The 72,089-nt window shown below is 28.7% G+C and overlaps 22 protein-coding genes across 22 annotated transcripts; 7 read left to right on the top strand and 15 right to left on the bottom strand.

Moving 5' to 3' along the window:
- Positions 1-847: 847 nt before the first annotated feature.
- GO595_005027 (CK1 family protein kinase) lies at positions 848-1,630 on the top strand (the record flags this gene model as incomplete). The annotated part of the gene is made up of 1 exon (XM_067918225.1): positions 848-1,630. The coding sequence occupies one exon, from the start codon at positions 848-850 to the stop codon at positions 1,628-1,630; it is 783 nt and encodes a 260-aa protein (XP_067774799.1).
- A 384-nt stretch (positions 1,631-2,014) lies between these two features.
- GO595_005026 (ras-related C3 botulinum toxin substrate 2) lies at positions 2,015-2,614 on the bottom strand (the record flags this gene model as incomplete). The annotated part of the gene is made up of 1 exon (XM_067918224.1): positions 2,015-2,614. One exon carries the CDS (start codon positions 2,612-2,614, stop codon positions 2,015-2,017), a length of 600 nt encoding a protein of 199 aa, XP_067774798.1.
- A 343-nt stretch (positions 2,615-2,957) lies between these two features.
- GO595_005025 (Auxin Efflux Carrier family protein) lies at positions 2,958-3,692 on the bottom strand (the record flags this gene model as incomplete). The annotated part of the gene is made up of 1 exon (XM_067918223.1): positions 2,958-3,692. One exon carries the CDS (start codon positions 3,690-3,692, stop codon positions 2,958-2,960), a length of 735 nt encoding a protein of 244 aa, XP_067774797.1.
- A 791-nt stretch (positions 3,693-4,483) lies between these two features.
- GO595_005024 (Endonuclease/Exonuclease/phosphatase family protein) lies at positions 4,484-5,248 on the top strand (the record flags this gene model as incomplete). Its single annotated transcript, XM_067918221.1, has 1 exon — positions 4,484-5,248. One exon carries the CDS (start codon positions 4,484-4,486, stop codon positions 5,246-5,248), a length of 765 nt encoding a protein of 254 aa, XP_067774796.1.
- A 625-nt stretch (positions 5,249-5,873) lies between these two features.
- On the bottom strand, positions 5,874-7,508 carry GO595_005023 (C2 domain containing protein; the record flags this gene model as incomplete). Its single annotated transcript, XM_067918220.1, has 1 exon — positions 5,874-7,508. One exon carries the CDS (start codon positions 7,506-7,508, stop codon positions 5,874-5,876), a length of 1,635 nt encoding a protein of 544 aa, XP_067774795.1.
- Positions 7,509-9,338: 1,830 nt separating this feature from the next.
- On the top strand, positions 9,339-10,217 carry GO595_005022 (cathepsin S-like; the record flags this gene model as incomplete). Its single annotated transcript, XM_067918219.1, has 1 exon — positions 9,339-10,217. The coding sequence occupies one exon, from the start codon at positions 9,339-9,341 to the stop codon at positions 10,215-10,217; it is 879 nt and encodes a 292-aa protein (XP_067774794.1).
- A 440-nt stretch (positions 10,218-10,657) lies between these two features.
- Positions 10,658-11,071, bottom strand: GO595_005021 (signal peptidase I; the record flags this gene model as incomplete). The annotated part of the gene is made up of 1 exon (XM_067918218.1): positions 10,658-11,071. One exon carries the CDS (start codon positions 11,069-11,071, stop codon positions 10,658-10,660), a length of 414 nt encoding a protein of 137 aa, XP_067774793.1.
- A 670-nt stretch (positions 11,072-11,741) lies between these two features.
- Positions 11,742-12,536, bottom strand: GO595_005020 (zinc finger protein; the record flags this gene model as incomplete). The annotated part of the gene is made up of 1 exon (XM_067918217.1): positions 11,742-12,536. One exon carries the CDS (start codon positions 12,534-12,536, stop codon positions 11,742-11,744), a length of 795 nt encoding a protein of 264 aa, XP_067774792.1.
- A 258-nt stretch (positions 12,537-12,794) lies between these two features.
- Positions 12,795-13,868, bottom strand: GO595_005019 (GDP-mannose transporter GONST1; the record flags this gene model as incomplete). The annotated part of the gene is made up of 1 exon (XM_067918216.1): positions 12,795-13,868. One exon carries the CDS (start codon positions 13,866-13,868, stop codon positions 12,795-12,797), a length of 1,074 nt encoding a protein of 357 aa, XP_067774791.1.
- A 206-nt stretch (positions 13,869-14,074) lies between these two features.
- GO595_005018 (D-tyrosyl-tRNA(Tyr) deacylase) lies at positions 14,075-14,539 on the bottom strand (the record flags this gene model as incomplete). Its single annotated transcript, XM_067918215.1, has 1 exon — positions 14,075-14,539. The coding sequence occupies one exon, from the start codon at positions 14,537-14,539 to the stop codon at positions 14,075-14,077; it is 465 nt and encodes a 154-aa protein (XP_067774790.1).
- A 158-nt stretch (positions 14,540-14,697) lies between these two features.
- Positions 14,698-15,177, bottom strand: GO595_005017 (60S ribosomal protein L12; the record flags this gene model as incomplete). Its single annotated transcript, XM_067918214.1, has 1 exon — positions 14,698-15,177. One exon carries the CDS (start codon positions 15,175-15,177, stop codon positions 14,698-14,700), a length of 480 nt encoding a protein of 159 aa, XP_067774789.1.
- Positions 15,178-16,724: 1,547 nt separating this feature from the next.
- On the bottom strand, positions 16,725-17,702 carry GO595_005016 (cytoplasmic tRNA 2-thiolation protein 1; the record flags this gene model as incomplete). The annotated part of the gene is made up of 1 exon (XM_067918213.1): positions 16,725-17,702. The coding sequence occupies one exon, from the start codon at positions 17,700-17,702 to the stop codon at positions 16,725-16,727; it is 978 nt and encodes a 325-aa protein (XP_067774788.1).
- Positions 17,703-19,752: 2,050 nt separating this feature from the next.
- On the top strand, positions 19,753-20,959 carry GO595_005015 (uncharacterized protein; the record flags this gene model as incomplete). Its single annotated transcript, XM_067918212.1, has 2 exons — positions 19,753-20,879; positions 20,953-20,959. 2 exons carry the CDS (start codon positions 19,753-19,755, stop codon positions 20,957-20,959), a joined length of 1,134 nt encoding a protein of 377 aa, XP_067774787.1.
- Positions 20,960-32,350: 11,391 nt separating this feature from the next.
- GO595_005014 (ADP-ribosylation factor-like protein 8B) lies at positions 32,351-32,860 on the top strand (the record flags this gene model as incomplete). The annotated part of the gene is made up of 1 exon (XM_067918210.1): positions 32,351-32,860. One exon carries the CDS (start codon positions 32,351-32,353, stop codon positions 32,858-32,860), a length of 510 nt encoding a protein of 169 aa, XP_067774786.1.
- A 347-nt stretch (positions 32,861-33,207) lies between these two features.
- GO595_005013 (Alpha-1-3/1-6-mannosyltransferase ALG2) lies at positions 33,208-34,335 on the top strand (the record flags this gene model as incomplete). Its single annotated transcript, XM_067918209.1, has 1 exon — positions 33,208-34,335. One exon carries the CDS (start codon positions 33,208-33,210, stop codon positions 34,333-34,335), a length of 1,128 nt encoding a protein of 375 aa, XP_067774785.1.
- A 659-nt stretch (positions 34,336-34,994) lies between these two features.
- Positions 34,995-35,729, bottom strand: GO595_005012 (uncharacterized protein; the record flags this gene model as incomplete). Its single annotated transcript, XM_067918208.1, has 1 exon — positions 34,995-35,729. One exon carries the CDS (start codon positions 35,727-35,729, stop codon positions 34,995-34,997), a length of 735 nt encoding a protein of 244 aa, XP_067774784.1.
- A 5,933-nt stretch (positions 35,730-41,662) lies between these two features.
- GO595_005011 (surface protein) lies at positions 41,663-42,700 on the bottom strand (the record flags this gene model as incomplete). The annotated part of the gene is made up of 1 exon (XM_067918207.1): positions 41,663-42,700. One exon carries the CDS (start codon positions 42,698-42,700, stop codon positions 41,663-41,665), a length of 1,038 nt encoding a protein of 345 aa, XP_067774783.1.
- A 4,276-nt stretch (positions 42,701-46,976) lies between these two features.
- Positions 46,977-49,436, bottom strand: GO595_005010 (dnaK protein; the record flags this gene model as incomplete). The annotated part of the gene is made up of 1 exon (XM_067918206.1): positions 46,977-49,436. One exon carries the CDS (start codon positions 49,434-49,436, stop codon positions 46,977-46,979), a length of 2,460 nt encoding a protein of 819 aa, XP_067774782.1.
- Positions 49,437-61,630: 12,194 nt separating this feature from the next.
- Positions 61,631-62,590, bottom strand: GO595_005009 (uncharacterized protein; the record flags this gene model as incomplete). Its single annotated transcript, XM_067918205.1, has 1 exon — positions 61,631-62,590. The coding sequence occupies one exon, from the start codon at positions 62,588-62,590 to the stop codon at positions 61,631-61,633; it is 960 nt and encodes a 319-aa protein (XP_067774781.1).
- Positions 62,591-65,491: 2,901 nt separating this feature from the next.
- On the bottom strand, positions 65,492-66,211 carry GO595_005008 (uncharacterized protein; the record flags this gene model as incomplete). Its single annotated transcript, XM_067918204.1, has 1 exon — positions 65,492-66,211. The coding sequence occupies one exon, from the start codon at positions 66,209-66,211 to the stop codon at positions 65,492-65,494; it is 720 nt and encodes a 239-aa protein (XP_067774780.1).
- Positions 66,212-66,962: 751 nt separating this feature from the next.
- On the bottom strand, positions 66,963-67,595 carry GO595_005007 (repressor of RNA polymerase III transcription MAF1-like; the record flags this gene model as incomplete). Its single annotated transcript, XM_067918203.1, has 1 exon — positions 66,963-67,595. One exon carries the CDS (start codon positions 67,593-67,595, stop codon positions 66,963-66,965), a length of 633 nt encoding a protein of 210 aa, XP_067774779.1.
- A 457-nt stretch (positions 67,596-68,052) lies between these two features.
- Positions 68,053-68,643, top strand: GO595_005006 (uncharacterized protein; the record flags this gene model as incomplete). Its single annotated transcript, XM_067918202.1, has 1 exon — positions 68,053-68,643. The coding sequence occupies one exon, from the start codon at positions 68,053-68,055 to the stop codon at positions 68,641-68,643; it is 591 nt and encodes a 196-aa protein (XP_067774778.1).
- Positions 68,644-72,089: the final 3,446 nt, after the last annotated feature.

Below are 72,089 nucleotides of genomic sequence, written 5' to 3'. Positions count from 1 at the left end.
TTTTATTGGCAAAATGTTCAAACAATTGGTGAATCAGAATTTTTTAGGTGTTATTCATTAACAAATATTTACAATTCCAAAATCAGTTAAAGTTTTTGGCGAATATGCATTTACACAATGTAGAAAATTAATGACAGTTTCCATTGGTGAAAATGTCATAACATTTGGTGAACGTGCATTTTCTTATTTTCATCATGTGATAGAATAATTGTTTATCTGAGTGAAGGTATTTTAACTATTGGTTTTCAGTCACTAAGTATTTATAATTTCACATATTCAAACACATATTCATTTTCATATATTAATTCCACTCATGCATATGTTTCTACATCCATTGATCAATGTATATGAAGGAACTTTCACATGCTATTCTTAAACAATTTTAACAAACAATGATGACGATTTTCTTCATAACTTTATCAGAATGAATTGTAAAAATATTTTTTTTAGGTTTTCCAATAAAAATTATTGTATACAATTAAATTTTCAAAATATGCTGTTTTTCTTTTCTTGTGTTTTGTTTCTATCGGTTTTTGGAGCACCTCAAGTAAACGGTTAAATGTACGTTTGATTTCTTCAAAGAATGCAAGAAAGAAAAACATTTAAAAGAGGCGGAATATTTTTAAATTATGAAATTTTACAATTAATTGGAAGGGGAGGATTTGCAGATGTTTATTATGTTCGAAATACAAAAGATCAAAAAAGATATGCATTAAAAGTTGAAACAATTGGAGAAGGCAAACGAACAATTGCAAATGAACAAATGGTTATGCAAGAAATCCAAGGCTCAGGTTTATTTCCACGATATATTGATTCCGGTCAAACCAAAAATTATCGATTTTTAGTGATGGAATGTCTTGGCCCATCATTAACAACAGTTCGCAAACTCCGTAGTGGCAACAAATTTTCTTTATCTACAACATTAATAGTTGCTGTTGAAACTCTTAGATGTATTCGCGAATTTCATAATTGCGGATTTATTCATCGAGACATAAAACCAGCAAATTTTTTAATCAGGCCAAGTCGTTCTAAACCATTAGCTTTAATTGATTATGGACTTTCACGTCGATATATTGATCCAGAAACAAATGAACATGTTCAACCACGAGCGCGTGTTGGCTTTGCCGGAACTGCTAAGTATGCATCTCTTAATGCTCATGAGTGTAAAGAACTTTCGCGAAGAGATGATCTCATTAGTTGGTGGTTTTCTATTGTTGAAATATATAATGGGAAACTTCCATGGGGAACAGAGACAGATAAAAACGTAATATATAATTCGAAACTAAATTTAGATGTTAATACATTAAATTTGCCAAAAGAATTGACTGATATTTTAGATTTAATTCTTGAATATAAGTTCGAAGATAAGCCAAATTATGCATTGATAACATCATTTTTAATCGAATGTATGAATAATAACAGTTGTTTCTTTGATGAAGATTTCGATTGGGAGGAACTTAATCAAAGAGAAAAAGAAAATGTTTCAGTGATATCATTTGATCCACCAAAAAACGAAATGCCAACAATTCCAACAGATTTAGTGCCGGCTGTGAAGCCAAAGAAAGAAGATGAAGAATCAAAGAATCATGAGAAACCGGAAAAGAAAAAGAAAAAATGTTTTATATGTTAATAAAATTAAATAAAATAAATTTTTTTTTTTAAAAAAAGAACAGTTATTTTCGCGATATATATTGTAAAAGATAAAATAATTAAGCAGTAAACAAATAAAAAATTTACATTTTTCTTTTTAGTCAAAAATGTATTAACGGTCACTTTAAGTCAGTTTTGCTTTTTTGGAAAAAAATTCATCTCATTTTACATTTAACAGAAGAAAATTTAGGACTAGACTTACTTTAAAGCTTTGTTAATACTTTTGTTGCAAAAATTTGAAAATAAATTTTACGATCAAGAAATTTAATCAATAATGAATTGTTAAAATCACATTAAAAAAGAAAGTTATAGATCTCTGAAGGTTCGTTTAATTGATTATTAGAAAATTAATTGTATCAATTTCCTAAAGGATATTACAGCACTTGTTTCCGCCAGACTTACTTTCCTTCTTTGGCTTCTCTGCAGCTGGGTGTAAAGCAGTTCTTATTGCAAGCTGAAAGACCTCATTTAAGTTGTATTGTTTCAAAGCAGAGCATTCAATGTAATGAGCAGCGCCAACACTAGAAGCTGTAGCCTTACCATCTTCGGTTGAAATTGGTGCTTCACCGACTTCACATTTTGATGGATCCTTCTGGTATTCATCTCTTAAATCTGATTTAAGACCAACCAATATGAAAGGAGCTTCTTTACAGTGTTCCCTCATTTCTGGAATCCATTGTGTTGAAACGTTTTCGAGTGATGCGGGAGAAACCAATGAAAAGCAAATAAGGAAAATGTCTGTCTCTGGGTAACTTAAAGGTCTTAACTTCTTGTAATCTTCCTGGCCAGCAGTATCCCATAATTGTAAGTTGATAGCTTCGTTGTCACACATTACATTTGTAGTATAATTATCGAAAACAGTCGGAACATAGTCAGTTGGGAAAACGTTGGATGTATAACTGATTAATAAGCAAGTTTTTCCGATAGCACCATCTCCAATAACGACACACTTAAGGTGTTTCATACAGGATTAACAAATTTGGCTTGTCCAAATTTCAGAAATTTTCAACCTACTTTTTGATAACTAACCGAAATACCCACAGTTTGTTGTTTAAAATTTCTTCATTCTTCATATGTTATTACGATGATTTTTTTGTTATATATTTTAAATATAAATGAAAAATTTGTTATTATACATGAATTTCATCTTTAATCAAAAATAATTAATAATTACTTTGAGATTTTTTGTTTTGTCAAAAAAAATTTATAATCTATCGTTTGTGTGAATTTTGAATGAATAAAAAAAATTTAAATAATTTTTAATTTTAATTCTATGAGGAGGACGTTTAAATTGTGGGGTTTTCAATTTAATCTACCCACAGATGAAGGGCGTCTAATATGTACATCCACAACATGATGAAAAGAACAGATAAACATGTAGACCAAAACGACATTGTCGATGAAACGCCTGGACTAATACCAGCAGCATTGGATAAAACAAAACTTGTTGTACCTGTTGGTAAACTTTGTAAAATTACACATTGACGAGAGAGATCATTGTTAAGTTTTAATGCAAAACAGAATCCCATAGTAATCAAAGGCATAACAATATGTCTAATCAACATACAACAAATAAGCTTTGCGATTTTGCATGCTATAAATGAGTTTTGTGCGATAAATCCACCAACACAAAGTAATGAAATACCAAGAACTATGTTTCCTGAGAAATTTGTAAGTGATACAATAATTTCTGGAAATTCCCAGCCAATTACAGACCATATGAAACCACATACATTTGCAATGATAATCGGGCTGGTTACAATTCGAATGATGATGTTTTTAAATACTTGACACTTTGTAATTTTTGGATGTCCATCATCTTTTTGATTGATTGCAAGGTAAATGTTGGATAAAACTAAATAAATTGGAGTTGTCATAAGGTCATTACTAAGTGAAATGAGTGAAACAACAACGTTATTTTCTTCACCCCAAATTGCATTAAAAATTGGAATTCCAATAACAAGATAATTTACAAATGAACAAGGAAGCGTGACACTCAAGTACGCTTTTAATTTATCTTGAAACTTAAATAAGAAGATCATACATAATAAAATATGTGTTGCAATTGTTGTTAAAATTCCAACAACGAATGGCATGAAGTTTAAATCAGCAAATTTCCTCTTTCCAATGCTTCTAAATATTAACGGAAAATAACAAATTTTCAAAAGATATTGATTTAGACATTGGACAATGCTCGTAGGCAAAAACTTGAATTTAAACACGATGAAGCCAATTACAATTATGATTAACATGGATACACCAATTTGGAACACATAGAGGTAGTCGACGGCCATTCAATGGTGATCATTTTCAATCAGGTATAAAAAATTGAATTGTTTGACCACCCAAAGTTTACAACGCAAAATTGAACAGTGTAAACACTACGATAAGTGAAACAAAGAACGAAACTGGTTATATATACTTGAATTTTTTTCACCTAATAGTAAATAGTAAATAAAAAATATTTTTGAAGAATCTTGAATAACATTAATTTGATTTAAGTTTTGGTCTTCCGGTGATAAATTTTTTGAAGTCTATTTTTTTGATCATCTTTTGACTTTTTCAATCGAGTTTACAACGAAAAAAGCAGTTCAAAATGAAAAATTTTCTTTTTTGGACATTATTCCCATTTCTTGCTTTTGGTATTCTTTTCGGATGTCTTAAAATTCTCGGATTCTTTACATTCTCACAATATAAAGACATTTGTACTGATTTAAGAAAGTTCAAATTCGATTCATCTAAGAAAGAAATAAAAGTTCTACAATACAATGTATTTTGGAGGCCATTTCTTCTTCACATTGGAACAAACGAATATATTCTACAAAGGTCACAAATGCTTTCAAAAAAGCTTGATGATTATGACATTGTTTGTTTAAATGAAGCATTTCATTTTGGATCATACACAGTCAAAGAATTTATCAAATCAATGAAATCACGAGGATTTCAATATATTGTTTCATCCAAATCGGTCAAATTTATTTCCAAGCGACTTATTGACAGCGGCGTTTTAATACTCTCCAAGTTACCAATTACAGAAACGTCAGATATTACATATGAATCTGGTTGTTCTTACGATGATTTTGCTGCCAAAGGAAGTGTATATGCAAAAATCCAAATCAATCCAAATGATTCGATTAATGTTTTCTCGACGCATCTTCAAGCTTCGTATGGAAGTGTTACTGAAACAGATTACAGTGTTCGTTCTGATCAACTGAGAGCGCTTAATGAATTTATGGTTCAACATCAAAACGGAAATTCGCCGATGATTTTACTTGGCGACTTAAACATTAATTCGATTGGCGAAGGAAAGGAATATGTACACATGTTGGACACGCTTAAAATCGACAATTTCGAACTTATCGATACTTTAAAGGTATCAAATGGCGAACACTTGTCGACAACATCGGTCTTGAACCAGCCCGGCGATAAGGAGCTGATGACGAATGAAAGCATCGACTACATAATGCTGTTCAAGCATAAGAATGACGAAGTGATCAAAGGATTCAACACAACAGTGAAGAAATTTAAGATTAGAAACTTTGCTTACCCTTATCTATCAGATCACTTCGCCGTGGAATCAACAATTGAGTTAAAATAAAATACTTTCTAAACGTTTTATGGACAAAATTATCTTAGTGGTGTTTGAATGAGGGAAGGAAATTATCCTTTAATGAAAATACTATTAAACGATCGAAATTCGAAGCAGTCATACAGATACTTATTCATGTTTATAATATTTTTTTTATCATTAAAAATTCAAAGCAGATTACTTGTTATAGAAAAAAAATTTTCCAATTAATAAAACAAATTGTTTTAAAATTATTTGTATTGTATTAAGCATTTTGATTCAGCCTTCTTTGAGCAAAATTCGTGTTTCAGCTCTCGAAGATAAACATTATTCGAAACTTTCCTTTGAAAACCTAAATTTCATTAAACATTTTGTTCATAAATAAAAGATAAATTATCAACCATATTTATTGAGCTGATCTTGTACAACAAACCTTTTATAATAGTGAAAATATTTTTCCTTCTTGGAATGAAACATTTTTTCAATATTTAAATTCACAGTTTCTTCTCAATATTTTTTTCCTCTTTGTCTCATATTCATATCCAAATGATATCATATAATGCTAAAGCGATCAAAAGTGAACAACTATTTTGTTTGAATTTTCACATGACATTTATGCAAAACGGTCATCAAAAAGACAGTTTAGTAAATTTTGTTATTTGCTCATTGTTGCTTTCATTCTATCCAAGTAATTTGATTCCGTCAAGAACTTCTTTCCGAGTGCGAAAAGTGGCGGCAGACCTCCGTGAGAACCATTTATCTCGAACGACTTGTGCATTGGCATGAACGCCCAGTCTCCGTCGTCCATTTTCCACAGGAGGCAGATGAGCACTGCTGATCCTTCGCCTTTTTCACGGACGGTCAGATTCATAAACTCGAACATGTCGCTTTCGTCGTACAGCCTAAAGTATCCGCCTTTGTTCAATGGGAACGGCTTGTTCTGGTATTGCGATATGCCGACCAACAAATAGCGAACTTCTGGCGGAAGGTCAAATAACTTAACCTTCAAATATAACGTCTCGTTCTTGAACTTGTCAAACTTCTTACTTCGGTCCACGACAAGTTCCATGCAATCTTGGAGATCTTTTCTGTGGCTAAAACAAACGTTACCCAAAGGATTGAAATCGATGTCATAAGCTTCGATTCCTTCATCAAGAGGAAATCCTGGAGGTGATTGATAATCGCCATAAAATATAATGGTCTTTGGAATCGGATGTTTGAAATAATTCGCGACATAGTTAAGTGTTAAACATTTGTTAAGATCAACTTCAAGGCGATGGAAAAGAGTCAAACCATCACGGATTTTAAATAATACTTGAGCTTTGAGACTTTCGACAAATTCAGTCAAGTTTCCGTTAAAGCTGGATAACGATAGACAACCGCCATGAGTGAGAACGTTAAGGCCGCCAGGAAGTTGAACGTTAGAAGGGTTCTTACAGCCATCTGAAATGTGAAGATAGTATTGGCTGCTTTTAACATCTTTCCCTTGGAATTGAAAATGCTCCTGGAAAAGAAGAGTTGGTATTTTGTTTTCTCTTGGGTCAAAAGAAAGGCATTTCAATGTAACTGTACCAGTATAACCATCAAGAATTTCAACAATAGGAACATAATATAGCTGAATGCTACTAAATGGATGCGTTTGAAGAGATGTGGCATTGAATGTTAAATATGGAGTGATTCCTGTCGAAGATACTTGCGTTTGAGGGAATTTTACTTTAATTCCATAGTCATCATGATTACTCTCTCTTGGCACACGACGTGCACAGCCACCATCAGCTCTGTCAAAAACATAATATGAAAGTGTGCTAATTATGTGCCCTGGTTTCAAAGGTGGATTGAACTCAAGGAATGAAACAATGCGCTCAACATCTTTCTTGCTTTTTTCATCTGTTTTAAATGCTGAAAAAGCATTAGGTGATACCATAATTTCAATAGTTGGAGGTCCTTTGGTTTTTAGACTTGTTTTTAATGGAATGCTTGATATGCGATCGCACTCAAAAGGATTTGTCAAGAAATTTATCTTAACTTTTCCGAGATAATCATCTTTTCCAACATAATCATAATCATATACTTTAATCGTGATTATTTTAAGAAATGGGAAGTAAAAGGCAAATGGTTTTTCGAGATGTTCGTCCCAAACAGGATCTAATGTTTTTTTGATTATTTTTGTTTTTCCGATTTTAATTTTACTTCCAAATGCCTTTGCATATACTACAGCATAGGGGTCAGATTTTCCATTTCGATCTGCTGCTGGAAGATTCTTTCCACTGATTACATAAATCCTGAACATGTGACGTGAAATAATATTGAGAGTTCAAAAAGTTATATTTCGGTTGTTTTCAAATAACCATTTTTGGTTTTGAATTGAACATGTCACTTCTGTTGGAATTGAATGAACGTTGTGATGATTATTCTAACAAAAGTGTAATCCTAAACGTCTTCGTAAATTAAGGGCTTGATCAAGCCCCAAAGCACTGTGGTTATTAGTTTATGTCTTTCATATGATTAAAAATAATATTTGTGAAAAAGGCATACTTGACAAAATCATCAAATCTCATTGAACTATATTTTGATATTTTTTCAAGAAAAATCCGAAAATGCTTTTTTGAGTCAAAAGTGAAATAAAGCAATTACACATAAAAATGACTTCGAAAGTTTCCTATGGAAAATATTACATTAGGAATTTCAACAGCAAAATTTGTGTTTTTCATTCACTGATAAAATTCATGCAATCTACTCTCGAAAAACATTTGAAAAATGAAATCAAGATAAATTTGATGATGGTTCATATAGAGGATACAACAGATAACGCTCAAGTGGTAACAGAGCTTGGGTACAGCAATTGTTGTTAATAAAGGTGGACTACATTTCCATGCCTACTTGGAACACATATGTGTTTTTGATTCTCTAGAAGATAAAATTCTGTTTTTTTATTTATCAGAAAATCACTCTCCAAAACTCATTAAAATGTATTTTACATATTTTTTCAAGAAAAAAAAGCCATCTCTAAAACCATTATCAAGCAGCTCAATCTCAATCGTCAAGGAATAATTAGAAAAAATTTGTTTTGGGATTTCTTCGGGAAGGGTAAACCGAAGGTTAAAGGGGAATATTCTCTTGTTTGAGATGAATCTTGAACCAGGAAAACTCTGTGCTGCATATTTTCAAGATTTAAATGCTTGGATACTAACACGCATTGAATCAATTCTTCCAAGTGGAGAATTTGTCGTTTGTGATGAATACGATGAATCACAAGAAAATAATAAATATACACTATCTAGAGATCATGTTACTCAATTCCCATCAACGTCGGGTAAATATAAACCAGGAGAAAAAGTTTTAGCGCTTTGGTATGATGAAGAACTAAAAATATGGTCCACAATGTTTTACCCTGCTGTTGTTACAACAGTTCTGAAACAACTTCAAACGAACAGGTCTTAATCCAATTCAGTGGATCATCAACAAAAGTACGAATTGAAGAATCTAAACTTGCTCGTTATCCTGATCATTTCAAAATTAAAACCGAAGAAAATTAGACATAACTACAACCTCAGCATTGAGTTACAAGGTTGCATACTGAAGCTAATAAAATTTCATTATTTGACTGTAAATTTTGTTAATTAGATATTACTTTTGTAACATTAAATAAGCCTATTCAGTTGTTCCTTATTTACACTATAGCGGTCTTTAGGTACAAAAAATGATTTAATCTAAATATAATTTTTTTCATTTCTTGAAGATTCAATTTTGCGAAAATAGGTTTCTTTTTTTTAATGAAAAAATAGAAAGTTCATTAAATTTTTTTGGGCGGGACGAAATCCTCGGAATTTATTCCAGGATGGTGAGTACCTTATGTGCAATTCAGAGGCTGAAGGCCTTTATTGTTTTGGCACATGAAGGTGGCTCCTCTTGCAATGATTAAATCGGAGAATGATCATCTAATTAGCACACATCATAGCGGTTTTTTTATTCCCTCTCATTTTTTGTGGGATGATATTGGATTTTTGATTGTTTTACTAAAAGTGCAAAATAAGTCAACAAACAACATGATGTTTGAACCGAACTAACAAAAATTCAATGTCTGGCAAACCGAAAATTTGGTTCAAATATCAGCTCACTAATGATCCTAGAAAGAAGCATCCTCTCAAGACTTGCTTTGTTTTCAGCCATTGCAGGCGTCAACAAAGATTACCTATCAATCATTAAAGACCAGGGAGAGTATGGAACTTGTTGGGCATATTCAACAGTTTCATCAGTTGAAATGCAATATGCATCAATTAGTGGAAATAGAATGAAATTCTCTCCATGGGATACAATAGTGAATACCATTATTGATTATTTCGATGGAAAATCCCAATATCCATCATGCCAACAATTTTCAACCAATTATTTTTATAGTCATTATTGCGCTTTTGAATATCTCGTCAATGATAAAAGACATATGATTATGGAGTACAACAAAAAGCCATCTTCTATTTATGTCAAAAGTTATAATGTATTTTCAGGAGCAAATGCTAACATTGATACAATTGTAGAATTACTTAAAACTGGAAGACCAATAGTTTCAGTTATGCGCTCTGCTACTCTTCAAAAATTAAGTGATTTAAGCATTATTGATAAATATTATATGGATAATGAAACAATGTCGTCAATTGACCATGCAGTAACTGTCACAGGAATAGGTACAATAGAAGGCCATGATGGTATTTACCTCGAGGTTCTTAATAGCTGGGGTGAATCAATTGGAGCTGAAGGATTAAACTATATCAAAGTTGCTGACTCAATTAACGGAACTTTGAACCGAAACTTTAACATTCTTTACTATGGTATTGTCTTCGAATTAGGAGATGACGAGCCAGTTCAATCATCCAATACTGGATTAATAATAGCTGTTGTTGTTCTAGCAGTTCTTTTGGCTGTATCGATAGCAATAATTGTTGCTATCATCGTTAAGAATAAGAAAGCTGAAGGTTTCAAACATCCAGAACTAATTCAGTAAATTGATAATTTTATCAAAAGTGCTAATTTTATTTTTATGATTTAATGTGTTTTTATTATTGATATAAAATGCTCCAAATTTTGGACAATATTTTATGCTTCATATGGTGCTGAAGTTTCCATTAACTTTGGGAAGTCAAAAGAAAATTTGATCAGATGATCATTCATTAATCCTAAAAAAAAATCACTCTGATCCTTCAAGCCGGATAAAACCCAGGCAAGTTTGAATTAGCTGTTAATTATTTGCTATAAAAAATATTATACAATATTTATTTGGAAAGGATGAAAGGAAAGAGTCTTTCCAAAACGTAGAAATAGAAAGCTTTTTACTTTTGTCATTTTCTCAAGCTAACTTCAAAATATATGGTTTTGCATTGATCCACAAAAATTAAAAAATTTGTTAAAAAAAAATCAATACGAAGGGTTTAATGTGCGTATTGACTAACCATTTCTCTGGCCTTTTCTATCGAAAGCAGCGCGATTTTCCATAAATTCTTGCCCAATAGCAGCATCAACAGCATGTTCAGGTTCAGGGGTTATCATAAGGTTGTATATATCAGTTAATACCTTAGCAATTTTAACAGATGGTGCCCATTCTTGTAAAACTTTTAAGCAAATAAGTCCTTTTTCTTGATCAACATTTGGATGGTAAATTTTTGTGATAAACTTAAAGGTTGGTGCCTTGTGTGGGAATTCATTAGGGATGGCGATATCTACTTTGAAAATTCCGCCTTCATATACTGTGCCAGGAGGTCCTTGGATAAGAGCTTCCCAATGGTAAATATCAGATTCATTGACTGGGCCTGCTGATATACCTGTTGGTGGAGCAGCCTTGATATCATTGAGTTCTTTCATCAGACGCCTGTTCATTTTGTAAGATTGACAAACCGTTTAAAATGAAATTGTGTATAAAATAATCGTTCTATAAGTAGCCGGTTCACCTGCTGAGTTCGATCATTTTTAATTTAATTTTCAACGATAGGAGAAAAAAATTTTTTCCCCTTCTTCCAAAGTGTTTTATGTTATACAATTTTCATTAATAACAAGTATCCCCGAAGTACAAAAGAAATCAAAGCTATTTTTAAGAATTTAAAGATGAAATAAAATGAAGACAATGATAATTTTTTTAATTAAATTTTATATGAAAGATATTTTTTTTTTAATAAATTTGTATAATTCTATAATCATAATATTATTATATTTTTATATAAAAATATATTCAATGATTCTTTAGAATATAAAAAATTATTAATCACATATAAATGTTTAGCTCTTTGATCAAAAACCGCTGATTACCCAAACAAACATATTCAATTCACATGCCGATCAAATTACACAGAAGCATATCGTATGAGTAAAGCTCACAATCTAGCGACGAACCAAAAACTTAATATTATGTAACATGTAGAATCAAAATATGACTGTAATTAAGAGTCAATCTTAAATTCGAAGAAACTCACTTGATAGAATTTCCATATATTCTATAAACATAAGGAAAAAGCATCAATTGATATATATTCTATATTTATAATAAAAACACATCATCGAATTCGATTATTTCTGGCTCTGGCTGCTTGATATGAGATTCCGCATGCTTTGCAAGGAGAGATGGATACAAAAATGCTGCACCGCAAACATCGCATGTGTAAGGAAGCACTCCTCCATGTATAGTTTTTATGTGTGTATTCAGATTTGTCTGTCGTGTAAATGCTGAATTACACCCATCAACTGGGCATGCAAACTTTCTCCGACTTGTTGGACTTCCAGAATGCTTTTGCATGTGCTGCTTCAGGTTTGCACTGATTGAAAATGTTGCACCGCATTCAGGACAAACATGTGGCTTTTTATGCTCTTCCTTTAAGTGTCTAGTAAGCTCTTTTCGAGATGACAATTTTGCATCGCAATAGCTACATTTGATATCTTTTGATTTTTTCAAGCATGGATGTCTTTTATAATTAAGAAGGGACAAAAATTCTTGACCACAAATGTCGCAAGAGTAAGGCTTCTTGTGTTCATGAATAATAGCAGTGTGTTGGCGGAATGTATGAATTTTTTTAAATGTTTGTGAACAAAAAGGGCAAACAAAGTACTTTCTTTGAATTGCTTCTTCAATAATATCCTCTGAGTTTTTGTGATAAGCCTTAATATGTTGCTGTAAATGGCTTTTTGTTCCTGTATAATCACATAAAGGGCAATGATATGATTTAGTCTTTTGGAACATATCACCATGAATGCAGTCTATGTGTGCGTGAAGGCTTCCTTCCCTCTTAAACGTCAATACACAATAAGGGCACGAAAACTTTGGGTTTTCTGCCTCCATCTCGGGTAACGGTCGTCAATGGGAAGACCAAAGTGTTTCTGCCTTCTTGTTTCTTGATCCTAATCATACTGATATAGTCTGATACAGAATTTCGTTTCTCATCTGTCCAAACTATCAATCAAATGGACACTTTTTGAGATTAACTCTGTTACGAATTTAAAATTATTTACATTTGCAAAATTCATTTAACAAATTAAATTTAAAAAAAAATCAAATACAGAATAGAAGTATTTATAATATATTATAACGATCAAAAAATTACACTATATTTTCATTGTCATTTATCTTTTCCGATTTTTCTTCCACCTTAGGGAAATGTACATTTTCGAGACAGTCGTTTTCTTCATCTGCTAAGAAAGGAATTTCGTTTTCATCATTTTCTTCTTCCAAATTCTTAATTGATTTCTTCCAATTAACATATCCGTACATTGTAGAACCTGTTAAGCCAATTACAACTGAGCAAATATTCGCAAAGTTTGTTGAATCTGGAAATATGATGAAAGAAAGAATTGCTTGAAATACTTTCTTTCCAGCACCAACAACTACATACGAAGTCGCTGATGCATGTCCTAAGAGCATAAATGTTGCAAAGTTTACTAAAATTCCTAATATGCCGGAAAATATAATAAACCATGGCTTTAAATATATGGATTCAGAGTCAAGGAATAAGACAGAAAATGGATTAGAAAATGTTTGATACTTAATATAACTGCGGGTATTGGTATATATTAATAACGAAATTGTTGATAAGAAGTTGTTCCAGAAAATAAGGGTGAAGAAATGAAGATTACGACTGGAAACAAGAAGTTTGGTGAGAAGTACATAGGCTGTAGAAAATAGAATTGATAATAACATCCAGAAATATCCGATAGGTGAAAAGTCTATGTCTGTTATTGCACCAACAGCTGAACCAGCAACAATAAGAAACAGCGAAAAGCGAATGGATGGTGGCATCTCTTGCTTATAAAAAATATGATCTCCGATAGCTGTAAAGGCAACAGACAAGCATTTGAGAAGGGTTACCATGTGTATGGAAAGATATTTAAGTGAATAAGAGTTTGCTAGCATAGTACCAATAAAAGCAAAATTAACAATGCAGCAAACTAATAAATCCATAAATCCTATTCTGAGTGGGAAGCAACCAAATAAACCCAGGACTAGGAAAAGCACTGCTGCAATCGAGCATTGAACTATCAGGAGATTATCTGGAGATACGATATCTGGATTGGATTTACCAGCGCGAAGGATGAGCTTATTTGTAAAAACCATCATCATCGAAAATAGTGCATAAGATACTGATAGGACTGCAACTCGAGTTGCGTTGCTTTTCATTTGGTTGGTCTTAACGACCAAAAGTAACTGAAAAACTCCGCAAAAAGACCATTCAACAAATTAAATAATCGTTTCCCATAAAACATTGAAAAATCTTGCCACGAAATCAAAAAGCTGGAAAAATGAATGACGATCGGCAAATTTTCTGAGCGTTTTCGGGTGGCTAAATTTTTTGGGGACAGATGAGAAAAAATCAAAAAATAAGTTTAATTACGTCTGTGGAAAGAATCAACTGTTATTGTTATAGGTCCGTCATTCACAAAATCAAGCTTTGCTTTCTCACCAAAAGGAATTGTAATGACGTGATCTTGCTTATGTGAAGCATTTGCTTTTTCGATAAGTTTTGAGTACATTTTTATCGCATCACCTTCTGGCATTAATTCTTCGTAAGAAGGTTCTGAAGAATTATCAACAGAAGCGTAAAGTCTTGGTTCATAAATAAAGATTATTTGACCTGAAATATCGGTGATTCCCTTCCTCCATGGCCTTCCATCCTTTTCGTCTTCCCATAAGCAAATACTAAATGTTTTTCTGATTGCCCAATTCAAATCATCTTCTTTGTCTTTCTTATTAAAGCACACGTATACAAGAATTCCATTTCCAATTTCAATTACGCTTCCATCACTTTTTGTTGCTGTTGCTTTCTCAACGCACTGAAGAATAAACTTCATTAACCTATAGTCGGACAAACCTTGTCAATTTCAACCAAAGAAATTTTTCTATAAAAAGAAATGAAAGGAACTAATTTAAAGTATTTCTCCACTTAAAACAGATATTCATATGCTTAAGGTAATCCCAAAAAAATGAGTATTAAAAATTATTTGTTGATTTACTCATTTGGAATTGAAATTTCGCCAGAAGAGATCTTCTTTTGAATGGCTTTGGCGTTCTGACCTTCACATTGTGCACCCATAGCTTGGCATGTTCCAAGAACTTCTTTAACTGTTCCGGCAAGTGTCTTTGACATTGATTTGTGTCTCATTTGACGAGCAATATCAATGACATTGTCAAGTGTAAGGCTTCCTGTGTGCTTAACATTCTTTGTCTTCTTACGATCACGATGTGGTTCTTGAAGTGCATGAATGATAAGGGTAGAGGTAGAAGGAACAACTGAAATTGTTGCTTGACGATCAACAATTGTGATTTGGACTGTGCAACGATATCCTTTATATTCTTCTGTGGCTTTTGCAACTTGTTGACCAACTTGACCAGAGTTAACACCGAGTGGACCCAAACGTGGGGCGAGCTTTGCTGTAACACCTGATTCACCACCCCAAACACGAACGCGAATGACAACCTCTTGGGACATTAGATTCCAAAAGGCTGACCATTGCGGTTTTAACGGTTATTAGTGTTGATATTGCCATTATTATTTCAATAAAAACAGAAATGTCAATGATATGAAAGTGAACTCTTTCCAAATTAATTTTAATGATATATTTCAATCATTCGAATTAAGAAAAGAATTTGTTACACATGTTCTAGAAGCGTTTGCAAAATTTCCTCCAGATACTCGATTGAATTGTGATGATTTTTACTCCATTCTTTCCGTTATTAATGATCAAATTCCATACAGTTTTGTCGCATTTGTTTGTGAGTGTGTTGATCCAACGATTTCATCAGGAACACTTATTTCTCATCGAATAGCATTTGGAAATTTTTTATTAGCTTTGCCTTGCTGCTTGTTTTTCCCTCAATTTATGTATCATTTTCTCACCTATTTTAAAACTTTGGACAAACTTAAAAAAGGGGTACTTCCACGTTCCACATTAATAACAATTTTAACAAACACATTTTACTCTTTTTATGATAAACAAACAAAAACAAAAAGTGATGAAAATGAACTTGGTTCTTCATTAGGAGAAGAAGAGGAAGAAGAAGAATCTCTTGTTCTTAATACTGATCCTCAAAAAATTCCAAGCCTTTCCCTAATTGATGAGTTCAAAAAGGCAACAACTGATCTCGATGAAGCATCAGTTCAAACTTTGTTTTTCATTATGTGGCAAAAAGAACCGATTCTATTGGAATGCAAATCCAATGTTCAACATTAAAAATATTAATTTGAAATGCACGAAATCTAATATGTAAATACGGAGTGAGTGATGTGTAAAAGATTACGTATAAATAATGAAAGAAGAAGCATACATAAATTTATATCAAATTTGATTTTCTGAAAACCCAATTAAAGCATGAAAATATTTAACGCTAGAATGGAAAATGTTTTTTAAATAAAAAATTGTTCTTTACTAAGGAGAAAGATTTGTAATTTTCTGTTTTTTGGGTAAAAAGAAATTAACGGTCTATATAAAAATAATTTTTTTGTTGTTTTATGGCAGAAGAAACAAACTTAATTCGGCAACGTGAATGCTATGTTCTTTGGTCGACAATACCTGGTCTTTCTTGGATATGTCCTTTTATTGGTCATGTTGGTGTTGCAGATTCAGAAGGAACAACATATGATTTTCAAGGTCCATATACAATTGGAACTGGAAGAATGTTATTCGGAAGGCCACAAAGAAAGTGGAAAATAAACATTGATTGCGAAACTTGGGATCGAGCGATTGAAGACGTATCATGTGAGTTTGGCAGTATTAATTACAATATTCTTTGTTCAAATTGCCATTACTTTGCTGCATCTGTACTTGATAAAATTGGCTACAAACCAATTCCGCCATTTTTTGGAAAATGGGTGAATGGTGCAACAATCAAAATTATTTGGGGCTTAATTCTAAATGGACAAACTCTCACAGTGCCAGATTACTTTCGAATATGGCTTCCATTTGTTATTCTTTTATGTATTGTTTTGATTATTTTCATTAGATAAAAATCTTTATTTCGCAAGATTTTCTTAAAGTTTCACTTTCCTTCCACTATCTGCTTTTTAGCATATCCAGCTTCTAACCTTTCTATTAATCTACAAGCCATACATATGTCATGATTGCATGCAGCACTACATTTTTTGCAAAACCCTATTTCTTCGGATGTTGCCAATAAGCCAGAATTTTGTTCTTGGTAAATAATTGCTCCCTCAATAATTCTTCTCATTACTCCTGGATCTTTTTGTTGTTTTGCCACTAAGTATTCTCTAGGAAATCTACGGAATGATTGTACTGCATAAGTACATTCTACAGCGTAGTAAAGAAGTTTATTAAAATGTGCATAATAAACTATTTCTTTTTGGTTTTGAAAAGCAAAAGGTTTAATTCGGGGAGCAATTGCTGAACCTTTTAATCTAGATTCAATACCATCTGTTTTAATATCAACAGAGCGTCCGTAACGAGAAACATCCCCGCGGAGGACGTTAAGAAGAACGGTTTCTGCTAAGTCATCGGCGTTGTGACCTACCGCCACTTTAGTAGCTTTGACGTGTTGTGCACCTATATCAAGTGCTCTACGTCGGAAGATACCACAGTATGTACATGTTTCACGGGTATGAGTAGCTTGAAAAATTTGATCTAATGTCCAACCAAAGATACCAGTAAAACTAAGAATGGTAAGTGGAAGTTTGTAATTTTCTGAATTCTTCACAACAGTATCTAAAGCATGATCACGATAACCAGTGATTCCTTCATCAATACAAACAAGCTGGATTTCAAATCCCATGTTGTAACGTATATTCAAAGTATTGAGAATATGCATAAGGACAGTGGAATCCTTACCACCAGAAACCCCAATTGCAACAATATCTCCTTTGTCAATTAAATGAAATCTTTGAATTGTTTGATAAACTTCTTCTTCAAATACAACAGAAAAACATGCTCTGCATAACTTTTCTCCAGTTTCTGGTCGAACAACTTGTGCTTTTTCCTTATGACAATGTTTACATAAAACCATAATGAAATTTTATTTATCAATAGAATTTGAAAATTAGTTTTTTTTAATAAAAAAAAAATTCACAAAAAGTTTGATTTAGGCAATGTAGACAACATGTTAAAATCTATTGTCTCATCAAAACATGATGATGGAAACAATGGGACTGCTTTTACATATTCATTAGCAAATTGTTCTGAATGTTGCATAAATGTCTTTGAACAATCAATGTTAATTAGTTGTGATTTTATTTGTTCTTTGTTATTTGTTTTTTGTAATTCGAAAAATCTTTTAATAATTTCGAGATTTTCAGGACAGTTTTGCTTTCCAATTGAATAAATATTTATTGCATTTTGGATATCATATTGACGCTCATAAATATAACCCATGTTTAACCATGCTTCAACTACATCTTTCTTTAAATAAATTGCCTTTTGAAATGATATAATTGCAGCTTGATAATTACCATATAAACAATAAAGTGAACCTATATTACACCAATAAATAGGATTATCATTAAAATATTCTACGCATAATTGAAATAAACGAAGTGATGTTGCATAATCATTTAATTTCATGTGAATTTTTGCTAAAATATGATAATAAATAGGATCGAACCCAGAATTCTTTAAATTTTCATTAATTTCATTTGACATTTCTATTAAATTTTCTGTCGTTGCTATTGATAATAAAAACCAATAATATTCTTGTTTAATGATTTTATTTTTTTGATGCTTTCCAATAAGTTCTATATATAATTCGCCAGCTTTTTGATTTTCATTCATTAAATGATATGTATGAGCAATTTGCATTATAATATCTTCTAAACTTAAACCATGTGGTGGATTTAATTGTGATTTCCTAAAATATTGTAATGATTTTGAATATTTATTCATATTTCTATAAACAATTCCCAATCTAAAATATATATCGCTTAAAAAATCATAATTCTGATTATATAAAATAACTTTTTTAAAACATAAAAGTGAATGTTGATAATAATCATAATGATGATAAATTATACCTAATAAATATAAAAAAACAGGATCTTTTTCATTAGAATTCATATTTTGAGCATGTGAATAAGCAGCAAACGAATTTGGAAAGTCACCTATTACGAAGTAATAATTCCCTAATTTTTTCCAGTTTATAATTGCACTTAAGATTTCATGATCAATTTTTTTATGCACAATAGAAATCAACGTTTGAAAATGAGGAAATTTTTCTAATACCTTTTCATTAATTGGATTATAACTAAAAGCTCGTTTGGCTGCAAATTCACTTTCTTCTAAAAACTTCATCTCTTTAGCAACATAAGCAGCAATAGAGAAACCATTACTTAAAACATTATTTGTTTTGTTAATGAATTCATTATGAAAATATTTCATTTAAAAAATTTAAAAATAATTATATTAGACAGAAAATAAAATGGGATAAGATGTTGATATTTTTATGAATTTGGTTTTTTATTTCCCAGAAAATGCTATTTTTAAAAATAATTTCTCATAAAAACAATAGATTACATTACATATTTAAAACTTTCGTTAAAAGAATAAAGAAGAAAATATTTTTCCGGATATTAATAGACATACTCTAAAAATATTGTTTTATATATTTATGATTTTATTTTGCATTAAAACTTTATTCAAGTTGAAAAACGCTAATATTTTCATGATGTTAAATTTCGATTTTTGTAGAAATAAATTCAATACACATCAATATTAAGCAATAAAAAGATGTATTATATCAAACCAGGAGTTTTGTAGAAGGTGTGTATATTGAAAAACCAATTTCTTTTTATTTTTTTCGATGCATTGTGAAAATTAATAATTTAAGTTATTCATAGTACATGATGTTTTTTCTATTAACATTGTCCTTATGATAATACATGACGAGAATTTTGATATAAATTTTTATTTCGGTTCCAATTTTAAACATTTTTAGAAATTACCTACAGGAAAAAAAAAACAACAACCGCAGAATCTCAATGAAAAAGCAGTTTGTCAGTTCACAAACCATATTGAGAAACGTCCTTTTTCTATAGTTTATTTTTTAATACCAACAGACAAAGCAAATGAGGACTAAAGGATTAGAAACAACACTCAAAATGACATATGATTTCATAGACATCCCACCTCATGACGCTAATGAACATGTTTCTGGTGATCAAATTCCTTATTATATTAATGGTGATTTTACACCTCTTGACAAATATTACCAACCAATTAATGGGGATGTTTATGCATTAAATAATTCTAATGACTTTCAGGATGTATTCACTAAAGATATTTTTCCTTCAACATTTAAACCACAGGACAAAATTTTGGTTTCTTTTCCAAATCCAAAAGAATATCAAAACAAAGAAGACTTTAAACAAGCTTTTGAACTTTGGTATAAGGAAGCCTCAATATATTTTTCATATGTTACACTTCCTATTCCAATTTCAGGAGAATTTTATTTACCAGAACCTCCTAAAATCTTTACCAAAGAAGAAAAAGCGCACCCAGGTCGTTTCAGGACATTTAAACCTGAATTATGGCAACTTCTTCCACGTAATTATTTATTAATGCTTACCAAATTATATCAAAAAGATGAAATTGATCCCGAAGAACTTTTCCCTGAACAAGTACCCAAACGTGATCCATTATGTTTTAAACATCATCTTACAAGTCAAGATCAATGGTGTTCATCATTAGTTGCATCTGAACCTAATCCTATACTTTATGACTTTTATGAAGAATATGAAGAAGCATATGTTAAATGGTGCAACGTTACCTATGATACATTAAGGTCTTGTCCAATTCCACCAAAGGGCATGCAAACGGTCGCCACATTAGATCCCATCAAAGATGAAGAAGCTGACATATTTGAACCTTCCAATCCTGTGTTAGACACCGCCTTTCTATCTTGGGCAAATGAAATCCCACCAGTCACTAACTTAACAAATATCTCGGAGAAAATCCAAAATCTAAATTCCTTAGTCCGGTCCAAATCCAAAGAGTTTTCAACCCATGGTCTTCGTTGTAGTCATGTTTTATATGTCTTTGGTATTGATAAGTCTAAATTTATATCTGATAGTATTGCATATGGACTTTATGAACCCGTCACTAAAAGTCAAACCACCATCAAACCTAATGTCTGTGTATTAGGTATTCCAGAGAAGAACATTGACAAAGTCCAAAATTTAATTACCACAAATCAGTTAGATTATACCAACATAAATTGTATTTTTAAGATTCTTAACTTCAATTTGAACACCGCACAGTACACACAGATATTAAATCTCGATGTTAATGGCAAAAAATTTGTCTCATTAATTGATCCGATTATTGGCAAACGTGAAAACATAATTCGATTATTACAATTATCTAATCGTTCATTATTAGACAAGTTACATGTTGGCAACTTCTTAAATTCATATATAACTACCACAGAATCTGTTGATTTGATTAATGTTATAATTTTACCCGAAAACTTACGAAGTTTTCATCAGTTAACATCATTAGTTAATTATATTTCACCATATCGAGTTGAGATGTTACCATCCATCAAAGATAATGATGAGAAACTTAATTTAATTAATCGCTTTTATCTCTTAGATAACTTTTTATCATTATTCCGTGAGAACAATGGGAAAAAGTTTTATACAATAGCATATTCACAATGTCATTCTATATCATCTAAAATATCGACTATAATATTTGATCAGACATTTTTACGAGAGTTACGTACATCTAAGAAAGGAACAGATTTATATCGATCATTTCTAATGTTATTACATTCTAATTCCACACGAATTCATCGGATATTATTAGGGTCCGAATTTTTGACATGGATTTCACAAGAGAATGATTCATCTAAACTTTGGTCAATATCACATTGTTCATGTATGAATCAAGCCGCATTTTTATTTGCGAAATCCATCACCAAAATTGGGGAAATATTACCGAACTTATTACAAAACAATAACAATAATATATATAATATACCATATGCTATAGCGCAAATCTTAAATCATATTATTAATACAAGTAATACATTATATTTCCAATTCCAATGTAATGAATTATGTGATTTATTAAATGATGTAATTCATAAGACAAATACATTAGAAAATAATAATCGATATTTATCTTTGTTATTAATACCAATCTGTAAAATATTAATTAATGATCGATTAATCATTGATTTCAAATTAAATTTAGAAAAGTTATCTTCATCAGTTGGATTTTTAGTATCGAATTTACATGAAATCCCAAATAATTTATATAAAGAAAGAATTAAAGCTATAAATGTATTCTTAACATTAGAAACTACACGGAAAGTAATTGTAGAAAAACCCGAATTTTCAGACGCTATAGCAAAACATTTAATCGATTCCGACTTCTTAATATTACATAACACTTGGATATTATTGAACTTCTTTGTTGATAAGCCGAAATCATTATATAAAATGTTATGTAACAAAAGTTTATCTGAAACTTTATCAAATATAATTAAAAATAATGATAACTTAATACGAAGAATATTCGAATTCACCGCAAAAATATTGAAACAAAATGATAAGGATTTGAATAATAAAATTATCGAAATATTGAAACAATCAATGGGTAGAATAGTGACAATATTTAAGACAAGTCACACGTTGTTCAGAAATGATTTGTTCTTAAAGGAAACGTTCGAGTTCTGCTTGGTGTGGCTGTTCAAGAACAAGAGCCAGGAATCAATAGAGTTCACAAAGGCGTTCAAGAAACACTCGGAAATGAGGCTGCATGATATAAAGAAGAGACTGAACGTAGGAAAGGAAGAAAAAGATGAAAAGTAAAAAGGATTTTGTCAATGAATTTCGCGTTTTGTAAAAGATTTTGTGTATAATGTGTAATGAGAATGTTTTGTATAAGTGGATTTGTTTGTTTATGATATAATGTGTAATGAGAATGTTTTGTATAAATGATTTTGTTTGTTTATGATATGATGTGTAATGAGAATGTTTTGTATAAGTGGATTTGTTTGTTTATGATATGATGTGTAATGAGAATGTTTTGTATAAATGATTTTGTTTGTTTATGATATGATGTGTAATGAGAATGTTTTGTATAAATGATTTTGTTTGTTTATGATATGATGTGTAATGAGAATGTTTTGTATAAATGATTTTGTTTGTTTATGATATAATGTGTAATGAGAATGTTTTGTATAAATGATTTTGTTTGTTTATGATATAATGTGTAATGAGAATGTTTTGTATAAATGATTTTGTTTGTTTGCGATATGATGTGTAATGAGAATGTTTTGTATAAGTGGATTTGTTTGTTTATGATATAATGTGTAATGAGAATGTTTTGTATAAATGATTTTGTTTGTTTATGATATAATGTGTAATGAGAATGTTTTGTATAAGTGGATTTGTTTGTTTATGATATAATGTGTAATGAGAATGTTTTGTATAAATGATTTTGTTTGTTTATGATATGATGTGTAATGAGAATGTTTTGTATAAATGATTTTGTTTGTTTATGATATGATGTGTAATGAGAATGTTTTGTATAAATGATTTTGTTTGTTTATGATATAATGTGTAATGAGAATGTTTTGTATAAATGATTTTGTTTGTTTATGATATAATGTGTAATGAGAATGTTTTGTATAAATGATTTTGTTTGTTTGCGATATGATGTGTAATGAGAATGTTTTGTATAAGTGGATTTGTTTGTTTATGATATAATGTGTAATGAGAATGTTTTGTATAAATGATTTTGTTTGTTTATGATATAATGTGTAATGAGAATGTTTTGTATAAATGATTTTGTTTGTTTATGATATAATGTGTAATGAGAATGTTTTGTATAAATGATTTTGTTTGTTTATGATATAATGTGTAATGAGAATGTTTTGTATAAATGATTTTGTTTGTTTATGATATGATGTGTAATGAGAATGACCACTTTATATGTTAATGATTTATCAAGAGAATATTCTTACAAAAATGTGTTTGTGTTTAAATTAATTAGATTTAACCACCTTGTTCAGCAAAGCCTAACATTTTTTCAGAATATTTCAAGAAATTAAGTCTGCTCCTCGTATGATAAGTACCACTTCACTATTTTACAACAGAAAATTCTGAGTTAAATAAACTAGTTTATGTTTAGGCCTTAACGTCCATCTTACGATGGGGCAGACCCTAAAAAATACGGGTACCTCATAATTGAATTGTTTACAAAATCATGCCCAAGCACCAGTTTTTTGGTCTTGAGATTAATTAAGTACCTTAAAGAATAGATCTTGTATTTAAATTAATTTTATTTATCATTAATTAGTTTGATTTATAGCTTTATTAAAATAAATATTATATATATATATAAATATTTTTGGTTAAAATTTGAGTTTCAATTAATTTTTATATGTTATTATATCATTTAATAAATGGATTTATATAAAATTTGTATTACAGATAAAAAGGGTATGTTTGAATATTATTGATATTTCGGGTAAATGTTTTATAAAAATCGTTTTAATTTTATCTCAAAATAATCATGATTACATAAAATTGTTTGCTTTCTAAATTCATCTGCTGTTATAATTTTTATTCTTTTTTATTTTCTGAAAGTTGTTTATCTTTGAGGTTTATTTTTTCAAACAAATTGTTATAATCTGAAAAATAAAACCAACTTTGCTTCAATTTTATAAATTAATTAAATGTTTTTGCTTTCAAAAAGAAAATCAATATTGATAAAATTAGCATGTTAATTTCAGATATTCTTTTAACTTCATAAAATCTATGATTTTCTGGAATTATGATCTGATTGCTATAAAAGCCAATAAAAATTATCATGTTACAAGAGAATTTACCACCAATTACTGATTTACCTCTTCCTGCTTCTACTGAAGAATATTTTAATACATGTATGTTTTTTTTACTTCCTTCACAGATTAATAACAAACAAATGAAAGAAACACCAGGAAAAGGAAAATGGAGTGAAGTAGAAGATAGAATATTATTAAATGCAATGGCTAATTGTGATGGAAAGATTCGTTGGTCTGATATTTCTAAACAAGTACCAGGAAGAACTGCTAAACAATGTCGTGAGAGATGGCAATTCCGTCTTAATCCTGATATAAATAAAACACCTTATCAACAATGGGAAGATGACTATATAATTCAATTAAGAGAAGCTTATGGAAATCATTGGACACAAATTGCAGATAAATTACCGGGAAGAACTTCATGCTCTATAAAAAATAGATGGTACACAGTTTTAAAACATAGAACAGAAATGGGAATTTTAAGAAGGAAAAAAATTATTTCACATAGATTATATCCATTTTATTATGAAACATTAATTTTAAGAGATAGAAGAGAATTATGGGAAAAAAAGAAGGTAAAAAAGACTATGAAAAATAAATGAATTTTGAAATTGGTATTTTCTTTTTATAAATAGAATTTTCAAAATTGAAAATATCAATACAACAATTTTATTATAACGTATCTTATTGATAAAAGAATAATTTTATCGAACCAATATATCAATTAAAAATTATTAAAGAAACAATACGAATCAACATTATTATTATGTAGCATTGAATTTATTTGAAATAAAAAATTAATGATTTTTATTAAATTTATTTTTTATTTGAAGAAAAAGTATATTTTCAAGAAAACCTTTGTTAATGCAAAGGTTTTTAACTATAGTCTTCATGAAAATTTAATAAAACATTCGGTTATTTTTACTGCTTAAGCAAATACAATAAAATCTTTTGATATTTTTAATTAGTTTAATTTCTAAATATATAGGTAGAGAAAAGATTCAAAGCTTCAAAAAGAATACAACTTTATCAATTAAAATCATATTAGAGTCAAATGAGGAAGATAAATGTTCTTTTTTAGTTTCGATTTTAAATGGATATAATGTTATGACATTTAAAATGAATGGAATATCATCTCCTGATAAAAATTGTTATTTTGCCTTTAATTCTAATAAAATCATGGGAATAACAAATGCAGAAGAAATATTTCAGAAAATTATATCGAAAAGATCAATTTTATTTACTGATTCACCTGATAAAATGAATTTTTACTTAATGGAATATTTAACCGAACAGAATTATTCAATAATTGATTATAAATATTTATGGGGTTGTATGAGTCGAATAAAACCACCTCGAAAACAAGTTTATTTAAGTGACAAATGTATAACAGGAGTTATTGTTTTAACAAATTTTAAGTTTCATTTTAATGCTTTTGAGATTGATGCTTTACCCTATATTATACAAGGAAAAAAATTTGCAATAATTTCTTCAATTTTATTTGTTCTTTCTTGTTATGGTTGGAAAACAATTAAAAACAATTTCGATTCACCTGCACAAATATCTAAACTTTCTCCAATTTCATTTGCAATGCATATTACATTTTCCTTTTGTTATTCTCAATTTATGCTCATAAGCATTGAAAAAGAATTTCTTGGAAAACTTTTTATGATTATAAATGTATTTATTACATCATTTTATCTTTTAGTATGGTCTGTAATATATATTCGAATAATAGTTTCATATTCACATTTTCAAAGAGATGAAAATCGACAAAATTTAGTTTATGACACTTATTGGGCAATATTTATATTATTGTTATTCTTTGAAACAATGCTCACTTATTTTTTTGGTGATGAAATATATTTATTACCATCACTTTTCATATATTCGTTTTTTATCCCACAAATATTCCATTCTGCTTGGAATGCAGCAAAAGGAACTAAAAATGATACATTTTTTGTAATTGTAATTACTATTGAAAGAGTGTTTCCATTGGTTTATTTCTTACTATATCCAAACAATTATTCCAGAACTTATAATCCCTTGAATGGAATAATTTTAATAACATATACATTATTACAAAGCATAATTGTTCTTCTACAAAATAAGTTTGGCGGAAGATTATGTTTTGAACATAAAGACAGAAGTTTTGATTACTTTGATCATGAAATAATAGATAATGTGAATTGTGCAATTTGTTTTGAAATAATTCATGAAAATCAGAAGTCAATGGTGACTCCATGTGGGCATTGCTTTCACGAAAAATGTCTAAAAAGATGGATGGAGGAACAATTAAATTGTCCGATATGCAGGGAACCGTTTTCTTAACATAAGCTCAGAAATGTAAACGTTCATAAAATTCAAAAATTTGTTTGATTTACATAATAAAGCGCTGAGTTACTGTTTTCTGATCAGAAAACCATGAGGATCCTCAACCACGGGAATTAAGTGGTTCAAAATGGACGTTGAATCCTTGCTCTTCGTTTTGAGGTTGAAGTTTTTTGTTGAGAGTAACTGGTAGATAATGTTTTTGAAACACTTTTTCATTTTTGGTTTTCTTTCTGTTTCGAAAACACATCCAAATAATCAACAAACATAAAACCACGACTATTGGTATGAAAATTTTGTATGTTTTGAGTAATTCTTTGATTTGCATGGTATAAGGATTATATAAATAATCACAATTTAATCCGTCACCTGTATAACCTTCATTGCATACACATTTCCCTTCAGTACATTTAGCATTTTGATGACAATCAGAATCAGAATTACATTGATCATCACTCGATGACTTTCGTCTGTGATGCCTATTTGAACTGTGTCTTGAGCTATGCCTATCTTTGCGACTTCTCCCTGATTTTCTATGAGAAGAATCATCTTCAGGAATTTGATTGACTAAATTTATGTTTTCATTTGGATTTTCAACTGGATTTTGCAAGCCTTCTTCTGTGTGTCTGATATGGTGTGCTTTTTTATCTCTACTTCCTCTATGTTGATCGGATTTGTATTCTTCATTATTTTGCTTTTCAGTTAAATCATTAATGATAGCCGTATGGCTTCGTCTCCGCCTTGGTTTTTCGGCCAAAGATATTAAAAGAAACATGCAAAACATTAATAAAGATCAAAATGTATTCTGAATGTTGTGTGGCACAATTATTTTTAATAGAATTTAATAAAATTTGAATGAAAAAAGAGTACAGAATTTTAATTAGGAATAAAGTAAAGTGACACGATTACAGAGCATCGGAGGCTGATATACAATCCATTTTTCAGGCGTTTTTGAAAAATTACTATCTTTCCACTTTGACCAATACTTTACATAAATTGTGTTTATCCTTCTTATTGTGTCATTTAAAATCACATTTAAGTATTTTGGATTATATATGGTATACTTTTCATGTTTTAAGATGATTTCATCACACTTTCCAAGGAAATCATGAAACTGATATTTAATTATTTTTCTTTGTTTCTTATTTAAAGAAACAAATTTGCCTTTCATTTTAATCTCTCCAAAACCTTCTTTTTCATCAAGCTTTGAAAATGCGATATCCCATGTTAATTTAACATACTGTTCTTGTGAATTATGAATAATTTCTTCTAAATTTATTAGCGATTCATTACTAATAAATTTATCAATTTCAAAGTGTTGAATAGAATTATATGCATAATTAAAATTATTTATATTAAATATCTGAGTTAAAACTTGATCTTGATAATGTTTAGATTTATTTAAAAGATTTAATGTTAAATTACTGATAGTAGTTGTGGTTATTGTATCAAAAGAATAATTAGGAATTGTTTTTAATACATCTTGATATTGAGAAAGTTCTTTAAGGAAAAGAATTATATTTGATGTTAAAGGACTAATATTTCCATCATTTGGAATCATTGAATAATCATGATTCTCGACAGATTCCATAAAAAGATCAAGTACTTTCTGTATCGTATTTTGAAAAGGTCGAATAACTTCAGAAAGAACTTTTAATCTTTGGCTACCTACTAAATCCTTATTATGAATTGGATCAAATGAACTTATTGCACTTTGAATTGTTGATAATAAGTCAAGATCAAAAAATACATTAATATGGGATGAATATGCATCAGAATGCATTTTTTGTATTGCATTTGTTAATTGACCAAATGGAGAATCCATAATTTTACTTAGAATTGAATGATATCCTTTTCCAAATATTTTATTTGCAATTTCAGCTTCTCTTTTTAAGAGAAAAAGAAAAAAATTAATAAGAAAATGTATTGAATGTGAATGACGTTCATAAATCGGAATCTCAAGAATATCAAAAGTTTTTCCAATGATTTTACGTTCTTCAGACTCTTGGAACAAAGTACTTAATGAGGAATAAATAAAAATTAATCTATAATAAATATATTTTTTGATATATGAATCATATGAAATATCAGAAAGCACATTTGAAATTTTATTAAGATCATTAAAATTTTCAGATGAAATGGGATATGTTATATCTTTAATAAGTTCTTCATTACAAATATTAAACTTACCTCCTTTATATTCAAAATCAGAAATTGGAAATGGTTTTATATTTTGTCTAATAATTGATTCGAAATAGTTTAATAAATTTACACATCCTATAGACTGAAGACTTAACATTTTTGTCTTAGATATAGAAGATTCCCTAAAATTAAGTTTTTCAAGAACTGAAATTGCTTTTTTTAATTTTTTCATTGTTTGAATGTATTCTTCGAAGTTTGCTTCGACTGGTGAATTAATGACTTTAGCAAATACAGTATCTTCATTTAAAAGACTTAATGTTTTTTGTAATGAAGAATGTGCTAGGTTTATGTTTTCTAATATTATATGTTGCTCTTTAATTTCATCATGTAATAAATTCAATGAAGTTTTTTGTTCTTCAAATTGAGTTAAAAATTTATTTATTGATTCCCTTATATTAGGAAGTTTTGTAGATGTTATATCATGAATCTTTTGAATGTACTTATGTTGTTCTATTGGATCCGAAAGATTAGGGGATTCATCTTCATTCATTTAAAAAATTTTACGAAACATGAAATAAAATTTTACAAAAACTATTTTACTTTATATGTATTAATCATTTTTTATCATTAATATTAATCTTAAAACAATGAAACCAAATGTATATATAATTTAACTTTATTTTTATTTCTGTTCATCAACTTCTGCATTAATCAAAAGATAATCTGCAGCAGGTTCTTTATTTTTTCTAAATGCAAAATATTGTCCTATGATTGTGAAATCAAAGAATAAAATCCCTGCTGAGCCAATAATCCATGGGAATTGTCCCCATATATAAGGCCAGTGGTAATCTTTACAGAAAATTGAAATAGTGTATGTGACGTTTCCTAAAATTGCACATATTGAAAACTTGGCTGAAAACCCTGTAGTATCACGCCTTTGACAATTTTTTACAATCTGAGGGATTCTCGATGTAATATAAGAAAAGCATGAGCACCAACCAAGAATTGTACCAAAGATCTGATCCGAATCATATGGACCTGAACTATTTTCAAGAAGTCGCGTGGTTGATGCAGCTGTTGCAATAAGTAATGGACTTATAGAAAGTGGATTCAAATCATTATCAACTTTGGAATTATTTTTCTCACTGAAACATACATTCTTAAACCATTTAAGGTAAATATATTGGAACAAAGTAAATGCGTCTACAGCTACGTACCAAGTTGCTGTAATTAATTGTGTTACTAATTTTTTATTTATGATTACTCCTAAAAGATTGCATGTATCACCAAAAAGAAGGAAGCAAATAAAAATAAAAGAAAAGCCATCCGTTTGACCTGTTTTGAAGAATAATATAATTTGTGGAATTTGAGCATACATCCATATCACTGTTGATGCAAGTCCAAAATAAAAGCTAAGCTTGTCCATAGTTGTTATTACACATTCATTAAAAACATCATGAATCCATGGAACATATTCACCTGTACAGTTTACCATTTTGTGAAGGCTGTTTATATATTACCGTTTAGTAACTTTTTGAGATTACAGACAAACAAATTATCGTTCGTGTGGTCATTTTTTGTGTTGATAACCGGAATGACATGGCCTTACTGGAATTCAAAAAGTCGAGCGTGAAGTGGGGGCAGTTACATAATTCGAAGCATTTGTCACACACTAAAAACTTACAAGATTGTCCTCAGAAAGTGATTCTAGTTTTTTCCTCAAGTTTTGTATTTTATTCGTGTCACATAAGAAAAGATGTCTTTTAAATTAATGTGAATTTTGATTAACACAGTGTCTTTAAGAACAAAGGATTCATGTTTGGAATTTCCTGTGATGCTGATGTAATTGATATCCAAGCACCATCAATTTATTTCCTTAAAAATGGAAAAAGGAAACAATAAAAAGCTAAACAAGATTTTACCAATTTTATCTATGCTATACCATCTTTCTACTATGCGAAAACAAACAGACAACGGTTTAACAGTTAGTTAATGACGTCAATAACTAATGATAATCATTATCTGATCATGAAATATGTATTTTATTTTTCACAACTATTGACTTAATTCTTTTTTTCTTAGTTTCTTTTGTTTAACACATAAATTTTCCCTCTTTTTTCCCATCTAATTAAACAATTTTTAACATAGAAGTATTTCAAAAAAATATATAGCGAATAACTCAAATAAGTTATGATGATTATATATAATGAGTTTCTTGAAAGCGAATAAAAGTGCTTTTCATGCAAGCCTTTAATCCCTCTATTTATTAATTTCCATCTCAATTGTAATTACAAGAAATTCCTACTGCGAATATATATGTAGTTTGGTTTTCATTTTCATTAATTTCTTCTTTTTTATTTTTGGTTCGATTCTGAATTCAATTCTTCAATAGAAGAAACTTCTAGAATTTCATCATGATCACACTTTGATCCAACAAGCATAATTGCAACTCTGTTGTCAGAGTATTCATGGACATTGCTTAGCCAATTTGGAACATTTTGAAAAGAGTCTTTTCTGGAAACACGATAGAGAACAACTGCTACGAAAATATATAGAAGAGATAGATCGATACTACTCTGAAGCGTGAATGTCCCAAGCTATTGCTTGAACAGATTTACCATGTATTTCCATAATTTTTATTAAATATAGGCCACCAAAAAACGAGGCTGATAAAAATCATCTTGACGGCGTATAAAGGAGGTTTTGCCTTAGGTTTGAATCATACGCACCCCTTTGGCATGCCCCTTGTGCTCAAATTTTTTACAGATACTGTGAAAATTTATGAACATTTGGATTGCAATCTGTCTGTTTCTTAAAAAAAAAAAAGTAAAAATTGAATGCATCGAAAATACGATTAAATCGAATTCAAAATAAATATTTATTGCCAGGATGCTTTTTTATCATAAAATACGTGAGTTTATGATATTTTAATGTGGACTGTAACAATGAAAAAATTATTCAAAATTCAAAATAGAACAAAACAGTTCTTGTTTTAAATAAAACAATATGGAATTGAATATATTTTTAAAGAAAAATTAATGAAAAACATTTATCACTCAATAAGTTCTAATCTTAAAATCAAGTTAATATTTTAAAAATTAAAATGATTTTTACTAAATGGAAATAAAAGAAAAATAAAACGACGCTGTTTGCATTTTATGATATTTCGTCCATTCAAGAATAACCCCACAAATGCTTTTAAACAACAACCCGATCTTTGCCAAAATTTCAATGAGATTTGACTGGTTGCGGTCATTCTGACGACAGTCTCCTTTGAATTGTGGTTCATCGTTTGTTTTTATTGACAAACCGATCATAATGTTAACACTTTTGAAATTTGTGTAGTAACCGAATTAAAATAGATGAACCCTTTTGTCCGGTTCTGGCGTTGGCTTATGAGCCTTTTCTTTAAGAAGCAACTATCAATTACGATTGTTGGGCTTCCAAACGCCGGAAAGACCACGCTTGTTCGCGCAATTTCAGGCGAAGATACAGAAGCTGAGACAATGCCTACAATTGGTGCACGCTCATCAACAACTAAAGTTGGAAACGTTGAATTCATTGTTTATGATATTGGAGGACACCAATCATATCAATATTTATGGAGCACTCATTGCAAGACTTCAAATGTTATTCTCTACGTTTTAGATTCTTCTGACCAAGAAGCTGTTGACTCAAGCCAATCACAACTTGAATCCCTCTTTGAGGATCCAGAGTTGGAAAACATTCCAATTTTGGTAATTGCAAATAAAGAAGATTTACCAGAGGCACTCAAAGAAAATGATATTGTTGCTAGACTCCGCCTTCAAGAAGTGGAGTCACACAAGGTCAAGCTGTTTTGTGCTTCCGCCAAAAAGAGAACAAATGTTGATGGAATTGTCAATTGGATGATTGAAAACCTTTAAAATGCTGACATTCACCAAAACAACTTCAATTTATTAAAGTGTCACTAGCTTCTTTTGTTTTTAAAAATAATCATTATTTAATTTTAAAGTCCCTAGGAACCCCATGCGTTTTTTTGTGAATGTCTTCGTCAAACTACATTTTAAAAATATCGTTAACCAATTAAAAGCTTCTTGAGGTCAACCAAATAATTATATTACATTATTTATAATATTTCTACAAAAACAAATTGTGGAAAATCTTAAGTTCTTAACTTCTTTCTAACTGAAAATTTTGGTGTTTTATTTTGATCTTATTTTCTTCTGAACAAATATTTTTTATTTAACGTTCGCTTCCATAATTTGGTTTTATGCCAAAAATCGCCATCATTCATCCAGATCTTGGTATTGGAGGAGCTGAGCGTCTAATATTAGATGTAGCTCATGCTGTAAAAGCAGGAAACCTAGAAACATCAATATGGACTTCAAGATACGAAAAAGATCGAGCTTTCAAGGATGCTGCTGATTTTGACATTCACATTCATGGAAACTACATACCACGTCATATCTTTGGTTGCTTTCACATTATTTTTGCCTTACTCCGTAATCTTTGGTTAACAATTAGATGTGCAATGTTAAGCAATGCAGAAATTTTTATTGTTGACCAAATATCAGCATGGGTTCCAATCCTTCGCCTTTTAAAGCCAAAAGCCAAAGTTATTTTTTATTGTCATTTTCCTGATTTACTTCTTGCACCGCATGATTCAACTCTACGCAAATTGTATAGACTTCCATTTGATTTTATTGAAAAGTTTGGTATCAAAAGAGCTAATCTAATTCTAGTCAATTCTAATTTCACAGCAGGAAAAACAAAACAAGTTCTTGGAATCGAAAACGTTGAAGTACTTTATCCATGTGTTGATTGTAGCCACAAAGTTGAAAGAAATAGACCTGAGAAACCAGTTTTTATATCCTTAAACAGATATGAAAGAAAGAAGAACCATGGTTTAGCAATTCAAGCGCTTGCAATTGTAAACAAAACAAACCCAGACGCTAAGCTAATAATTGCTGGTGGCTATGATCCAATGGTTTCCGAAAACGTTGAACACGAAGAAGAATTAAAAGCCATCGCACGTTACAACGGCATTGAAAATAACGTCACTTTTCTCAGAAATATAACCGATGAAGAAAAGTGGCGGCTTATCGGCAATGCTACAGCTGTTATTTACACACCAACAAATGAACACTTTGGTATTGTGCCGATTGAAGCAATGAGCGTTGGTGTGCCTGTTATAGGTTGCAATTCTGGAGGACCACTTGAAACAATTAATACTGATGGATGCAAACTTTGTGATTCTGATCCTAACGAATTTGCAAAAGCAATGGTTAAGGTGATAAACGATAGTGATCATTGTGAATCACTTAAAAAGCATGCTCAACTTTTTGGATTTGAAAGTTTCCAAAAGCAATGGGAAGATCAAATCAAGAAATTGATATGAAATAATGAAATTACCTAAAAATCGAATAAAATATTTATCTTATTACATAAATGGTAAATATTTTTATATGAAAAATATTTTTATTTTTTTTTTTTTAAGTTTCGTTTAGAATTATAGGGTGTTTCACCCCTACCGTAGTATCTCTTTATATAGAATAGACACAATAATATTTTTTATATAAATAAAAACACTAAATTTAATGGGGTTTGTTTTTTATTTAAAAATAATTATTGTCAAGTCTATCATTAACTAATAATCGATTTTTCTTTAATTGAATGCAAAAAAAATAACGTTTAAAATTTTTACGAAAGATGTATTGCAAAGCGTTTTTGACGAATGGGAAAAAAGACTTAAAAAAGTTATCGAAACAAATGGAGAGTATATTTAATAAACATTTCATTTTTATTAATAAATTTAAAAAAACTTAAAAAATGAGTGAGATACTACAGTTGGGGTGGAACACCCTATATAATTAACAGATGCAGTTAAAATTTTCACACAATCAATACTTTAGATGAAACAAAACTACGAACAATTTGCATGAAGATTTCTCAACTTACAGCATGTTAAACATGACTTCACCACAGCTAGCACATGTATAAACAAGAAATAAGGGAAAGAAGATTTAATATATATATATAAAAGAAAAATATAACCGCTCATGATTCATCACTGTCAACATCACTTGTGTGCCTTTCTCTGCCTTTTTCCATCCAATTGATGAATTTGCCGAGAAATGTATTTTCGAAGTCACCACATTCAAAGGTTCTTATTGCCTGTAACTTGGAGTATAGTTCCCAGATGATGTTTGTGAACACTGTTCCAAGGATTATGTCGATTGTGTAATGATTTCGAATCATTATAATTGTGATTAAAACAAGGGAAAGAATAGTATAAACAAGGAATTTGATAACATTAAACATTTTTCCAAAGAAAATTTTGTCTAAAATCTCGAAGAGATATCTTGTAACAACCCATAGATATGTTGTATGTCCAGACATTGTTAAATCGCCACATTGCGGTACTTCATTTAAGAAAAGGCCCATTGCAAAAGTATAAATGAATGCGATTTTGGGAATTGAATGCATTTTGGAAACTGTAGGATATGGAATTGTATGACATTTACAGTTTTTATATCCAATACAAGTTGGTGGAAGAGTGGTAACGGTGAATAAAAGTGTTCTAAGGTGCAATGATAGCGCATAAACACATGCCAATTTAGGAAGATTAATTAGATCATACCTAAAAATGCTAAGAGCAATTGCAAGGGCTGTAACTGTAACAGAAACTATGTCAGCAGGTTGGTGGTCCATGTATGAAGGAGAATTTCTGAGCATTCCATATTGTTTAAATGAATCAGCGATAAAATCTGGAAGCGCCCTTTCGACTGGCATGCGGCTGTAAGTGATAGCATTAAAAATATTCATAATGTAAATAGCCAAGAAAACCCAAAGTAAACATAATAATGATCTCTTTGTAAAAAAATCGCGAAACAGTTTTCTTGGAGTAAGTAAGTTCTGCATTTGTATGAATCCGAAGAAAGAGTATTTGATTGACTCTCTCAAGTTTGTGGTGTCTTCTCCAACCACAGGATCCATTTGAAAGTAACGGTTACTTAAACAAATAAAACTGTTATTCATAGAAAATTTTGAGTGGAAATTTCAAAAATTGAATAATTTTTTTGTGAGATACATCGTTTCTAACCGATCAATGAATTTAAAATCAACAGCCAGAAACCCAAAAAAGAAACAATTTGTTTGATTAAAAATATCATAAAAAAGTCGCAAAAATTATTTGTTTTGATTATTAATAATATAAAAAAAGAAAAGTATGCATAAAAAATTCATAAATAAAAAAAAAATTATTATTATATATTTAATGCAAACCCAAAACATTGATTTTTTATAAGGTGCTGCCAAATTTTGAAACAAAATTTTTAATGTCATTATGTGATATATCCTCTATTTTATGGAAAACACAGGAAGGTCAGCTGACCCCTTCGAGATTTCGAATGTCAAATATTTTCTTCACAATATTCAATAGGTTGGTCCCAATTTTTTGCCAATCTGCACTTGATAGAATTCCATTAATGGAAAGCCAAGAAAAAGAATCTTTACATATGTTAAAAACTCTCCAAAATATCACATTAAACATGAACGAAAGAAGTAAGTTGAGTGATATTCAAATAGCTTTAGATCTTTTTAATATTAATTTTCCATTTTCTTTTAATTTTGTTCTTTGTCATTCAGTATATTCATCTTTTGTTTCTAGAATGAAAGATTTCAACATATATTTTGAATTTTTACAGGCAGTTGAAGCAAAAGAAAAAGAATTATTTAAAAATGATTTCAATATTTTTGATATTTTTTCACATATTCTTCTTATCAAAACAACGCAATAATCAGATTATCTTTTAGAAAAGCTTTATGAAAAAAATATTATTGGTGATGAAATTCTTAAGCGCAAAAAGTCATTTTATTTTGCACAATACAAAACTTTAGTTGAACTCAAAAATGACGAATATGAACCTTTTTCAGAACAATTTTTAGATAATTATGAAGAACTTTCAAAGAATGATTGGGAGCTTCATAAACAATTAATTAAAGAAGGAGTTAATCCAAATGAAATTGCAAAAATAATTCGAAATGATGAAGTAGAAAAACTTCAAGAAATATCATCACGAGATAATTTTAATTTTAATCAAGCAATCGAACCATCACTTTATGAAAGATGTTCATTCGTTAACCAAGAAAATGTTACATTAATTGATTATGAAGCATTTTTTGGATCAATTAAATGTTTTAAATATTTACTTATGAATGGTGCAAATGTTAAAAATACAGGTAAATATGCAATTGCAGGCGGAAACTTAGAGATAATTCATTTATGTGAACAAAATCATTCATCATTTGAAGGCGCATATTCAGCAGCAATTGAATTCCATCGAATTGATATTATGCAATATGTTCATGAAAACGAAATTTTAGACGTAAGATATATAGCCGAATTTGGAAGACAATGTATTTATCATAATAACTAGAACTTTTCACATATTTCAAAGATGAAGGAATGGAAATTGATGATACTTTTATTAATGAAGCAGCTAAGAATGGAAATATATTTCTTGTTCAATATTTTAATGAAGAAGTTCAAATAGCAAATGATGTTTTAGTAGCAGCTTCAAAATCGGGTAATTTAGAATTAGTTAAATATCTTATAACACAAAAGAAAATCAATGTAAATGTTAAAGATATTCAATATTTCTATTTAATGTTAATTTCGTGGGAAATGGATTTCTTTAAAATATTTAATTTTCATTGGTATTGTTTGATACAGCACTTATAGTTGCATCAGAATATGAGAATTGTGGATTAGTTAAATTTCTTCTCGAACAAGAAGATATTAATGTTAGTGCAAGAAATGTTTTTTAGTTTTGTATAAAATATCTTTCTAAAATTTGATGTGTTTTAATGATATTCGGATTTAATTGAAATCATTTAAAACAGCACTTATTTGGGCATCACAATATAACAATATTGAGATATTCAAAATGCTTATTGAACAAAATGATATTGATATTAATTCAAAAGATATTTATCCAACTTTTTTACTGTTCATTTTAATGAATTAGATTTTCTTTTATGCTTATTTTTATACAGCACTTATTTTAGCATCTAGAAATGGTCATACAGAAATAGTTAAATTACTTCTTGAGCAAGAAGGAATTGATATTAATGCTAAAAATATTTACTTGTTTTATTTGATATTTATTTTAATAATTTAATATTTCAAAATAATATTTGAAATTTTTTCATAATTTGTTTAACTGCAATTAATCTCTTTAATAATGAAAATATCCTGTCTTTGCTCAAAGAAAAGATTCAGTAAAATTGATGTTCAAAAAATAAGAAGAATATAAAATAATGTACTCAAACCGAGAAAATAAAGATATTCTGATGAATTTATGATCACTTTATTTTAAATTGTGGCTCTGATGCAAAACGCCCTCCATTTTGCGGTTTTTGAACGATAGGAAATTTGAGGAAAAATAGAAATGCCACATTAGGGCACCCCATCCATCATCCTGACGGCCGGTTTCGATCGTTATCCATTGAAAAACGAAGTTGCTCGCATTTGATACATATTAATATATATATTTTGACAGACAAAATATTTGACATAACGATAATATTCAAGTTATCAAATAAAAAATATAAGATTTATTATAACGGTTATCGATAAAAATTTATTCATATTTTTTGTTTGTAAAGTAGTCAAAAAGTCGATCATTTTTTTATTGATGCAATTGCAATTCGAAACCATTAAGAAAGTGTTAAAATTAAATGACAAAAGCTTCATCAAATGGGCCTCTGAGCAGGGAATCATTCCTGATATCCACCAAATTCAAATATGTCCGAAATGTCAATCGTTAATGAAAGTTTATTTTTCACCAAGTTACCCTGATGGTGCTGCATATAGATGCTGCTCAAGTAAATGCAGAAATTCAAAATCAATCAGATTAGATTCATGGGTATCACAATCAAAACTTTCATTAAGGGGATTTGTTCACATTTTAGCATGTTGGGTAGAAGGTTTTGATATAAGAACTACATCTAAAATTACAGGTGTATGTGAACGATCATTAATAACATGATTTCAAACTTTTCGATCTATTGCAGAAAAAGAATATCGAAAAGATATAGCTCAGAATTTACTTGGTGATGGAATAGTCGAAATTGATGAGAGTCATTTTTTCGGTGCTAAATACAACAAAGGAAGTGCATTGGAAAAAGAAGAAATTTGGGTTTTTGGCGAAATAGACAGTAAAACAATGAGAGTTGTTGCTGAGATTTGCGAAAATAGATCGAAAGAAGTTCTCATTCCAATTATTTGTTCAACAGTTAGACCTAATTCAGAAATTTGGTCTGATGAATGGAAGGCATATAATACTCTTAGTGATTTAGGTTATGTACACAAAACAGTAAATCACTCAGAAAATTTTGTAGATCCAATTACTGAGGCAAATACTCAAAAAATAAAAGGTACATGGAATCTAATAAAAGGATATCTCAAAAAAATGGATTTAGAGATAGAAATTATCTCGAATCATATATCCATGGATGGTGCTTTCGAAGAAATATAGGAAATACATTTGAAAAATGCTGGAAAGCAATAATTGGTGAAATTTCTTAATAAACTAATCATAATTTAAAATATTTTTATTAGAATAATGATTTCGGAGTGTATCAGACCCCCCCCAATAAGATATTTTGCCATTATTCACTTTTTGAAATGACTTTGATCTCCTTATCAAAAGTCGGATATTTTTATTGCCATTTTTTTTCCTTTCAAATTTCCTATCATTCAAAAACCGCAAAATGGAGGGCGTTCTGCATCCTAACCTAAATTGTTTCTAAAGAGTTCTATGAAGTGGCTGTTTTTTTTTTTTTTTTTTCTAGCTATAATATCAAAATAAAGTAAATATTAATGTGTATATATTATATATATTATATTGCTTAATTTTAATGATTTACCAAGATATTCATATTTCGATGGTCGAAAAGTGCTCAAAAATTGGGGTGAGAGGTACAAAATATATGTAATCATTCTAAAAAATATAAAAAAGAATCACCACTTACATACGTCTCACTATTTATATCGGAATTCCTGAATTAATATATTATAAATCGATCATCCTTGAATAATTAAAGATAATGCAGATAAAGATATCAATTCTAAACCTATAAATTCAGAGAAACTATGCAATCTATATCTGATTTAATAATGGCTAAGAAAATTTATCAAGAAAATATTTATAAATTTTTATAAATTTCCCACATTCATGATAGAAAGACAAAAATATATTTCGATAGCTTAAGAAACAATAGATTATGATAAAAACCCAGAAACAAAAAATCACAAGCAATCAATAGAAATTTCAGCAACAAAAAAACAGATATAAAATAACCTTTTCCTATCGGCTTTTCTTACTTCACCAGAATTTTGATTTTTCAGAGTTGTGTGAGCGAAAAAAAACGCCCAAAAAATGAAGATGATTAATAATATGTGAATAATATGTAAAATGAATTCATTTTAAAAAAATTTGAAATTGCAAATTGATTGACTGATTTTTTAAAAAATTCTTAAAATATTGAAATATTTTTGGTCATAATTGAATATTTTGGTTCATTTATTATCAAATAATAGTAAAGTTAAAATGTAATTGTTGTTATATAAAATTTTACTCCATGTTTAATTATTTTTTCATATGATATTATTTCGGTTTGTTACAAAAAATTTCACAATGGCATTTTAAAATTTGAAATACCATAAAAAGAATACAATCAATATGTATTAAAAAGGTTTTATCAAAATTCTTTTGTACATTTTCGAGAAATTTCCCATTTAAGCAACAACAAATTTCAATAAAAATGATACAAGATAATAGTTTAGAAATTAAACATATCTAACATAGCAATATTGCTATTTAGGAAATATTCCAAAATTTCCGAAAAAGTATGGCAAAATCATATCCAAAGATTGAACAATCAAAATTTCATAACGAGGGTATTTTTGTATGGTTCTACAGATGCCATTATTAACATAAAATTATCCTTGAAAAAATATGCATGATTTGAAGTTTGAGTATCTGTTTATTCCAATAAATATCAATTGTCCTCCACGTAAAACACTTGATGCTGAAGCAGCTCTTAAGTCAACACCAGTCATTGATCCACAATATGCTAAGAACCAACATCATTTCAGACCAGTCTTTGTGAAATCATCTTATACATCCAAACCGTGTAACAATTACGTGATATCCAACATGCACAGGATATATGTGTTACTCATTCGGATTATTTAAATTTAATCTTAATTACATTTTTTTTTCTTGGTTTACTAACAATTTATGAATTATCAGTACATTTTTTTCCAAACACATCGTCGTTCTGAAATTCCTATCGTTTGCGCACGTCACTTTTTGGATATTCTGTTTTTCTCGTTGGCTACTTTGTTCTGTTTGCTTTTGCACTGTTCACTTTTTCGGATATTTAGTTTTGCAAGTTGTATAATAACAATTACAATGAGCCGTAACAATTTCTGAAATATCAGTACACTTTTTTCCAAACACATCGTCGTTCTGATCTTCCCATCTTTTGTCATCAAAATGAGTTCTATCGCAAGTATTAACAGCTGACGCACAAACAAACGCAATGAGACATTAACATCAAATAAAGTCAATGAGATAATGTGAAATTACAAATTTATAATTTTTCTTTTTCTTTATTTTCCTAATAACTGTTTCTTTCTCTGCCACATTCTGAGTTTACTCAAGAACAACATTCAGCATTACCCTTCGCGTTATTCCCTGTTCCTCGAGTGTCTTCTCCGCAATGATTTCTCCTCCCTGTGGCAAATTGATGGTGAACTCCAATGGTCGTTTCTCCTCATCGAACATTTCCTCCTGTCCCTTAACAAATGTATGTAATTGCCCGGCGCATTTCGCATCGAATTTCCGCGTCACCCGCGCGCCAGAAGGCATCTTCAGGCAGATCGCAATGCCGTTCGGCGCGTCGGGAAGTTCCTTCGCTGCGTTGACCAGTTGCGCGTATATCTCATCAATAGAGTCCTTCTCGGCGCGCTGGATTTCAGCTTGGAACTCCTTATTACTCTCCTCCTCGAGAAGCTTGACTGCGTCCTCTTGCTCGCGACGCTTCGCTTGCTCCATCGCAAGCTCGTATTCCCGGTCCTGCTCGTTGTGGATGCGCTGCGTTGACGTCTGACGCTGCGGGAACTCATAAGTGGGCGCGGGAGCACCGGGCTGATACGTCGTCTCCTGCAGGGAGCTCTGGATGGCACGCTGAAGGTCTTCGTCGTCTTCGGCTGGAATTGATTCGGTGCGTGGCGGAAATTGGAGACGCTGTGGAAGTGGAAGGGGCTGCGGCTTGGACGGTGAATCATTCATGGATTCTTGAAGTGAGCGTTTATGGTCTATATCTTCATTATCTGTGTTTGATGGAGATGGTTGTGGCTTGGGAGGTGCGTCCTTCATGGATTCTTGTAATGCGCGTTTAAGGTCTTCATCTTCATTGGAAGATTCAAATGATGGTTTTGGAGAAAAAGATGATCCCCACTGGGGTTTGTTTTGAACGTCATTCATGGACTCTTGTAATGCGCGCTTGAAGTCTTCATCTTCATTATTTGATGGCAATGGAGATGGTGGCTGAGAGTTAAAATCACGCATTGATTCTTGAAGCGCACGTTGAAGCTCATCATCTTCGCTTTTTATGTTACCATTTTCCCCTGGGGAACCCCCAGCTTCAATTATGAATTCACATGTTTCATTAAATTCATCTTCACTCATTGAATAAAGCTTTGATCGAGGAATCCCAAATTTCCAAAAAGCATCTTCCCATTTTTCCCGTTCGTTTTGCGACGTATTGTTATTTTTGTTTTTACCAAACATTCGAAATTTTGACACTTTTAAGTTAGCCGATTCATATTATTTGGAGCACCCCAATTCCAAGTGGAAAAAACGATTAAAACATGCAGAAAAACAAATGTCAAATCTTTTGTTTTTTAAATATAATGACGTTATTAATTTTTTGCTTACAGTAATCAATTGGGTTATTGGTATGGTTGTTTGATTTTTTTTTCCAAAATCATTTCATAATGGAAAATGTTGTACATAAAAATATGGAATTAATAAAATCTTTTTTGATCATTAGAAAAGTTAAATCTATCAAAATAGAACAAAATATAAAGATGCTGTTTGAGAAAATTCGATTTTAAAAGTCTATCTTAGGCCTTTTTAAAGGTTTTTCATATTGGGGAGATCTCTTCCCACAGAGGTACATATTTTTATATCTAAACATTAGAAAATATGCTCAAACTCCTTTAAACCCTAAGCGTAAAAAATTGATTTTATTTTTATCCAAAATATAAAACACTATTTTATCTGACTAATGATACCAAAAATAAACATTAACGACAAAATATTTTTGATATTTTTATTAAGAAATAAACATGTGCAAATATTTGGTGATTTTATAGATTTTATTTCTGAGAGAAAACGCATGTGTTCCATGTCACCCAAAGTCTTGAATCACAGAAGAAGATATTAAAATCTGGCTATCAATTTTGTTTCTTAAATAATTTCTTCTTTTATATAACAGAATGAAAACCTTTACAATTAAAATTATTAAAATCACTACAAATACAGATAATCCCACAGTAAGTCCGATGATAAGTCCATTTTTGTTATCCTTTTGATCATTAGTGTATATGCAAACGTCGAAATAATCATCAGGTTGTGTTGCAAGGATTTCATTCCATATTTTATTCTTTTGCAAGTCATAATTTTGATAATTTTGAATAAAAGGTAAACATAAAGTTATGTCATAAACATATATTCCTTTCTTCTGAACTTTCTTTCGATATGTTCTTGAAAATATTTTCTCATTGAAGTCAGGAGGACTTTCAGGAAAAGAAACAACTGATAACGAAGAACAATTTTCAAAAATGTTTTCTGCATTTTTTAACACAGTATTTAATAAAGGAAAATGTATAAAAGTAAGTGATACACAGCCTTTAAAACATGAGTCACCATCAATTTGATTTAAGTTATTTAATATAATGGTTTTAAGTGAAATACAATATTCAAATGAATTATCTTCAATTTCTCTTACAAGATTTGAATTAAACATTTCAAGACTATAACAGTGTGAAAATGAATATGGAGAAATATGTTTCGCGCTTTTGATAGAAATGTTTTTAAGATTAATACAATATGAAAAACAATATTTTGGAATCGTTGTTAATATTGGTAAAATTACTGTAGAAAGATTTTGACAATGTTCAAATGCTGAAATTCCAAGCGTTGTTACATTAGAAAATGAAATAATTTCGAGAGAAGTGCAATTACAAAATGAATTATCTTCAATATTTTGGACATTTATAAAATTGGTTTTAGTTAATAAATGACAATTTTCAAATGCACTGTTTCCAATTGTTATTATATTTGGAAGAGAAACTTCTTTAAGAGAGGTGCAATTATAAAATGTATTATTTCCAATGTTTTGCAGTTTTGGAAAATTAATTTCTGTTAATGAATGACAATTTTCAAATGCGTTGTTTCCAATTATTGTTATATTTGGAAGAGAAACTTCTTTAAGAGAGTCACAATTATAAAATGTATTATTTCCAATGTTTTGAAGATTTGGTAAATCAAATTTTAATAATGAATGACAATTTTCAAATACATTGTTTCCAATTGTTATTATATTTGGAAGAGAAACTTCTTTAAGAGAGGTACAATTATAAAATGTATTATTTCCAATGTTTTGCAGTTTTGGAAAATTAATTTCTGTTAATGAATGACAATTTTCAAATGCGTTGTTTCCAATTATTGTTATATTTGGAAGAGAAACTTCTTTAAGAGAGTCACAATTATAAAATGTATTATTTCCAATGTTTTGAAGATTTGGTAAATCAAATTTTAATAATGAATGACAATTTTCAAATACATTGTTTCCAATTGTTATTATATTTGGAAGAGAAACTTCTTTAAGAGAGGTACAATTATAAAATGTATTATTTCCAATGTTTTGAAGATTTGGTAAATCAAATTTTAATAATGAATGACAATTTTCAAATACATTGTTTCCAATTGTTATTATATTTGGAAGAGAAACTTCTTTAAGAGAGGTACAATTATAAAATGTATTATTTCCAATGTTTTGCAGTTTTGGAAAATCAATTTCTGTTAATGAATGACAATTTTCAAATACATTGTTTCCAATTGTTATCAATTTTTGAGAAAAATATTTTAGAATAACTAATGAATTACAATTTGCGAATGCATAATCCCCAATATAATTTAATGAAATAAGAAATATATTCTTTAAATTTATACAATTTTCGAAAGTAAATGGTTTTACATATGTTAATTTGGGAAATCCGATATTTTTTAATTCTTTACATGATTGAAATGCATATTCTTCAACATCAATTACTAAATAAAAGCTTTCAACAGTTAAGTCACTATAAGCGAAACATTTTCTTCCAATTTTTGTTATATTTGGAGCATAGAAACGATGGATTTTTGTATTATAAAAACATTCATCTCCAACTTTTTTTGCATTTGGTATATTTATGATTAAATTAGATTTATTTACAAAACATTTATTACCAATTTCAATTAAATTTTCTGCAAAAAAATTATTAACATTTGTATCTTTGAATACTTCATCTCCAAGATATAATAAATTTGGAAGTTCAACAAATTTTAAATTTAGACAACTTTCAAATGCTTTATTCGAACATGTTTCAAGTGAATTTAACGAAACACCATCAAGTGAAACACAATTAGAAAAAGAATTTTCACCAATGAATTTAACATTTTGGAAATTAATTTTATACAAATTTGTACATTTATAAAAACAATAATTTCCAATTTCTTCTAAACTTTCAAAGATTAAATATTCTTCTTCTTGTAAATTAAAATTAGTATTAGAAAAACAATAACTTCCAAGTTTAACACAGTTAGAAAGAGTAATATTCACAATGTTTAAATTAGAAAATAAATAATCAGGAGCAAACTTTAAACTTGGTAAACTAATATTAATCGTTGTGCTTACTCCGATTAATAAATCGCTACTACAATTAAGTAAATTAGGAGCTTCAAATGTTTGAAGTGATTTACAGCCATTAAATGCATTTGATCCAACTTCAATGAGTTTTGGAAATGTACATTTTGTTAATGAATTACAGTTAAGAAATGCACTATCGCTAATATATAAAACATTTGGAAATGTTATCGATGAAAGTCTGATACATTCTGAAAATGCAAATTCAGAAATAAATTCAACTTGAGGGAATTTGGCAATTTGTAATTGTTTACAATTTGAAAAGCAATAAGATTTAATGGTATGAAGAATAGGCAGTTCAATAGACAATAAGGTATAACATTGGAAAAAACTTGATGATGAACAATTTTTAAGATTTGGAAATGAAATTGTTTTGAGACTATCACAAGTCGAAAAGCTTTGAACACCAATGAAAGAGACACTTGTAAAGCTTGCAGTTTCTAAAAGTTTACATGAGGAAAATGCAAAAGATCCAATTGAAATAACAGATTCGGTATTGAATAAGCTAACTAATTTTACACATGAAAAAAATGAATAGGATCCAATTGTTTCTAAGTTTTCGCCAAAAGTAATTGTTTCTAAATTGGAACAGCCTGAAAAGGAATAATTGCCAATTGAAATAATAGAACTTCCAACTTATACTGAAATAAGGGAAGGCCAATCAGAAAATGCGTTATTTATTATCGAAACTACATCTCCTTGGAAGAGAATATGTTTAGTCATACTCTTATAATCTTCTGTAAAATCACTCTTATCAAGAATGATTAATGTGTAATTTTCTTGTATGAAAATCTGGAATGTGTGTAATGAAAAAAAGAAAAAAAACATGAATGCACCCAATTATCAAACGGCCTAAATTTGATTGAAAGTCGATCGGTTTCTTTTGAATTCCAAACGAAACGATGATTTGCGCAAAAAAAAGTTAAATCTTAAGAATTATAAATTATTTATATTTCACAATGTTTATTAATGCTATGTTTTATAAATATTTATTTATAGTTCGTCTTCCGTTGCTACTTTTCCCTCATTTTTCTCGTTCTCTTCTTTCTTTTCGTTGTTTACATTTTCATTATCATTATTATTTTCCTTATTTGCATTTTCGTTCTTATTATTATTTTCTTTCTTTTCATTGTTTACTTCTTCTTTTTTATTATTATTTTCATTATTATTTTCCTTATTTACATTTTCGTTCTTATTATTATTTTCTTTCTTTTCGTTGTTTACTTCTTCTTTTTTATTATTATTATTTTCCTTATTTACATTTTCGTTCTTATTATTATTTTCTTTCTTTTCGTTGTTTACTTCTTCTTTTTTATTATTATTATTTTCCTTATTTGCATTTTCCTCTTTCGTCATTGGCTTTGGTATTCTGTTCGTTGAGTTGTATGCGTATTCGAGCACCAGCTTCTTCATGTTGATTTCGGACACGAGCACGATTGGGTCTTCTGTATCTGGAACTTTTCTTTGCTCATTATATTTCTCGTTGAGCCACAATTTCGTATTGTTGTACACGCTCCAAACTTCGTCGATTTTCTCCTTTGGTATCCACGGCTTTAGTTTCGGCCAATTGACGGTGATTGCGTTATGTAACATATTTAATGTAATGTTTAAACTATTAAATGCCGGAGCTCTTTTGATATATTCGTTAACTCGATTCACTATTTTTTGTGTTTGATTTCTAAATAATTCGAATTTATATATTAATTTCTTTATTGGAATTTGTTGATTATTTCGATCCTTTAAAAGGAATTTTTGGTTTTTATCGATAATATTTAAAATGTTTTCACGTTCAGTTTCATTCACAACTTTCTTATACACGTTATCATAATTCAAATTATTTTTAATTTTATAGATATAACTTTCATAATCGTTATTAATTTTTTGATAATTTTCACGTTCTTTAACTATATGATCCATCACAGCTATTAATTTTAATCCATATTTATATTCATCGAGTTGCATTGTCCAATTATCTTTAACGAAATTAACATCGTTATTTATAGAACCATTAAGTGTAACACCTGATACATAAGGTATCGTACAAGAATTAAATGAAATATTTAATTGAACAATTACATTCTCAGTGAAATTCTTTGGTATGTTTACATTAATTGTTAATAATTTCTTATCAGCAATTAATGAAATTGGTGAATTCTCAGTAGAGTTATATTCATATGTATATGTTTCATATATTCGTGAACTTTCATTAAATATTTGTATTGTTTTGTTATTATGTCGTATTGTTATGTTAGAATTAATAAATGAATCAATAACAACTGGACGTACTACAAATTCTCGTCCAAGTATTGCACCAATATAACCTGCGCCAATAGAGATAACTTCATCGGAATTAAGAGTTCGATTTAGTTTGCTCATTTTGGATAAATTTAAAAGTATTTCTTGTAAATATGGTATACGTGTTGTGCCGCCAATAAGTTCAATCGAGTCCAATTCATTAATAGTAATGTTCGCTTTGTGAATTGCAGTGTTAAAGAGATTGGTTAAAGATACATTAAATTCGGTGATTAATGAATCAAATTCTTCACGCGTTAGTTGGTATTGAAGTCCATATTCATCAATGATGTCTTCAAGTTGAATGTCAACTTTGTGATTAAGTGAAAGTTGTTCTTTAATTCGACGTGATTCTTCTTGGAAACGTAACAGAAAACGTTCATTTGTTGGCTTCTCGATTTTGTTGATTTCAACAAATTTTTGAAGCAAAAATTCGGAAAGTTTGGAATCAATTAAATTGCCGCCAAGTGATGAATTGCCTGAAATAGAAAGTTCCTGGGCAATTAACAAGTCGGATTCATTACTAAATTGAAAGATTGAGGCCCATGTTTTGGATGCACCAATATCTATGAACATTATTTTCTTAGGTTTTGTGGAATATAATGAACGCCTTTCAAGAGCATATACTTCGGCTGCGGCTGTGGGTGCATCAATAATTGAAAATATGGTGGAATTTGCAATGAAAACTGACTCCATTAATGCAACACGTTCTGAAATAGGAAGAAATGGATCAACTGCAAAAATTAATTTGGACGTCTCTGGAACCCATTGAGATTCATCAATAACAGAAATTAAATGGCGTAATAAAAGTGCTGTGGTTTCACGCTTTGTAAAGCCTTTAACAGAAGACTGTATTGGGAAAACACCTTTGACCATGTTTTGTGGGAAACGTAGTGAATGTGATTTCGCAGAATCAAGAAATGCCCAATTAAGTTCTTCAAGTTCTTTAAATGTCCAATGCTTTCCTTTTGGATTTGTTTCTTTTGGATTGCTAATGTTCCAAATGGCAAAATATGTTGGTGAAAGACGTTTTGATTGTTGATTCAATGCAACATGAATACCTTTTCCTGGTTTTGCCATACTAACTTTGATGTATTCAGAACCAAGATCGATTCCAAATGAAGTTGCTGAGACAACATTTAATAACGCAAGCCACAACATTGTAACTTGAAATATTTATAACGACCGTTATCAATAGAATAAAAAATGTCTAAAGAGGAGAAGCAATAAATTGATTAGCATAACTTATCGATATATATGAGCAATATTCATTTATCATTTAGAGTACCAAATCTGAATGAAATAGCGAATAAAAAATATTTTCTTAAATTACATTGATAAAGTTAAGTGTATTATTTCATACAACTAATTAGTTGTATGTAAACTAAAGAAGTAAAGGTAGGTAAATTTACCTTTATCCAAAATGCCTTAATTGATCCTATATTTTGAAAAACACTCATAATATGTATTAATGAAACAAAATAGTGTCTTAAAAATATAATCCTTTGCGCTTAATTTGGACTTAAGTCTAAAGTTTTATTAAAAAAAAACATATGTTCAAGCCGATAGAGAAGCCTCCATCAAGAAAATCTTAGCGCATTGGTTCATCAAATCTTTCATTTAGTATGAAACAATATGCTTTTGCAGGTACAAAAATAGGCACACACATTATTGATCTTTTTCATTCATTATCACCTGTTGAAAACAAAAACATGTGGTCATTAATCATCTCATTAATATTAGCAACTGATATGGCAAAGTATTTCGATATATTAAAAGAATTCGATAACATTTTCTCGGAAGGTAAATTTACAATGAATGATTCACATTGTAGAAATCTGTTGTTAAAATTAATTTTAAAGTGTAGCGACGTATCAAATGTTGCGCGGCCGTTCCAATTGGCTGATAAATGGAGCGAAGTTCTTTGCGATGAATTTTTTCGTCAAGGAGACTTGGAGAAAGCACGCGGAATGGAATATACGTCTGACCTAAATGATAGAGCGCACCTTGATAAGCGGAAAAGTCAAATTGGATTTTATAATTTCGTTTGTTTCAGGCAGTATCTAAAGCTGTGCCTAAACTTGAATGCAATGTTCAACATTTGAATTCAAATCTTGAAAAGTGGAAAGAAGCAAAGAAACATGAAAATCAAAAAGAATAAATGTATGAATAAAATGTTTATATATATTAAATTTTTATTTTGATTTGATATAAGTTATTAATATGTGAAGACAGTATGCTGTCTGTTCTTAATTAAACTTAAGTCTAGACTTGAATTATTTGAAATCGTGACCATTTTATGAAGTATTGCTTTCACACAAATTTTGTGATGCTCTAACTTCTGAAATAATTAAGGACTTACATAAAAAATCAAACTATTGAAAACAACACGTAAAGGCATCTTTATTTCGAAATAGTTTTTAGGTCAAAAATATTATTGCTTCTTTGAACAATATGATCTCAATGAATATGAAATTCACATTCATGATGTTTATCATCTTTATTTCTCATTCAGTACAAAAATTTGATGACGCTACAGCAACACTAACAATTACAAATCCAAAAGATTTTACAAACGAATACAAAAACAAAGCAAAGCATGTTATCATTTCAAGTGGAATAACAAATATTCCTAATCTAGCTTTTTATAAATGGACTTTATTGAATACTGTTGTAATTAATAATTTGTCAAAGCAATTGGAGATGGTGCATTTGCTTATTGTTCTGTTTTAGAAAAAGTTTCAGTTGAGGAAGGTATAACAGAAATTTCTAGCCGTGCATTCCAAGATTGTAAAGCATTAAAAAACTTTACTTTTAAAGCTCCTCTTACAACAGTTGGATCAGAAGTATTCTATATGTGCACTGGTCTTGAAACTGTAATTTTTGAAGAAGGTGTTCAGTCAATAGGTTACTACATGTTTTACAGATGTTATAATCTTACATATGTTACAATTCCAAGTACAGTTTCTTTAATACCACCCAATCCATTTATTTCCTGCAAAAAACTGCAAATGATAAACATTTCAGAAAACAATCAACATTATTTACAAGTTGATGGAGTTTTATTTGATAGGAATTTGACAAAGATTATAAGTTACCCAGCCGGAAAACCATCAAAAGAATATAAACTTCCTGATTCAGTAACTTCTATTGAAGAAAGTGCATTTTATTGTTGCAGGGATATATTATCAATTAAATTAGGAACAAATGTGAGTATTATAAAAATTTCTGCATTCTTAGAATGCACGTTTCCAAGATTAGTAATTCCTGACTCTGTTATAGAAATTGAAGAACTAGCTTTTTATTACTGCGAAAAATTGGAAACAATAGTCATCGGTAAAAATGTAAAATATATTAGATCTGAAGCATTTAATTATTGTTCTGCACTCAAATGTATTTACTTTTTTGGTGAAACTTCTCCAAATATTAGAATGGATGCCTTTATAAATATTTTAGCGAAATCTGTTATGGTCAGTAAAACATATAGAGACAAAAAATTTGGATATTTAAATGTGACGAATGAAATAATCGAAGGATGTACTCTAATTCCAACACCAAATGAAACAAATTCATTTACATATACAAATTCTTTTTCCAATTCAAGTTCAAGTTCAGCATCATATTCATATTCATTTTCAGGTTCACATTCAAATACACCTACTAAACCAAATACATTTTCATCATATTCCACATTTACAGAAACACACCCATCTTCTGTACCTTCAATACATTCATATTCAGTGACATATGTTTTATCAATGACACAAACATTTAGTTATTATAGCACATATATCAATTCAATGATTCTCACCAATACCAATTCAATATCAACATATTTTTCAACATTAGTTATATCTTATGATTTTACACTTAGTGCTTATTCTGATTACTTCATGTCTTATTCAGATATTAATATGGATAAAAATAGTGAAAATAAAAATTATAATAAAACAAACATTTATATTGGTGTTGGAGTTGCAATTGGAATCGTTATTGTTGCTTCATTAATTATTGTATTTTTAATTTACATTCGAAAGAAAAGAAATCAAATTAATGAGGGATCATTTAATGATAATGATAAAATGATTATTATGTAAAATCATTATTATTAAAAATGATAATAGCAATGATGATAACAAAGAACAAAATTTTGGTGTTCGTTCATAAAAATACCCTTTTCATTGCATAAAACAACAAAATTGATTCCTAATGTTTTTCATTATAATTTTTTTTGATAATTTATTAAAAGTTTTAAATAATATTTTATTTTTGTTTTAAAGTTTAACAAATTCGCTATGCTATATCAAGCAAACTTATTTGATTTTATTTATTAATAATTCTTTTATGTAAATCTTGGTACTACCACAGCAAACCGATAGAGCTTTTTGAGTATGAGACTCTCAAAATCATTTGAATTTGGAAATCATTTATCCATTTAATACAACCTACTTATTCATTTGATGTTTATCTTAACATTCAATAGATGAACTAATGATATGCATCTTCAAATGATGAATGATTCTGTTCACATAAATGAATTATTTCTAAATTCCCACCAGCAATTGCATATTTGCCTGTGTTATTTATATTTGCACCATTTAGCAACAAATGCTTAAAACAATTAACAGCAGAAAAAAATGCTGCATAATCAACAAGTGAAACATTTTTTTTTGATTAATGAATGAACATCATAAAGTGATGGCTCAATTGCTTGATTAAAATCAAAACCATTTTGTGATGATATTTCTTGAAGTTTTTCTATTTCATCGTTTCGGATTAATTTTACAATTTCATTTGGATTAACTCCTTCTTTAATTAATTTCTTATGAAGTTCCCAATCATTCATTAAAAGTTTTTTGTAATTTATTAAAAAAGCATCGCTAAATGGATCATCATAATATTTTTGAATATTTTCTTTTTCTGTTTTAAAGTGTGCAAAATATTTGGATTTAATATCGTTGGTAATGTTTGAACTTACTAAATTATGATCAATCATTTTCTCAATTAAATAATTTGATTCTTGTGAATTGATTTTTTTTATATTATCACAAAAAACTTTTAATAATTGAAGTGATGTTTTGATCAATTTCTTTTTCTTTTGTTTGAATTGTTTCTAAGTAACTCAAATAAAGATCACTTATATTTCTTTGTGAATAAAATGCAAAGTAAACCAAATTACAAATCAATAAATTATATGAATATGGAAAATTCATGCCAAATAATTCCATTGTTAGTTCAACTACTGTAGCAAGATTTTCTTTACTTAAGTTAAATATTTTTCTTTCAAGTGAAACAAGTGTTTCCATAGAGATACTTTGGTTTTTTGAATTTTTATTTTCTATTTTGAAAGATTTTGTTGTTTTTGTGCAATCTTGCATTATAAATTATTCCGATAATTCAATACCTTCCATTGGTACTTTTTGTATATATTTTGTTATTCTATTTATTAATATCCATATTTAATTAAAATCCTTTGTACATTATCAAATTCTTTCAGTTTGCATTACGTCAATAATAAAAAGACATAAAAACACATTTATTCATATAACACATTCACCTTGAGAGTACTTCTTGCATTGATCCTAAGAACTGCGCATCCAACACATGTCTTAGCGCGGCCAGCGAAGGTTTTATCAGTTCTTTTATTATACAATTCACGTACATGTCGTCGTTTGCGTGTATTTTACTTGTTATCTCAGTTCGCATATCCAATGGATGAAACACGTACGAAACAATCGACAAGTTTTCGATCATTTTCGACATGAGTAACAAATGTTGACTTGTGATGTCATTATCATTTGCATTATTAAACAATGTTTCGAATTTTAGAATTACTGTTTCATGATAATATATTGGAATTGTCGAAACGATTTCATTCACAACGCAAACAAATGATTTCCATCTTTTCGATGATTTAACACGTATTGTATCATATAACATTAATAATATTTCTTTGGTATATTCATTGATCATTTTTAAGTCAGTTATAAAGTAATGTCCAATATCAGATTGCTTTTTGCTAAATCGTTCATTCATTGTAATATGGAAACATAATGATGCTACAATTACTGCTAACTCCATATCTGAATCACGGTATTTATTTAATACTCCTTTGTTATATATTAAATTAATTAAATCAAATGAATCAGTTACAAAAGGTAAAATGTTCTTATCGATCGACGATAAAAACGAATTGAAAATTTTCAGTACTTTACTGGTTTTAAATAAACCGCAATTTTCAATGAATTCTTTGCAAATATTTTGACTCTGATTTTTGAATGACTCTTGTTCAGAAAAATATCTTTTTTCAAAGGAATACTTCCTATCGTTATTCGAATTATTTGAATTTTCGTTTGTCGGCTTATATAAAAATATTGTTTCATTATTACAATATAATTTTTGTAAAATGTTTTTAACTTTAGGGTTTTTAATATTAGAGAATTGATTATTTATAAACTCATCTTCATGTATTACATAATAATAAATTAAATTAATTGTCTCATTTAATTCTTTTGATATTTTTTTGTTGTCACTATATGAAATTTTCAATTTTTCCAAGTTATTTAATGCGCGATAAAAACCAATTGGCTGTGTATGTCTATTTATCGACATAACTTTATCTTTCATTAACGATCTCTTTTTTTGGAATGATAAATATCTTTGTATTGATTGTACCATTAAAAATATAATCAATAAAATCATCGCAACAAATAAATATATATTTAAAAAACATTTACGCGCAAATGAACTATAATCTCCAACAAGGTCATCAACACATAAAGCAGAATATATAACTCTTTGTGTATCTTCAGTGACTTGTTTAATTTCACTCTTCCAATAATATTTATAATTTTTGGAATTTGTATTACAATATATAATATTACTCGTTTCATGTGTCTCTTGAATGTTCTCAGTGATACATTTCCATATATCGTCATCAAAATTATCAAGTTGTCGTGTTATAAATGTGTTGTTGAACTCGCCAATAGCTAACGAGTTGTTCCCAGTGATGGCTAAGACATCGCCGGTTGACGCCGTTACTGCAAGTCGTGAGTTTGATGTGGGCAAAATCGTTTCCAAGATTTTATCAGCTAACGCTATCTCGATTCCGGTCGAAAATACACCAATTATAGTGTCATTACTATTATGGATGGTTCGAGTAGATAATGTTATAACTAAATCTCCACGAGTAAACCGTTCTTGACTAAAATCAGTCCAAATTAATTCATGCGGTGAGCTTGCGGCCTTTTGATACCAGGAACGAGAGGTGGAATTACATGATGAAAGTGGGATTCCATTCTCATATGGAAATGACTCATCATTTAAAAGCCAGGATCGTTTGACATCTGGATGGCCAATAGTGGTATTACAATATGAAATATATGTGTTGGATTCAAGGGTAATTTGTCGTCCATCTGATATACTAAAATCCCACCATGAAATATGACCAGAACTAGAAATATGAGCTTGAGATAAAAGATGCGCTATTTTGCTAGCATTGCCTTCGGTGAGATAAAGTAATGGTGGGTAAGAAAAAAGTGATGATATTATATTAGTAAAAAATTCGGATTCATTAAAATCATCAAGAACTACATTTTCAATTTGTGTATGTATTGAGTTCATTAAGGAAAGACAACGTGCTTCAATATGCTCATTAATATAATTGCATGTCAAAAAAGCTAATAAAATAAATCCAACAATAACAAGAACAATAAAAATAACAGAAGTGAAAATGATAAATCGTTGAGAATGATGATTGATAAAATAATGTTCAATTCGAGATGCATTTCTTAAAGCTGAAAATTGATTAAAAACCAATTTTTGATATAGATTTGGTGAATCATATTTATCCCCATGATTTAGAATATTAGGTTCCTTAAAAACAGAGTAATTCATGAGGAAAACCCAATTTTCATCTCGGATAATTGAATAGTTTACATCAACTTAAAAAACCGGTTATGTAAAGTTATTAATCAATTGTCTGATAAACGTGCTTGTTTACCCAAAATTAAAAAAAATGCCATTTTACATTGCTTTTCAATGCTTTATAATTTTATTCAAATTTTTTGCCTCAAATTCGGTTTAGTATTTTAATGTTTGCACTATTTTTTTCATTAACTCTTCAAATTGAAACCTATTTCGCTGAGAATAAAACGCTTGTTATTGTCGACGATTCCCCAATAACCAAATATTTTGATAAAACAGAATATCTATTTATTCAAGGAGAAATTCAAACAGTTCCAGAAGCATTATGTAAAAGGTGGTATTTACTGCAGTATGTACATGTAGGAAGCTCAGTTAAAACTATTGCAGAAGAAGCATTTTACGGTTGTTATAACCTTAAAAATGTCGAAATTGAATATGGGCTAGAAGAAATTCTTGGTTTTGCTTTTCATTCATGCACGTTTACTACCTTAACGCTCCCAAATTCAGTTACTACAATAGGTAATTCTGTTTTTCAAAATTGTTCTTTGGTAAACATTGACCTTGGCGAAGGTCTTACTAAATTTCAAAGTGCATTTTTCTTATGTCGTACTTTAAAGAGCATTTCCATCCCCAATGGAGTTACGGAAATTAAATTGGAAACATTTTATGAATGCAATAATTTAGAGACAGTTAAACTTCCTGATAACATTCAAACAATTGGGGAAGATGCATTTTATTATTGTAATTCATTAACAACTATTAATTTTCCAAAAGAATTAATCACAATTGAAGAATCAGCATTTCGCTCATGTACAAGTTTACTTGAAGTAACATTTGGTGATAAACTTACAACATTAGGTAAACAATCATTTAGAGAATGTTCAAAATTAACAAATATTACAATTCCACTTTCAGTTTCTATATTTGGTGATGAAGTTTTTTCACATTGTTCATCGTTAACAAATGTTATAATTGGAGCAAACGTAACAAGTTTTGGTATTCTTCCATTTAATTATTGTGGAAATTTAAAGAATGTTACAGTTATTTCACCTGTTGGTAACATAACAAGAGATTTTAAAAATGCAATATATAATATAAATAATATCCAATGTTCCATAGTTTATATAGGAGAATTTGATAAAATAGAAGATGAAGCATGGAAAGGATATAATAAATTAATTTCTGTTATTATTGATGCTAACATTAAAGAAATAGGAAAATCAGCTTTTGATTCATGTCCATATTTAAAAACAGTAATTCTTGGAGAAGGTATCACTAAAATTGGTGATTCTTCATTTAAAATGTGTTCAAAAATTACAAATGTTGTTATTCCAAATTCGGTTATTACCATTGGTGATTCAGCTTTTGAAAGTTGTACGAATTTAAATATAACTTTTGGTAATAACCTTCAAGTTATTGGAAATAATACATTTCATTCTTGTACCTCATTAATAGATATTGTAATACCTGATTCAGTAATCACAATTGGTGGTTATGCATTTACAAATTGTAATTGTTTGAAAAGTATTAAATTTGGTGAAAATGTTGAAAAAATTGAACTTTATTCATTTTATGGAACAAAATTAGAAAATGTAACATTTGGAGATAATATTAAAAAAATTGGAAATTTTTCATTTTATAAGTTGCTAATGAAAAATATTATATTTCCAAAGTCATTGATATCCATTGAAAGCTTCGCATTTTATAAATGTGAAAACTTAGAAAATATAACATTTGGACCGAATTTAGAAGCAATTCATCAAAATTCTTTTGAACAATGTTATAGAATTAAATCAATTATATTTCCTGATTCACTTGGTTTAATTGATGACTTTGCTTTTTATAAATGTACTTTATTATCGAATGTAACATTTGGAAATAATATAAAAAGAATTGGTGAATCTGCTTTTAAAGTAACAGGCTTAAGAAGTATTACGTTACCAAATTCATTAGATAAAATTGAGGAATCTTCATTTAGTTCATGTGAAAAATTAGAAGAAATTGTTTTAAATGATAATATTAAAACAATTGGTAAAGAAGGATTTTCAGGATGTTGTATCAAAGAAATTATAATTACAAATTCTGTTATTGAAATTGCAGAATTAGCATTTGGAAATTGTAATTCATTAGAAAAAGTTACACTTGGAAATAATTTGGAAAAAATTGGTGATCAATCATTTTATTTATGTCAATCTTTAACAAATATTATTCTTCCATATTCACTTACTTCAATTGGTTCTTATGCATTTCATATGTGTTCTAATTTATGTAATGTTACAATTGTAAGTAATATTATATCATTCGGTGAATATGTATTTCTAAATTGTAACTTAAAATATATTACAATTATAATAACAAAGAATATAGATTTTATACCTTATCGAAATATTATTAAGGATAACATGATGTTTAGTGCAATATTTAATGGAACAATAACAAAAATCGATAATGAATTTATGAAAAATTTGAAGGCATTAACAAATGTTTTTATTTCAGAAAGTGTTAAAGAAATTGGTGTTTCTGCATTTGAATCATGTACTAATTTAAGTGAAATAACATTTGGAAATAATATTCAAATAATTGGTATATCAGCATTTAAATCATGTAGTAAATTAACAAGTATTATTTTGCCAAACTCAGTAATTACAATCGATGAATCTTCATTTGAATCATGTACTGCTTTAGAAGTAGTTAAACTTGAAGAAAACCTGAAATATATTCGAAGTAAAGCATTTGCATATTGTGTTAATTTAATTAATATTACTATTCCAACTTCAGTTATATTTATTGGAGAAAATGCATTTTATGGATGTAACAAATTAAATAATATAACAATTGGAGGAAATATTGAAACAATTGAAGAAAATGTATTTTCGGAATGTACATTATTAAAAATTATTACAATAATCATCACAACAAATTATGGTATTTCTCATTATCAAAAGATATTTATTCAAGAAATATTCTGTAATGTAATCTTTCGTGAAAACATAACAAAAATCGAAAATGGATTTATGAAAAATTGGGATAAGTTAAGTAAAATTGTTATCTTAGAAAGTGTTACAGAAATTGGTGTTTCTGCATTTGAATCATGTATTAACTTAAGAGAAATAACATTTGGTGAAAATCTTCAAACAATTGGTATATCAGCATTTAAATCATGTAGCAAATTAACAAATATTATATTACCAACCTCGATAAGAGCAATTGAAAATAATGCATTTTCAAATTGTAAAACATTACAAATATTTGAAATATCACAAGAGAATTCATATTACACATGTAATAATGGAATCCTTTATAATAAAGAAATCTCAAAAATTATATGTTATCCAGAAGGTAAAAAAGATAAAACGTATACAATACCAAATACAATAACAACAATTAAAGAAAACATTTTTTCAAATTGTAAATACATTGAATCAATTAATATTGATGATAATGAATATTATTCGAATTATAATAATGATGGAGTCCTTTATAATAAAGAAATCTCATCAATAATTTGTTATCCTTATGGTAAAACAGATAAAACTTATACAGTTCCTAATTCAGTTAATAAAATTGTTGGAAATGTATTTTCGAGTTGTCCTAACTTAGAAACATTAATTTTTAGTGAAAACCTCCAAACATTTGAAATTACTTCATTAAAAAATTTACCAAATATTCAATCAATAAATGTCAATGAAAACAATTTATATTATTCAAATTATAATAATGATGGAATAATTTATAATAAAGATATATCGAAAATTATTTATTATCCAATAAAGAAATTAGATGAAACATTTGATATTCCAAATTCTATTGAAGTAATTGATGATTATTCATTTGCTAAAAATACACAATTAAAGAATATAACAATTTCTAATTCGATTAAAGAAATTGGAAGTTATTCATTTCTTGAATGTTCGAATTTAGAAATTGTTATTATAGATGAAAATGTTGAAAAAATTGGTGAATGTGCTTTTATGTATTGTCTTGGATTAAATTGTATTTGGTTTTATGGTGAAAATGAAATTGAAATTGGAGAAAATGCTTTTTATGGAATTAGTGCTAATAAAATAATGACATTAAATCATTACGAAAGGAATACTTTTGGCGGATTAAATGTTAGTAAAGGAAGTGCTATCAATGGATGTGAATTACAAATAGAAACAAATGATACAAATAATGATAATGATAATACCGTAATAATTGTAGTTGTCGTAATTGTTGTCGTTATAGTAATTGGTGCTATAATCGGAGTGGTGATATACTTATATAAGAAGAAAGAAAAAGTATCAAATGAAAATGAAATTAATATGAAAGACCAAGACAATGATGAAGCATTGGAATTTTGAATATGTAAAAGTGGGTAATAAATTAATATTAATATAATTTTTTTAATGGATTTTTTTATTAAAACTCCGTGAAAATCTTCTGAATTGATAAGAATGTCATCTACTTAAGCAGGTTTAATGAATGAATGTCAAATAATATCATATCACAGTTAAATAATATATGTATATAACTCACAATGCTTTTTTGAAGAATCTGTCGCTGTAGGGATTAGAATCTTTAACAACATCCAACTTGGTGCAATTATAAAAATTAAATGAATTTTGTTAATGGATCCTATATTTAGAAGATATGCTTACAGAATGTATTATAGAAAAGAAACAAAATAATGTTTCTGTTTTATGAAAAAACGAAATTTTAATAAAATATTTTTTTCTTATTTATTTTGTGAAATCTTTCTAAATTATGTTTGTTGTAATTTTGATGATTTTCATATGTTTGTATGTTTATATTAACTTTTGTTTTGATACTTTTTTTTCGATTGCTTTCTGCGAACATTTGACCTTCGAAATGATTTTGATTATTAGCAATATATGCTTCATTACCATTTCTTATTTAAAATGAAGATGTTCTTGAAGAAGACAATCAAAATTTTCGTTTGTACTTTTTTCACGAAGTAAATATACAATTTCTTTATTACCGCTTTGGTGCGCAATTTGAATTTTGGTCAAATATTGTACAAACATATTGTACAAATTATTAAATTAAATTTTTTTAACATCAATTCCTTTATCTAAAAGTAATTTTACTATTTCTATATTATCAAAATAAATAGAAAAACAATTAAATAAATCATAAATTATTAAAATACATTTCAAGTCATTAAAATAAATTATATAAAATAAATGACAAATCATTAAAATAAGTTTCTTCAAGATTAAGGTCGATATCATTTTGTTCTTCAAGTAATTTAACTATAAACAAATATCTTTTCAACATTAATTAGTAGGATATAATGGAATACACTATGATTAGTAATGCTGTATAATAGCTGTTTTAATATGAATGAATATATTGGTAGATAAAAAAAAAAAAATAGTTCGAGCATGAACAAGTGTGAATTATAATTATGATATTTATTTACATTACTAATCTATTAGCCTCTTCCTTCTGCACCAGAAATAGTTCATAAATTCGCCAAATTGTTCGCCTTCGATTTTGATTCCGTGTTCATTCCAACAAATTTGATCAAACGTTACATTATTCTTCAAGATTTCCTTCTTTGCGTCTTTCGTAGGTGACGTTTCCGCTTCCATAAGCTTTATTGACGAGTATGGAGGTTTTAATCTTGAAAATTTAATTGTTAGATTTGTGTTCATAGCAAGCTCGTAACGAGTGGTATCTGTGTCAAAATAAACAGACATCTTCTTGAGCTTGTAAAAAAGCCATTCATTCATAGGAAGTCCATCATCAATGAAATCCATGACATTATATGAATATGTAGCTTCTCCACTAAGACCAAATCTTAACCAATGACAGCCATCATTTGTTTCATCGTCATCGTTAAAATCAATTCCATATATTTGATTCATTGGGAAATTTGGAACTTCTTGAAAAAGAGGTTGCGCAAACAAAACAGCAATACCATTCATGGGCTTCTTTGTAGACGTTTTTGTTTTAATCCCAAATTGTTCGGATCCTATGAAGTTTGTCATTTTATCTGTCATGATAAAAACAATTTCAAACCCAACAGCATCATCAATTTTTATTTCTTTCCTTTCGCTGTTAATGACATTGAGATCATCATCAAAAACATTGGCAACTCTTGCACCCATAATCGAATTTGCTTTTTTGAAAAATATAACACCTTGATGAAAAAGAATGATGTGGAATGATGAATTGGATGGATAAATGTCTGTGCCATAAGTTGGATTTGGTGAATTATTTGTAGGACTTAATTGATTTTTGGAAGGAATAAAAAAACGAAAGATATGACCTGCCATTATTTGTGCTAATTCATTTGGAATAACATCACTGTATAAAAATGGCCCATAAACACCGGAATAGGTGATGTTAATTTCGTTTTTTTCTTCTTCTTCCTCTTCCATGTGACTGCAGTAGAATTTTGGTGAACGTTACGGAAAAACGGCGGCGAAAAAAGCACTTAATGTCACTTTTAACCTATTGTACAAACACTTTGCATTAATCAGCTCTAACAACCTTAATATATAATTATTATCGGAAAATTCAATTAAAGCAAAGAAATTTCCTAATTAAAAATTAAAGATATTGTTTACTAGAAAAAAAGCATATTCATAAATTTTTTATTTTTGATAAATTGTTAAATAAAAAATGTGGTTAATGTCACTTTTGCATTTTTGGTTGTGCAAGAAAGTAAAACAAGTCAAAATGAATGGGATACATTCTTATCAATTAAGCAAATCATTTTTGATTTAAATGAAGAAAGTCTAATTTTATCAGCAAAAACAATATATAAAATATTTAAGCATAATCATTCATTATCTTTAAATTTCATTATTTCTCAAATAATTTACACTGCTTTTGTCATATCAGATACTAAAATATTTAACTTTGATTTATATATATTTAAATTTTATGAATGAAATTAAAATCATACAAGAGAAAAAGAATATCAAAACCAAAATTTTTAAAGAATTTGCAATTTTTCTTCTTAATAAGCGCACTGAAGAATCAAATTATATTCTTAATTCATTGATTGAACATAACTTTATTCAATCAAAAGTCATCCAAAACGAAACGAATTTATATTTTGTACACTGTCTTCATCTATCGTATGAAAAAATTAAAAGTTTTTCACATAGTAAACAAATCCTTGTTAATTATGAAGAACTTTCAAAGAATGATTGGGAAGTTCATAAGAGATTAATTAGAGAAGGAATTAATCCAAATAAAATTGCAAAAATAATTCGAAACGATGAAATAGCAAAGCTTCAAGAAATGTCATCACAAGATGATTTTAATTTTAATCAAACTATTGAACCATCACTTTATGAAAGATGTTCATTCATTAATCAAGAAAATGTCTCATTAATTGATTATGCAGCATTTTTTTCTGCTGCTAAATGTTTTAAATATTTACTTATGAATGGTTCTAAAATAGATAATTCAGGTAAATATGCAATTGCAGGTGGAAATCTTGAAATCATTCATTTATGTGAACAAAACCATTCATCATTTAAAAATGCATATGAAGCAGCAATAGAATTTCATCGAAATGATATCTTTAAATATCTTTATGAAAATAAATTAAAAGAAATTAATAATTTAGAAGAATTAGGAAAGAAATGTGTCTTATATCATAATTATGAAATATTTTCATTTTTACTTAAAGAAGAAATGAAAATTAATGATGATATTATTAATGAAACAGCAATTATTGGAAATATTTTTTTAGTTGAATGTTTTCTTAAAGAGCATTCAATTCCACACAATTTATTGGTATTTTCAGCAGAATCAGGAAATATTGAACTTGTTAAATACGTTTTAAAACAAGAAGGAATTGATATTAATGCTAAAGATATTTGTTTGCTTTAATTAAAATTTATTTCAATAATTTGATATTTTAAAATGATATATGGAAATTATTTAAATTATTTAAAACAGCACTTATTGAAGCATCTGAAAAAGGTTACACAGAGATATTTAAATTACTTCTTGAACAAAAAGGAATTGATATTAATGCTAAAGATATTTATTTGCTTTATTTAAAATTTATTTCAATAATTTGATATTTCAAAATGATGTTTGGAAATTATTTAAATTATTTAAAACACCATTAATGAATGCATCTGGATTAGGGCATAAAGAAATAGTTAAATTACTTTTTGAACAAAAAGGAATTGATATTAATGATAAAGATATTTATTTGGCTTATTTAAAATTTATTTCAATAATTTGATATTTTGAAATAATATTTGGAAATTATTTAAATTATTTACTACAGCATTTATGTATGCATCTGCATTTGGTCACACAGAAATAGTAAAATTACTTCTTGGACAAGAAGGAATTGATATTAATGATAAAGATATTTATTTGGTTTATTTAAAATTTATTTCAATAATTTGATATTTTGAAATAATATTTGAAAATTATTCAAATTATTTACTACAGCATTTATGTATGCATCTGCATTTGGTCACACAGAAATAGTAAAATTACTTCTTGGACAAGAAGGAATTGATATTAATGCTAAGGATATTTATTTGGTTTTGTTATAATTTATTATAATAATATAATATTTTAAAGTAATATTTGAAAATTATTTAAATTATTTACTACAGCACTTATGTTAGCATCTGAATGTGGTCATACTGAAATAGTTAAATTAATTCTTGAACAAAAAAGAAAAGATAATGAGATTTGTCACTAAACACCCATAAATTTTAAAGTATTGTATAATAAGCAAACTGTTAATAGTTTCGACCAAAAAATGAAAATTCCCTTTTTGCCCACATAACAACAAAAGAGTTTTTTGTATTTGATGTTAAATAATGCACAGAACCGTGATGCTAAAAACAGTGATTTAATGAGAAAAAACATAAACTTTAAAAGTAATGGATTTAATATTAAGGATTTACAAAATGCATTTTGATGTGTAACTGAAGAAAACCTTACTGAATCAATGAATCTAATTGTAAGTTATGTGATTCAAATTTTCCATAATTATTTTGTCTTACCATAAGTAATTTGATATATTGTATTATTCATTGAATACACAGAATCATATTTAAAATTTTCTAAGTAATTCAAAAAATAGAAGAAATAGAAATAATTATTTATTTGATTAATAATTTATTATTAAATATGTTGTTACTTTTAAAAATGAAGATAAAATTATAAAACATAAAGCATTCTTTCAATAAGTATATTCTCTATTACATTCGATATTAATTCACAACAATAAAAAAAAAATAATTTTTCCACGTTCCTTTTAATCACAATAAATTTTTCTTAGAAATTTTGTACTACTCAACTTGAAATCTATAAATTCCTACAGCACCTCCAATACTAGTTAGTTCTGCCCAAAACTTATCATCTTTTTGAAATACAATGATATTTGCACCTCTATATTTTCCATTTAAATCCTTTTTCCTTTCTGTAGTTTGTTTTTTAAGCGATTCTTCTGTGATAAGTAATTTGGAAAGTGTTCCATTATCAGCAGCTTCAAGTGCTTGTTTAAGTCCATAACAAATCATATCAATATTCTTATTTGAAGTTTTATGATATTCTTCTTCTGCATTTTCTTTTTGTTGTTTATTGGTACAAATTTCATTTTCTGGAAGGTTTCCCTTAATTGTATTTTGGAGATGTTCGATTTGTTCTTTTGTCCATTTTGTCTTCTTTAAATCGAAATTTAATCCATCTGTAATAAATATAGTTTGTTTACTTCCGATTTTAACTTGGTTTGGAAATTCTGATGATTTGACAATTCCATCAACACAAAATGATTTCATACCAGGATCAGAATTATATGTTATTTTTGTTACTTTTATTGTGATTTCAACAAAAATAAATTTTTTAATTTTAGGTTTCTTTGGATCATATTGTTTCCATCGAATTTTACTTGAAATGTAATCTCCTTCTTTAAGTAAAGGTAGTAATAAATCATAATCATCATCTTTAGTTATGGTGATGTTAATCTCTCCTTGTTTCTCTTCTTCAATGTTTTGATATTCTGCAAACATAATAATGAAGTTAAAAAACTCAATTATTTTCCGTTACGAAATTGAATGCCAAAATTTTGGTTATTTCAATAATGAATGTCAAGCGGCCAGATATTCAATTGATTTAAAATTTTATCATTTAATTTTGTTTGTTCGGTTGGACAAACAAAGTTTTGGACAGTTTATTTATGTTTGAAATTGCATTGAATTAAAATCTTCTGCCAAAATCATTCAAAAAGTTCATTAGGTCTCACAAAGCTTTTTTCACCTTTCTTAAAAACACCATAAACACATATGATTTATCATAACAAAATCAATAAATTCATGTCAATACAACAATTGAAAATATTTTACTCAGAGAAAAAAATAAAATAATGGTATTGGAATTCGATAAGATGAACATTAAATTTTATAGATCAACCTAAATTTCTTTATCTCCTTCGAGCAAAGTAAATAGTTATACCAAAAAATTAATTATTAAAATGTTAACATTTTAACTGTTTTAAAACAAACAATTTTCAAGTTTTTTATTTTCCATTTGTATCATTTGACGACCGTTATTTACCAAGACCAATGTGGCCAATGTTCCAAACACAAATATTGAATGATCATAGGAGAAAATAAACACGTGCCACAAAAAGAGCATTGACCATAACAAAGAAGTTATAATGAATCAAAGTTCTCTCAACATAATAAAAAGAGATTCCTTTATTGATTACTCATTCTCAACACGCCACGAAGAGGGACACAAAACAAAGGATGAAAGAAAATTTTAGAAAACATCGTATCCATAAATTTCATCAAAATCTTGCTCATCGTCAGAACCAGAACTAAACTCATTTGCACCCTCCCGGAGGTGGATCAATACAACACGTCCAAGTTTTTCGTTTAAAAAGAAATATGTCATATTGAATGATACACCACTCTCAGAGAAAGCGTCCGGACGGTCAGGTTCGTACGAGTATATGTAGCAGTTTGCTGGCGAAATTTCTTTTTCAAGAGCCATCCAAAGATGTCCCACAAAATTTTCACAATTCGATAGTTCTGTTTGAAAAGCCCAATTAATGTCACACTGCGCTTTTTCTGCTGAAGGGACAAGTTTAAAGTTCCATGGACAAACGGTCGAAAAATCTAAATCAGGAAATGCAGAAGAAAAAGAAGCTAATATAATCGAAAAATGAACCTGCGTGGCAGTGAGAGAGCCACCTTCGAAGTAAGAAAGATTAGGACTTCCACTAAATTGTTCTCCGAACATTTGTTTATAGAAATTATTTTGATTTTTCTTAAATGAGAAGCACTCCACTTTCCCATGAACCCTTGGGGTAAATGAGCTCAGGCTGAGGAGTTCTTGATTGACTTGAAATAGCATTTGGCTGTTAACGTAAGTCATTTGTGCGTTTGCCATTTTTCGATTCAAAATTTCTTTCAAAACCTAAAAAGCTTTTTGTGAAGTTCACCCGAAAAAGTGACGTTGTCTTTGTTCTTCAATTCCAAGTGTCCATCTGAACAGAGGATAATTTCTTAGGGTTATGCTTGAACAAAATCTGATTATTTTAAAAAGCAATTATAAAAATATCCAATGTCAAAATTTTATCCTTTATTTTTGCATATTTATGAATAATTTTTTTTCAATTCTTATAAAAATCAATAGCGTTGACTATGTTTGGCATTAAAATGATTTTTATGTTTGCTGAATCTGCACAAAAACGATATATAAAATAAATAAAATGTCCTCACGGAAAAATCATATTAACTAATTTATACCTTGAAAATGAACAGCGCCGCTCTTAGCTCAGTGGTAGAGCATTTGACTGTAGAAAAGTAGTCATCAAAGGGTCGCCGGTTCGATTCCAGCAGCGCGGATGAATTTTTTATTTTTTTCACCTGAGCAACTTAGAGAGGGGAAAAGCGCACCATTGGATAGAGCTCCCGGAGAGGAGCAGAACCATATAAGTTCCGATGATTTTCGGAGAATCTCGAAACATATCAGATTATCTCTCCGAGATAAACATTTAGGCTCGAAACTATGCACAACACGAAAATCAAGACCAAAAATAGAGCTTAATAATGCTAAATTTATCAAGAAGAACCCATTTTTTAAGTCCGGCCATCCTGAATCAGATGCAGAAGAAAGTTCGACGGAGAACATCACAAGCAACACAGAATCGACATACACCAGTCCAGAGCCATTCAGAGAAAATTTGAGCCCAAGAGACGAACGAAATTTCGAAATCAGATTTCGATCAGATACAGAAGAAAGTTCAACAGAGTACACCGCAAGCAACACAGAATCAATATACACTGGCCCAGAACCATTCAGAGAAAGTTTGAGCCCAAGAGACGAACGAAATTTCGAAATCAGATTTCGATTAGATGCAGAAGAAAGTTCAACGAAGCACACCGACACACACACAGCGGGGCCTCCATTCCTTCGGAATTTCAGCCCGTTATAAAAAGATATATCATTTGCAGAATTACTTTGTCACAATCACCGCAAGCAACACAGAATCGACATACACCAGTCCAGAACCTTTCACAGAGAATATGGGACCAAATGAAGAACAAAATCTCGAAATCAGATTTCGATCAGATCAAACACCAAGTTACCAAACACATCCACAATTAGTACCAAGTATCACTAGATACCATATGAAGATAGTTAATGAGCAAGAATACTATGCAGATGATGAAGAAACTTGTACAGATACAGAAGTAGAAGATATAATGCTTAGACCAAGAACACTAACAGGAAATGAAATAAATTTAATGAGGAATGAAATAAGATTCACATACTACAACTTACCGATAGCAATACGAAATAATATGAAAAAAGAATTATTATTTTGTCCATGGTTTCCTTTTTGTACTTGGCAAAACGAAAGCGTTGAAGAATTATTTAGTTAATTTACTTAACATTAATAATAATGAAATTGAAGAAAGTGAGGAACCAGGAATAATTTTTAATATTAAGTGTCCATTCTGTAATAAAATACAATTAAATAATTCTGATGAATATGGTTTACATCTCACGGATCACGCAAACTCAAATGTTTATTATAGTGATATGCTCAGAAAATGTTGTTTTCTTGATGGTTTTCTATTTCTTTTATCCAAAAACAATAAATTCCCAACATTAGGAATTATTATAGGTGATAATGATAATCCCAAATAACAGACCTAATCCCAATTTAAATTCACAAGATATAAACATTAGAATCCCAAACTTTAAAATATTTCCAGAAGATGTTATAATACCACATTTTAATAAAACAACAGAAGAAAAATGATATTACAATCCCAGAATTTAATGTTGAAAGATATGAAGAAAATATTCAAGTACCAAAAATAGAAATAATAGAAGAGATCAAAAAATTTACCGATTCCCAAAATTAATTTTTACACAAGAAGATCAATACATTAGGATTCCGAAATTTAATATAAATGAAGAAATTAACAATATTTTATTGCCTAAATATCACAAACAAGATTTCGATATTAATATTCCAATGCCTAAATTTAATTTACAAAATGAAGAGAAAAATATTACTATACCTAAGTTTAATATTACAGAAAACGAAACAAATATTTCATTACCAAAATATTTTTAGACAAGATCTTAATGTTAATATCCCAATCCCAGATTATAAAGTACAGAACGAAGAGAAAAATGTTATTATACCTAAATTTAACCTTACAGAAAATGAAACAAATATCTCAATACCAAAATATTTTAGACAAGATCTTAATATTAATATCCCAATCCCAGACTTTAAAGTTCAAAATGAAGTAAAGAATGTTATTATTCCAAAAATATAATCATGCTGAAGAAACAATTGATATTCCAAATCTTAAAATAAATCAAGTTAATGAAAATATTAATGTCCCTATACCAAACTTTTGTTATTCAGAAAATAAAATTAATATTCCAAAACCCGAAATTAATGTTACGAGTGAAAATATTTATATTAAAACACCAAACTTCAATTATATCGATGAAAATAAAACAATAACTATTCCAAATATCAAAGTTAATGAATCGCAAACAAATATTAACATTACAATCCCAAAAATTAATTATATTTATAAAGATATTGATATTATTGTACCAAGTGGAAATTATAATTTCATTCAAAGCAAAAAATGAAGAAACTAATAAAACATCGAATAATAACAAAGTAACTAACTTCAAGGATGATGATGTTAAACAAACAGTAGAAGAATCACAACAAGTAAATCAAAATATCGAAAGCAATAATGAACCCAATGAGAATACACCACCAAACAACAATAATAATGTTAATATGAATAAAGAAATCATTATACACACGCCAGAAGAACTTTATCTCAACCTTAAAAATATTAAAACAACATTAGAGTTAAAACAAACAATTGATAAATGGAGAAGTTATAAAATTGATAAAGATCTATTCTTAAATAAAACAGATGAAACAAGAATACCTATCATAAATCTAATGTTAGTTTTCGATAAATTCCCAGGTATTGGTCCATTTATTTGCCATAAATGTGATTATCAAGCTTTCAATGCAGTCACCGACTTAAAGAGGCATGAAAATTCAGCCCATAATGGAAAAAGAAGAAATGGGAATATTATTTATGATTGTTTAGGATCGATATTAAGGAAAAAAACATATTGGATGCAATTTGATAAAGGTAATAAACAACTTTCAATATATCGGAAAACTCTTTATGCATGTCCTTTACATAATTGTAATTATATTACAGATTGTGAAGACACATTTAATAACCATATAGTGAAAAGACACTCCAATTATAATGAAGATAAAAGAGATTTTGGATGGATGTGGGCTTTAATTTTAAACTATATTCAAAGATATGATATAAATCCAACAGCAAATATATTATTAAGAAAAAAGGAAAGCATATATTTGTGATTTTTGTAAAAAAGCATTAGCAGAAACACATAAAAATATAATTTTACATAATAGTCATGCGCATAATATTTCAAGAAAAGAAAATATTAAGATCCCTATACATCAAGTTAAATTTAAATCAATTGTTTTTAATTATCCTGATAAAGATGAAATTAAAGAGATTGAAGAAAAGATTAAAAGAAATGAAGAAGAAACTAAAGAAAACTTAAACAAATTAGCAAAAGGTGAAATTGAAATTGAATTTAAAAATAAAGATGATGTAATAAAAAGGAAGAAACAGGAGAATAGAAAACAAGAAAAACGAGTCAAAAAAGCAAATATTAACAACGTAGAAGTATTAGAAATCAACCAAGATAATGATACAAATAAAAGTGAAATTAATAACACTAACTCATTAACAGCAGACAAGATAGTCACAAGGAACCAACCAATTAATGATAGAGAAACTTTACTTAATAAATGCAAAAAATGGATATTTGCGAATGAATTCCAAGAATCACATATAATCAGATTACCAAGAATTAATAAAAATATTAAAAATAAAATTTATAAAGAAATTAGTAATGTTTTTGAAAACAAAATTTTACCTTTGCTTAAGAAATGTAAAACTAAAGAAAAACAGAAGAAGAATGGATTATATTTCAAGGTTGTTTATGCAAAATTAATTTAATATTAAGAAAAACTATTAGGAAAACTCTCAAAATCCCATTAAATCATATGTTAGGCTTAAGCAACAATAAAAAGAAAGATAATAATGATAATATTCATAATACAAATTTAAGAAGAAAATATATTCAAGAAAACCAATTATTTAAAAATAATATCGCATATGGAAAAAATTATCAAACTAAAAAAACTTCAAGAATCAGATACAAGAAATAATTCCATCTCTTATTTAGAAGAGGCAATAAAAGAAGCATTAAATAAGATTGACAAAGAAATTTTAATGACTACATTTGGAGGTGATAATATAGATAATATCAGAA

The sequence above is a fragment of the Histomonas meleagridis genome (genome assembly GCF_020186115.1).
Source record: "Histomonas meleagridis strain 2922-C6/04-10x chromosome Unknown contig_31, whole genome shotgun sequence".
In the NCBI taxonomy this organism is placed as follows: domain Eukaryota; phylum Parabasalia; order Tritrichomonadida; family Dientamoebidae; genus Histomonas; species Histomonas meleagridis.
This window is presented reverse-complemented; position numbering and strand designations above follow the sequence as displayed.